The 65741-nt window shown below is 59.1% G+C and overlaps 3 protein-coding genes and 1 long non-coding RNA gene across 11 annotated transcripts; 3 read left to right on the plus strand and 1 right to left on the minus strand.

Annotated features, from left to right (window-relative positions):
• Positions 1–17059: 17059 nt before the first annotated feature.
• SLAMF9 (SLAM family member 9) lies at positions 17060–19618 on the plus strand. The gene is given in 4 exon segments (XM_047841271.1): positions 17060–17135; positions 17572–17913; positions 18713–18994; positions 19368–19618. Coding segments are annotated over 4 exon segments (777 nt in total). The 5' UTR covers positions 17060–17089; the 3' UTR covers positions 19475–19618.
• A 333-nt stretch (positions 19619–19951) lies between these two features.
• IGSF9 (immunoglobulin superfamily member 9) lies at positions 19952–42362 on the plus strand. 6 transcript variants are annotated; one of them, XM_047840368.1, is made up of 21 exons: positions 19952–19979; positions 26706–26960; positions 27196–27384; positions 32105–32257; positions 32941–33101; positions 33378–33495; positions 35413–35554; positions 35652–35797; positions 35892–36034; positions 37114–37254; positions 37671–37787; positions 37966–38116; positions 38318–38441; positions 38687–38862; positions 39123–39373; positions 39547–39631; positions 39734–39910; positions 40135–40177; positions 40493–41353; positions 41614–41741; positions 41905–42362. In XM_047840368.1, exons 2-21 carry the CDS (start codon positions 26903–26905, stop codon positions 42084–42086), a joined length of 3546 nt encoding a protein of 1181 aa, XP_047696324.1. In that variant the 5' UTR covers positions 19952–19979; positions 26706–26902; the 3' UTR covers positions 42087–42362. The 6 variants fall into 6 exon arrangements, with proteins under 6 accessions (XP_047696324.1, XP_047696322.1, XP_047696318.1 ...); XM_047840366.1 differs by lacking the exon at positions 19952–19979 and adding an exon at positions 23552–23818; XM_047840362.1 differs by lacking the exon at positions 19952–19979 and adding an exon at positions 23893–24199.
• On the minus strand, positions 34662–37120 carry LOC125155274 (uncharacterized). 3 transcript variants are annotated; one of them, XR_007148113.1, is made up of 3 exons: positions 36944–37120; positions 35203–36802; positions 34662–35098 (listed from the first exon to the last, which is right to left on the minus strand). It is a non-coding gene; the product is annotated as an uncharacterized LOC125155274 (long non-coding RNA). The 3 variants fall into 3 exon arrangements; XR_007148112.1 differs by having other exon boundaries at positions 35203–36215; positions 36371–37120; XR_007148114.1 differs by having other exon boundaries at positions 35203–35272; positions 36043–37120.
• Positions 42363–43826: 1464 nt separating the features above from the next.
• Positions 43827–50825, plus strand: TAGLN2 (transgelin 2). Its single transcript, XM_047840371.1, has 5 exons — positions 43827–43967; positions 48623–48829; positions 49238–49412; positions 49722–49824; positions 50077–50825. The coding sequence occupies exons 2-5, from the start codon at positions 48650–48652 to the stop codon at positions 50216–50218; spliced, it is 600 nt and encodes a 199-aa protein (XP_047696327.1). The 5' UTR covers positions 43827–43967; positions 48623–48649; the 3' UTR covers positions 50219–50825.
• Positions 50826–65741: the final 14916 nt, after the last annotated feature.

Genomic DNA, 65741 nt, shown 5'->3' on the forward strand with positions numbered 1-65741 from the left:
ATACCAAGATCCAGCCAGCCACGTTTCAGGGGCTCGAGAGTCACGCGTGGCTTGTGGCACCGCTGTGGTTACTGCAGCTCTAGAAGCCCCGCGGATAACTGTAAGCGTGAGCGCTTACGGCCCGACTGCGTGACGCGTGTCCCGTCACCCGATCCTCACACGCTCCGAGGTGGTTGCCGGCTGCTGAGGGACGCAGGTGTGTGTTCGGTTTGCGGACTCGCCTTCCATCTTCAAAGAGCCCGTTGGCGTGGCCTCTGCCGCCTCTGATCCCGCTTCCCTCTGCTTCCATCATCGCTTGGCCTTCTTTGATTCTGATCTCTGCGGAGTCCCCTTTAGGAGGACCCTGCGGTGACATCAGGCCCGTCCGGGCCGGCCGGGGTCATCCTCCCCCTTGCAAGATCCTTCAACGAATCACATCGGCAAAGCCTTTTTGTCATATAACGTAGCATCTGTAGGTTCTGGGCTCAGGGGGTGGATGTCTGGAGGGGATATTATGCAGCCTGCGTCGGGGGAGGGGGACTCTGTCTTCACAATCACGGCAGGATGCCGCTGGGCCGAGGCCACAGACTTCCTACTTCCACTTGTCATCATCTGTGTAGCCAGAGTGCCCTGCTCCAGCAAGGGGCCCCCTGCCTTTGCTCCAGCAGATCTGAAGCACCAGCCGCCACCGGGAGGGGGGAGGGAAGTGTGGCAGCTCCTGCCCCTCCCCCCGCCCTGGTGGTTTGCCGGGTGAGGGACTCTGCTGGGATTTATGCGTGTCCTTCCCGCAAGGGAGCTGGAAATTCGTGAGGAGTCCTTATTTCCTGCTTTTTGCTTCTCATTTTGGGGGAGAAGAGGGAGGAGGCTGGCCAGCATCATTGACCAGAAGGGGCACCTCTGACCTCCTAGAAGGGGCCTCAAACGTCATCTAACCTGCCACCCCAGCCCTGCCCGGCCACCACCCAGCCCCACCGTGTCCTAGCCAACACTGACCTCCAACCCAAGCTGGACCTCTCAAGCAAGTTATTTGCTTTCTAACAAAGATCTTTCCAATGAACCCACTGAAGTCCTTGGTAGCCAGTAATAGAAACCGACTTGGATTAATTTATGCAAAAAAAAAAAAAAAGGTGGCCAGGAAACCTCTCCTTGGGGAGATCGGATGTCTTGCTTTTCCTGACAACTTGGGGATTCCTTCCCTAGGAAAGGGAAACTGTGTGCCTCTGACTCCGAGGGCACAGGCACTCCTCAAACACCCACCTGCTATAGTTGCCCGACCCCACAGGAGGGTTGGAGAGTCACAGACCTGAGGGAGCGGTGAGGCAGGTGCTGGGCCGGAGAATGAGTCCCGACGACGGGAGCCTGGTCAAGGTGCCTAATGACTGAGCAAGACAGACCTTTAGTGTTGTTATGCAGTGCGTGTGTCTCGGGTGGGAGGGGTGCTGGGAACGGAGGAGATTGTCCCCGGAAGAGGAAATCATAGGCTCTTCCTGGAAGCGCGCCTGGAATGATCTTTCTAGTGGGTGGCTAGGGGTCAGTGCTCCGTGGCAGAAACGGATGGAACCGCAGACGTGTTGCTGATTATGGCCCCGCCTCCCTTGACCTTGGTTTTGCTCCCAGGGTCCCAATCTTCTCTCCCATCCTTATTTCCACTAACCACCCCCCCCCCCCCGACCTGCCCCATGCTCCACCCAGACCCGGCCCCCGATGTTTCCCAAAGCATCCTGTGATCTCCCATCTGTTTGTACCGGTGCCTTCACACGCAACGTGTTTATCTCACTCCGGGCTGCCTCCAGATCCCTTCCCGCCGCGCCCCTCCCCGAGCCCTCCAGCTCGGTGGGCTGCCCACCCCCCCTTCAACTCTCCTGTTACTCTGCTTTGTGTGTCTGTGTGTTTGGTGCTGTGTGGCCAGACTGCCTGGGAATGAGGCCTGCCGTATGCCTTCTTGTCCCCACTTCCCCCCAGCACAGTGCCTCACTTGTGGCAGAATCAAATAGATCTTTGTTGAGTTGAACTGAAGTGGAAAGATGGCCCACGCTATTTTCTCCGTGTCATCCACGGCAAAGAGTCCCACGAGGGTCTCTTCCGGTCAAGAAGGTAGCTTTTGGCTACCATCTCCTGACTCTCCACTCCTGCCCTTGGAGGCTCAGACTGATTTAAAGCGCTTGGCCTTAAATGCCGAAGCACATTTACCGAAGCGAGCTCCCGGCTCCGTCTGACCTGTTTACCCAGCACTTTGCCTGCACGTTTACAAACCTATTAGGACAGTTGCCAGGCAGAGACAGGGTGTGGCTTCTTCTCATCTTCCCAGCACGGTTTGCATATTAAAAGAAGAACTTGGGGAAGGTAGTGACCAGAAAGCAATCACTGGAATTTCTCGTGTATTGGAGACGGGCCCCAGAGAGATGGGATGCGAGGGGCTTCTCGGAAAGAACCCAAGCAGCTTCAGCTGTAGCCTTCCGTGCCCCCTGTTCTGCAATCAATACGACCACCTCTCCCTACTTCTCCCTTCCCGTCCCGTTTCTGCAAGGTCTCCTCTACATAGGGGTGCTCCTACGTAGCAACTGAACTTGCCCAACCAGAAGTTAAAGGGAAATAAAGCGGGCAACATCACGAGAGCCGGGTAACTACCCCCGAGGCGCAGACCTGGTGTCCCGTACGGAGATTCACTTTTCCCACAAAGTTGGCATCAGACTCGAGCTCGCCTTTATAAAGTGCCCCGGCCCGACCCCGGGGCTTCGTAGAGGACAAGGAGGCTGTCATCCGCCTCTTTTCCTTGTGCCTCCGGAGGCCGGCCGAGAGGGGTACCCCAGGGCTGGCTGCACAGAGACCCTGAAACCAGCACGGCCGGAGGCTGGGCCGAAAGGCTCCTGGCAAGCTTATGAGGAGCTACAGTCAGGTGGGGCACTTTCCAGGTCTTTCCATGAAGAGAAAGTCAGGGGCTCGCTGACCCTCCACACCTGTGACTTCTCTGTCCGCCCGGAAGTGGTCAGCAGCCAGTCTTGTCCCGACACCCGTCCCGGCTGCGGATCCCTGTGATGGACAGCCTACCGGGTCCCTTATTTCACATCCCTGCTGTTTACAAATGTCTGTCCGATGGGACCGTTGTCTGGCTGAGGTGGGCGCAGCCCTTGGCTCTAGATCAGTTGGAGGGGTGGCCCCACCTTCCAGAGCTCAGGCTTCGGCGCCCATCCGCACAGTGGCGTATCCCACATCTGGAGGCCAGGGCGGCCCCGGGGGCTCTTCCTGCCTGCTCCTCCCTCTCATCCCGGTGCCTAGTGACAGACATCTGGGTCTGGGTCCGCCCCGCCCTTTCTCAGCCGTGACCCCCGACGCACCCAGGCCTCCCCGCCAGCTGAAGCCCAGGCCTGCCAGGGACATCCTGCGGGGACACTGAATCCGAGAATGCGATGCCAAAACCGACTTCTGGCAGAAGATCCTTCTTTTTGTCTCTGAGTGAAGAGCGCACCTGCTAACCTCACCTCTTCCACTACCACCTGCGACACGGTGGGGAACACCAAGGATGTGGCTCAGGCCTCCCGCCTGGGCACTGGCCCCCTGGACTCTGGCTCCCGGGGTCTGCTCCCGCGTCCTCTGCTGCTCCCCTGCCCAGGACCTTCTGGGCAAGGAGCCCGTCCCTGCAGGGGGCTGGGGGGCCGTCTTCAAGTACAAGGGATTGACTGAAGGCCGTATGGGGAAATAAGGGAGGTTGGAATCTTTCCTTTAAAAAAATTTTTTTTTTTACATTTATTTATTTTTGAGAGACAGAGTGAGATAGTGCACAAGTAGGGGAGAGGCAGGGAAAGAGGGAGACACAGAATCCGAAGCAGGCTCCGGGCTCCGAGCTGTCAGCACAGAGCCCGACGCGGGGCTCGAACCCACAAACCGCGAGATCATGACCTGAGCCGAAGTCGGATGCTCAACCGACTGCGCCACCCAGGCACCCCAGAAATTTTTTTTTTTTTTAAGAACAAAGAAGGGGCACCTGGGTGGCTCAGTCGGTTGAGCGTCTGACTTCGGCTCAGGTCATGATCTCGCAGTTCGTGAGTTGGAGCCCCGCGTCGGGCTCTGTGCTGACAGTTCGGAGCCCGGAGCCTGTTTCGGGTTCTGTGTCTCCCTCTCTGCCCCTTCCCTGCTCACGCGCTGTCTCTCTCAAATATAAATAAACATGAAAAGAAATTAAAGAACAAAGAAGCATGTTGTGAAAGCTGTTTCTTCCCAATCCTAGCCTGTGACTTACCCAGTCTGCTGTCTATAGTCTAAGAAATCCATATGCATAAGCAGACATATATATACGTGTGAATGTGTATGTGCATATTTTAAAAAACACAAATGGAGTTTCACTGTACACGTGGTTCCACACGTTGCATTTAATTTTCTTTTATTAACACTTTATCATGGAGCTCATTCCAGACAGTAGGTATTTCTGGACCTACCCCTTGTTTTCTGACGGCCACAGTAGATTTCACTATATGGCTGGACCGTAATTGATTTCGCCAGTTCTCCATTAACAAATGCTTTAACTGGGGCAGCTGCGTGGCTCAGTTGGTTAAGCGTCTGACTCTTGATTTTGGCTCAGGTTATGATCTCATAAGTTTGTGAGCTCAAGGGTGAGGAGAAGAGGCAGGGGAGAGGAAGGAGGGGAGGAGGGGGAGGGGAGAGGAAAGCAGAGGCCCCGCCCAGGTCTGGCAGGAAGGCCTGGGGGTGGGCAGCTCAGCAGGTGCCATCCAGCAGCCTGTGTCCCCAGGGGGAGACCTGAGGCAGGCTTGGGGGGGTGTGGGGACAGACGGAGAAAATGGCCACGCAGTGTGTGGCTCCGGGGCCACCCCGTTCCCGTGTCTCACAGCCTGGCTGCACCTCCGAGCCTGGCCAGACCCCGTGTTCGAGGGAGACGCCCTGACTCTGCGATGTCATGGATCGGCCAACAAGGTCCTGTCCCAGGTGAAGTTCTACAAAGACGGAAGATTACTCCAAACCCCGAAGACCAGATGGTCCCTGTCCATGGGGACGGCTACCCTGGAAAGCAGCGGCCAGTACAGCTGCTCTGGGAAGGTGGCCTACGTCCCATACCTGGGCAGACAAACCTCAGAGCTGGTCAAGGTTCAAGTCCAAGGTGAGTCACCAGCTCAGGGGGGTCGGGGTGGGGCTGGGATGCTGCTCAGGGATCTGGTGTCTAGAGGTCAGCAGCTGTCCCTCTGGCTGCCCCTGATGCCAGGCGACCACAGGGCCCCCGTCTAGAGCCAGGGGAAGGAAGTGCCCTGAACCAGCCTGGGCCAGACCCTTCCCCTCTGGGGACCAGCTGACCCCTACGGCCCTCTGGCTTTGGTTCGGGACTCCAGAGAGGCTCTGGCGGTGTGGGTCGTAGCTGGGAGGCGGGTCCTGGGACACAATGACAGGGTCTCCCGTGGGGCGTGGGGCTGTGACCTGGGATGCGCTCTGGCTTGGACCCCGGCCTCTGGGGACTCAGGGTTCTGGAGGCCCCCCCTGAGCCTGGGCCCACGTCTCCCCAGAGCCGTTCCCGCCTCCTGTGCTGAGCGCTGTTCCCTCTCCCTAGCTCCGTGAGGGGAGCCGCTGACCCCGAGATGCCAGGCGAAGCTGCACCCCCAGAAGTCGGCCCTGAGGCTCCTCTTCTTCCACAGAGATGCCAGCACCTTGCAGGACCGGGGCCCCCACCCGGAGCTCTGCCTCCCGGGAGCCCAGGAGAGAGACTCTGGGCTTTCCTGGTGCCGGGCCACCCTTGAGGGTGGTGTGGCCCAGAAGCAGAGTCCCCAGCAGGAGGTCAGGGTGCAGGGTGAGTGGCAGAGGCCGGTCCGCAGAGAGGTCCACTCCAGCAACAGGGGAGAAGGAGACGCGGCGGGCTCCACGGAGAGGGCGCCTGCACATGGGGAAGAGTGGAGAGGGGCCAGGCTTCCTGAGGGTCTGGAGCCCACCTGCACACAGGGCCCCGCGCCCGCCTCTCTCTGCTCCCTCTCCCGTGCGTGCCTCTGTGGGGCTCTCCCCGCCTCTCCCTCTAACAGACGCTCGGCTGCCATCACGAAGTGTCCGGGTGGTGGGGCGGGGGAGCTTCAACAATGAAAATATGTCCTCACTGTCCTGGAGGCTGGAAGTGGGCTGTCCAGATGGTAGGAAGGTCAGGCTCATGCTGGGTTCCCTTCTTTAGGCTTGGGGGGTGGGGGAGGGGTGGGGGGAGGAGACCCTCTGCTATCTCTTCTTCTCAGGGTGCTAATGTCGCCATGAGGCCCCGCCTCGTGACCTCCCATAGGCTGCAACTCCAAAGACCATCTCTTGCGGGCGGGGGGGGGGGGGGCCTTCGGCATGCGAATTTGGGGGGACACAGGCTTTTGGTACGCGGCACACCCCGCGGCCTGTCTTGTCTGCAGGAGAGGAACCTCTACCTGGACCCTGGTGAGACCGGCTCGGAGGCCCCGGGCCCTAGGCGCCAGCTCTGAGCTTGACTCGACGTCCTTTCCAGACACTTCTGCAAAGCCACCAGGCCTCCCCTGGTACCGCACTGGGTCCACATCACCTACTCGGCCTGGGAATCCCTCACCTGGTCACAGAGCAGAGGGGGGTGAGGCCTGTCCACCCCGGAGTCCACCGGCATCTCCGTGCTGTTCCTCCTCCCAGAGGGTGCTGGGAGATGTCCCTCTTCTCCTGCTCAGGGCCGGGCACCCCCCTGCCCCCTGCTCCCACGCGAGCGGCACAGCCAGCTCACAGAGGGGCTCAGAGGCTGTGGGCACACGGTGTCCCTTCGCTTCTCCCTGGGGGTGTTACCTCCAGTGATGGGCAGCGGTCAGGGGTCCGGTCGCGCCTGGATGGACGCACTTTGGAAGGTTGGCGCATTTCTTCTTTCCTCCTCGTCACCTTGTCTGCAAGTGAATTTAACGTTGTGTCGTGCAGAATTAACTTTACCCAAGGAGAGGTCTGGCCTTTGCCAGCGGCTGCTGGGTTGGTCCTTAGGGGTGTCGTGTCCCATAGGAATGTCTCTGTTTGCACGGGGACCTCGGCCACCAGACAGTCTAACAACGTGGCTTATGATGAGGGTTTCGGGACATGAGGCATCATTTCTACTGCCAGAGGGACTGGATGCGGAAGGTATGAACCGGGCCTTCGGAAGGGTGGGACGCTAACGGGCAGCCTCGTGGGCTGAGGTCATCAAGCTCATTGTTGTCATGTGGGTGCGGAGCGTAACCGGGGACAGGACGCGTTTGGTACTTTCCCCGGGCCCGTGCTCTTCTGCTCGAGGCTGCCTTTCCCTGTCATAAGGCACAATGGCGAACCTAAAGGCTTTCAGTGTGTTCCGTGAGTCCTTCTAGCAAATTACTGAACCTAAGGTGGTTCCGGGAACCCCGTGGAACGTGCAGCGGGCGTCAGAGGCGAGGGTGGTCTCGTGTGGACCGTGTTCTCCCGCCGTGGGCCGGGCCGCCCTCTTGCACGCGGTTTGCAAATGCGTCCGAGAGAAGACACCAGTCGGTTAGGAAAATCAGATGAAAAGCCAGCGGGGTAGGCAGATAAGCTGGAGCCAGGAGCAAGGTCACTATCCAAATGGCGTCTCTCGCGCTGTGTCCCCGCTAAGGCAGGGCCACAAGGGTGGGTCTCCCCTCGACAGCACGGGTCTGGGAGGGCGGCGAGGCATCTGCGCAATCACAGGACTGCTCGGGAAACGGTGTGGCCGCCGCGAACACTGTCTTTAGCCGCGTCTTTCGGCCACCCCGTCGGCAACTCCTGCGTTGTCCGCGCGTCCCCCACGGGCTCTGGGTGTTGCAGCAAAAGCGCTTGAGAAGGCGAGTGGGCATGGCCCTTGTGGGATGGGGTTTGCCTCTCTGCTTTCTGATCACCCGCCTGACCCGGCTTGTGATTCTCCAGGGGGACGAACTACCCACACCCCAGCTTTGATGGCCTCTGCCGGGACAAGCCATGGTGACTTGCTTACGAGAGCACACGGTATTCTCTTACTCGTTTACAGCCACAGAAGCAGTAATAAACACTATTTTAAAGAATTTCAAGTATACTGGGGGATGGCTTTTTTAAAGGGAAGTTCCCCCTCCCGCCAAGAAATCTTTTCATAAGCCTGATATGTAAATGGGGGGGGCCTGGAATTCGACCTCTGGCGGTGCCTCGATGCCTCGTTTCTTTGTCCCCCTGCAAGCCCGGAGCCGCCAAGGAACCTCAGGGTCCCGAGGCACTGCCATCGGGTTTTACGCTGAGAGGGGCTGCAGCCCCCAGCCTCCACCAGAAAAGTCCATTTATGCTTTACGAACTGGGTTTCTGGTAATATTTCCTTGGAGGGAAGGGCTGTGTGGATGTTTCCTAAAGTTCAGAAACCAGTGTTCCAAAGAGGACTGGATGGCACGGACTTCGGGTGACACGGCACCAGGCGAGCTTCTGGAAGGTGTCGAGTTAGGCACGGACCCCTGCCTCCCCTCTCCCCTGCACACCCCTTCCGACGAGGCCATGCGCAGTCAGCCCGACTGGACATCCCGAGTGCCAGGCCTCATCCATGCCGGGGTCATTCTTCCCGCCTCTCCTGCCCCCTCCGACAGAGCGGCCTGGTGGCTGCTCCGAGATGCTCCACTTGTCCTGTCCCTCCATTCCCTCTTCTGGGAGACTGGGGGGGGGGGATCCCTGAGGCCTCCCCTGTCCTTAGCCCTGTCCACAGATGGGGAGAAAACATTGCACCCTTGCTGTTCTGTTATCAGCTTGCTGCCCCCTTGGGGAAGGGAAGCCTCTCCCTTCCAGGTGGCCTGACCCCCAAGCCACTCTCAGTGCCCTGGGTCAGGACCCCAGACAGACCCTCTCTTGCCCGGGAAGAAGGATTTGACCCAGAGAGCAGAGCGACCCCATAGGGTGTCATGAAATCTCTACAGGGGATAAGGTCTTCTCTGGTGAGAGCGTTTGTATTGGATAATGAAGGTCTGCAGCCTTTCTCAGGAGAAGTGTTTAGTGTGTGTGTGCGTGCACGTGTGCATGTGTGAGTATGTGTATGGGTGTGTGCAGGTGTGGGTACGTGTGCTTGTACGTGTGCGAGTGTGCACACGCGTGCATGTGTGAGTACACGTGAGTGTGTGCATGGGTGAATACGTGTGCACGGTGCGTGTGCAGGTGTGAGTACGTGTGCATGGGTGCATGTGCAGGTGTGAGTATGTGTGCGTGTACGCATGCGAGCGTGCACACGCGTGCATGTGTGAGTACGTGTGTATGGGTGTGTGCAGGTGTGAGTACGTGTGTGTGCGTGCGAGCACGCGCGTGCATGTGTGAGTACACACACGTGTGTTCATGTGTGAGCATGTGTGCATACGTGTGTGTACATGTACGTGTGCATGTGTGTTTGCGCATGGGGCTGGGGGGGGCGCTTTCTGAATCCCAAATTAGTAAATCGCTACTCAGTGGATCAGAGATGAAATTTGCAAAATCTCTCCAAAGAACCAGCTGGTCCGAAGGAAGCGTCTACCTTGTTAGAAGAAGGAGGTGGGGTGGCCGTGGCCTTGGCACGCAGAGTCACAGAGGTAAACCCCGACGGTGGCTTCTGGCTTCTGGCTGGGGCTCCTGCAGCCGGCCCGCCGCAGCCTGGCAGAGGGAGCACCGTGGAGAAGGGCGCGGGGGGTTGGGGCCGAATTGTTGAGCCACAGGCCGTCTCCTTTCCCCGAGCACCGTGCTCTCCGGCAGCCTTCGGTCGCCAACTCCTCACGCTGACCGAGCGAGCGGGAGACGTCGGGGCGCAGCTGCGGCTGGCGGGTTTGGTCTGAGCGCTGGGCCCAGTGGACACCTTGCCGCCGTCCGGGTCGTTCCTTCGGGCGGCTCTGTCCTCACCTCGCCACTTCCTGCTGGCTGTTGTTTGCCCGTGTGTGTTGCTCACGCCCCCCGAGCCCCTGCGTGATGCTGTAGCCGCCGCATTTCCCGGCTCACGGCCGCCGCCCGCATCCAGAGCGGCGCCCGGCGCTTACCCGAAGCTTCGTGAATATTTGCGGGATGAACATAGTTTAGTGCGCCACTTGACGATGTCACCTCTGATAAAACGAGGCAGCATCCCAGATTCTGATAAATTTTGGGACGTCGAAGCGCTGGGCTTTGGAGCCTGCTCTGTGAGTGCTAAAGTCAGTGAGAAAAGTACCCTCGGGGGGCCCCCCTGCCCGGGCTGCGGCCTTGGCTTTCCTCCGGCCACGGGCGTCCGCACCCTTCCGGCTCCTTGAGCGCCTCCAGCCTCAAATACAATTAAAAGTGAAAAGCGTGTACAAGTGCAAACTGACAATTCCACCAAAACACGAGTAACTTGTACCGCGCGGGTTTTCCGTGCGCGGGGACATCACCAGATGTAGCTCTGTTACAGCTCAAGTCAGTCCAACTGAGTCAAGTCTCCGTTGAGAGACAAGACACCCGGTGACCTGGGGGTGGGCGTCTGCTTGGCCTCGTGTGGCCCCCGAGAAACGCCCCTCTAGCATCCGGACCTCTGGTTTTTGGTTTTCCTTTTTGCGGTTTTAATTCATAAAATAAGGGGTTGGACGAGACCAATAGATTCTGAACTTTTCTTTGGGCGACGGCACCCTGTTTTCCAACAGCTTCTGTTTCAACAGCCCCCACCTCCCCCCGCCCCCCGCCCCCCGCCCCGGCCACTGTCAAAGGATAAGCACAGACACGGGACCCGGGACCCGGGCCGTGTCAGGTGGACGCTCCCAGGCCTCGCTCCCGCTTCCCCTGCATGATCGGGGACAGAGCGCCCCCAAGTTGCCAGGGGACCCCCAGGAGGACGCACTGAAAGCCCCAGAGACCCTCTCCTGTTCTGGGAAGCCCAGCCCAAGAAGCGGGCAGTCTCAGATCCCTACTCACGCGGAGACAAAGATTTATGGCCGGGGAATTTCCTCTCCGTTTCAGTGAAACAGAGGAGCAGGCAGAGTGGGGTGTTGTCCGATGTTAGCCTGCAGCAGACCCCCCGGGGGACCTGGAGCAGCAGGCGGATTTGCAACCCCTCCCCCCACAGCCCCCCCCCCCCCACTCTGGTTCCCCGGGTCTGGAGCGGGGCCAGAGGAACCGGTGAGGTAAACGTCCCTCCGAGGGACTCTGTGCGGCTCTGCGGTGCACGCGCTGATCCCTGCGTTCTGAGCTCGATGGCACTTGGGAGAAGTCGAGGGCGGCGGGTGTGCAGGAGTTGCTCTGGGGTCTGGATGCCCGGGAGGGACGAGGAATGAGTTGCCGGGCGCGGCGCACCCGGGGCTCAGGGCAGCGAGCATGCTGGGCTGACCTGGCACAGGGGGGTGGGGAGGGGGCGCGAACTCCCGGTAACTCCCAGCTGGGCCGCCTCCGCCAGCGACGCCCTCTGCCTCCCCGACCGCGGCGGATCGGTGCTGCCAGAGAACCTTCTCGAATAAGCCTGGGCATGTGTCCAGCATTAGAGACTTCCTGTGTATTCTCCTCAGTGGCCCCAGACCCTGGCCGATGACCGAGGGGCTCTGGGTCGTCCTGAGGCCAAAGCCCTTGAGCTTTCCGAGTCGCGGGCCATCAGTGAGAAGCACATCTCACAGGCACAGACCCTCCCAGTTGTCACCCTTTGCAGGCTCATTTCCTTTGACACCTCATTTCGTTCCACCGCTGCCTGCAGGTGGAGCAGGTGCGGTGAGGACCCCACTCCGCAGAGGGAGGAGCCCAGGCACTGTGATGGTTGCAGGTGCGTTCTCGTACCCCCTGCCCGCCCCACCGCCTCCTCCGGACCGTCGGGGCCATTCGTTGGCCAGAAGAGCTAAGGGTGGTCCTCAACTCTTAAAGCTTAGCTAGCGGGGCGCCTGGGTGGCTCGGTCATTGGACGTTCGAGTCCTGATTTCAGCTCAGGTCATGATCTCATGGTTCGCGGGTTCGAGCCCCGCACTGGGCTCCGTGTTGACAGCGTGGAGCCTGCTTGGGATTCCCTCTCTCTCCCTCTCCCTCTGCCCCTCCCTCCCTCTCTCTCTCTCTCTCTCAAAATAAATAAACTTTAAAAAAAATAATAAAGCTTAGCTAGCTCACTGAGACTCCTTTAGTAAGATTTTGCTCCTGTTCTAGAGTATCCACGTAATTTATCCTACAAACCAGGACCCTTCCTAAGAGCAAAAAGGGGCATTATTGATACCCAGGCCAGGACAACAGGCGTAAACTGGGACAGTCCCCAGAAACCTGGACACAGAGTCACCTGATCTGTTTCGAACCCTGTCCTTTCTCCCAAAATGTCTGCCTTTGACACACCCACTCAAACCCTCAGTTTCAGCAGATAACGTTACCTCTACTTTGCCGAGAAAATTAAAACCACCAGGCAGGACTCCCCTCAGCTTCTTGCCACTTACAAACCCACCCCATCTCTGGCCGTCTTTTCCTAAAATAAAAGACGATCTCGCACCCCGAGGCTGGGGCTTCCTCCCGGGCCCTGAATCTCAGCTCCCTCGCATCTTCTGGGAGTGGTGGGGGCCCCTCTGCGTCCACCCTGTCATTCATTTCCTGCTTCCTGCTTGCTTCTCTCCTCAGCATTTAAATATGTTCAACTGTCTCCTATCTTAAAACAGATTTTCTACCTAACCCCCCACCCCCACCCCCCCCTCCCCCCCTCCGTGCGCCTCTGGCCCGTCCTTTCTCCAGCCGTGACAGGTGACCTTCTGGGGAGAGCGGGCCTTATACACTCGAGCTGCCCTCGAGGCCCTGGGAGCTGCCTCCTGCCCCCTTCGCTGCCCGGCTCAGCTCCTTCACCTCAGTCTCTCGGCCTCGCCTGGTGGGATCCTGGCGGGATCCACGTGCCCTGCCGTGCGTGGGGGCTGTTCTCTCCCACCTCAGGGACCCCGCAAGGGCTGGTTCCTACGCAGGGGGAGCTCTGGGCCCTTCTGGGCACCCTTTAACCACCTGCACGCTATTTTAGGGTTCTCCTGCCACCTTCACGGCCCTGCTCAGTCACCGCTTTTAACCCTGACCTTGAAGAAGAAGGCGAACCGGGCAGGTGGAATAGGACAGAGACGTGAGGAGGTGGTTTATTTGGGACTTATCTGCTAATGGCTCCTGCAGGGCCATGGCTTTGCTGTGCGGGTCCCCATCTGTCCAGACCCGAAGAGAAGCTGAGGAGAGAGAGTCTGATGAAAGGTTGGACCCTTTATTACCGCCCCTCCCCTCCATTGGAGCAGGACCAGCTTCTCCCTGGCCCCTCTTTCCCAGGGCTATTATGGCAGGAGAAACTTATTTGTCCCTAAGAAAACCCGGCGGGAGACACCGGGGAGCTAAATGTCACGGGCGCAACTATTTTTATCACGGACAACAGTATCTTACTCTGGGTTCCTCCCAGAGCCGGGCCTTGGACAAGGGCTTGGGTGGAGGAAGTCTTTATGGGGAGGTGACCCGGGAAGCCAACCTGAAAGAATGAGGAAGACGAGCCTGGGAGGGGAGGAAAGCCAACACCGGCCGTGTCAAGGGTGGGTCACTGCCGTGGGCAAGTGGGGCTCAACCCTTGAAGAACCACAGAGCACAAGCCTCAGCAGGGTCGCAGGGAAGGGCAGGGGGGCGTTTAGCCACCAAGTCGGCACCTCACTGGCTGGGGTGGCCTCCGGGGTCTGTACACGGCCCCCCTGCGCCTCCGTGCCTGGGCTGAGTGGCCTCCACTGCTTCTGAGAAAGCCCAGAAGCGGAAAAGCAGAGGTGCAGGCATGGGGGGGTGCGGGGGGGACCGTCACGACGCCGTCCAACAGCAACGCCGGAATCAGCCGGGCCGGAGGCTGCGGGAAGGGAACCCAAAGTGTCCGTCGCATGCCAGGTGTTAGCCGGGAGCCTCTCTGCGCGGTTCCACCACCGTGTCTATGAGCCAGGTGTCAGGAGAGCAAAGCAGAGTGAGGGGGACCCCTCTCCCCTGGTGGGATTTACAGCAGGATCGAAGGGCAGCCTGGGTCCCTGCTCTGGGACCCCTCACCCGGGGGTGGGGATTCAGGGTGGGTCGCTGGAAAGAGAGTTCTTTGACACAGCTGTTGTTTTATTCTGAGTTCCCGCCGCTTCCCCCTAAAGGACGCGGGCCAAGGGAGGGGCGGTCAAGGTGAGGACTTGGGGAGGTTGGACATGGGTCCCGTAGGGGAGGGTCCAAGGCCTGGGAGCGTTGTGCGCTGAGATCTGACCCCCTCGAGGCAGGCAGGAGTGCGATGTGCTGTAGATCCTGGCACCTGTCAGGGAGGAATATGACAGATCACCGAGGGCCATCATTGAGACAGCCTGCTGCCTGAGTCTCTGGTGCCACACAGCGGGGACAGCGGAGGGGTGGGAAGAGGGCACAGAACGTTGGTCACATGTCCAGGGGTTGTGGAGGGCCTTTCGAAGGACCACCCAGAGTAGAGATGCATCTGCTCTGGGTCAAGGGTAGGAGGGATAGGACCAGCAGAAACTCTCCAGAAGCCACAAAACTGCTCCTCAGAGGAAGAGACCATCTTAACCATCTGCCAGACCCACAGACAGCAAAGCCACTTAGCCGGACGTCGTCACCTCTCCTTCAGGCGCTCACCCTGCTGGAGAGGCGGGGCAGGAGCTGGGGGCAGGGAGCTCCGGGCAGAAGTGCCTGGTAAGCTGGGAGCGAGCAGAGACACTCTTTTTATTTTTTATTTTTATTAAAAAAAAAAAAGTTTTTTTAAACTTTCATCGAGCAGAGACACTCTTTCCCGTTCCCTGGCGTAGGCTCCCAACCTCAGACAGACCCAAGCCGGGGGAGGGGGAGACCGACTTGAAGTTAAGGTTGGAATTTTGTGTTATTACTCGGGACAGGAAGTTCTCATTTCTGAACTCCGACCAGAAGCCAAGACCAGAGTTCTCATCCGAGGCAGGGGAAGACCACCCTACTGGACAAAAATGAAGGGGCCGGGGGCACCCGGCTGGCTCGCTCGGTGGAGCGTGCGACTCTTGATCTTGGGGTTGTGAGTTCGAGCCCCACGTGGGGTGTAGGCATTACTGAAAAATAAAATCTTTGAACCACAGCAACAGTGAAGGGGCAGTGAGCGACAGATATGGAGTTGAGTTCCCATGAGGCAGAATGAAAATCAGATTTTCAGAGCGCTTGAAAATCATCTTCTGAGAAGTCCCTTCTGCACATCGGACTGAGAGAGCTTAGGGAGGATGGCGGTGTGCGAGAGACAGAGAGAGAGAGAGAGAGAGAGAGAGAATTATGTCCCTCTATGCAAGAAGCATGACATATTGTTTATGCTTATTTATGAAGACAGGTCCAACCAATCTGGTCACACCGTGTTCACTGCAGCGGCCACGAAGGTGATCCTGGATCCCCGTCAAGAGAGAACTCGTCTTCCTCTGCAGGGGTGCAGCTGACGGACAGCCTCCAGCACAGCCCCCCCGGGGCCCCTGCTCTTCCTGGGGAGGCCCAGCTGTGACTGCGGAGAGAGGGTGAGGGATCTTTGCTGCAGAGCAGGGACTGTCCGCTTTGCACGGTGGTGCTGGTGGCCTCTCCCTGCCTGACCCTGCTTCCTTCCTTTTTATCTTTTGTGGGCTTTTCCCTCCACCCACGTGGAACTTCGTTCACCCCCAATGCCAGCACCTGCTTCTCAGAGACCCCAACGGATAGACTCACCCTTTAAACTCTGCACATTAGGCATGTGACTTTGTTTTGGTTTGTTCTGATTTCTTTTTTTAATGGGAAGATTACATAAGAACGTTTTCATACTCAGACTGGGACCTGATCTACGTTTTCAAAAAAACTCCAATCCCTGAGGTTTGATGCTCCTGAAATTGAACTTTCGGGACACCCCACCTCATTCTCTCAGCAGATCCTGCTACCCTTGAGATCGTTTCTCCTTGAAAGCTTTTCCTGACCTCCTGACTTCAAATTTGCTAGATCCCCTTGTCCTAGCCTCCCCAGATGAGTCCTTGGTGAAACTCATCAAGCTCTCAGTTAGTTGTCCGAGGTCAGATCCTTGCCCCTGATCTCTCAGGCCAGTGCCTCGGCCACAGAAGCTGCTTAGTAAATAGCTGACAGAGTGCTGAATCTGCCAACCTAAAGGCTTGAAAAGCTGGCCCTTGACCAGAACTGATGTATCTGCCCCCATTGTGTCCTCGGTCTTGGGGACATCACTCTTGCTTCCTGATCACAGCAGAGACCCGTAGAGTTGAGTGTGTAAAAAAACCCTAAGGGTTATCCCATCTGATGCCAGACAGGTTGTGTGACGTCCAACAATCCAAGATTTTCCAGTGTTAGCTTGACTACCAGGGGTGGAGACTACCTTGCAAGGCCACCACTGCCTCCTGGACAGCTCTGACTGTCAGATTTCCTACAGCTTTGGTCCACATCATATTCACACCATTTACTCTTTCCATAATGTGGACAACCTAAATGGGCTCTCTGGCCCAAAGTGCTTTTGTTAAGGGGGTCGAAAGTTTTCTTTCTCCGAATAGTCTCTCAAGTGGGGACCTAGCAAGAGCAAACTAGAAATACTCCAGGGGCACCTTGGTGGCTCAGTCGCATGAGCCTCTGACTCTCGGATTTGGTTCAGGTCAGGTCATGATCTGGTGGTTCACGAGTTCAAGCCCTGCAACGGGCTCCTTCTCTCTCTCTCCCTACTCCCCTTTCTCGAAATAAATAAATAAACTTAAAAAAAAAGAGAGAGAGAAATACTTCATTTATTCATCCATTCCAGAAATATCACTTGGTTGCCACCTGTGTCTAGTGTGGGACTTAGAGAGATGTCCCGAAAGTTGGAGTCCATCTGGGGAGAGAAAGATGCTTATAAGGTCAGATGACCACAGCGACACAGGAACTTCCAAACGAGAGCTGACGCAGAGTATGCTGAGGGCTCAGGACAGGTGGTGTGTGTGTGGGGGGGGTGGGTTGGGAATACAGGGGGCAAGGAGTCTAGGAAGGCTTCCTGGAGGAAGCGGGATCCGAGTGGCGTTCAATGGACAGGAAGCATGAGTCAGGGAGTGAACCAGATCAGCAGTTGGGCTCAGAGAGAAGTTCCCAAGACCGACAGGGAAGGGCTTGGTGAGGATAAGGGAAGTCGGAGGCTGCTGGGGGGTGGGATGTATTTCCCCTCCTAGGGACTGTCAATCAGTCGCTCTGTCTCTAGCAGCCTGTCTTCTTCATAGTCTTGGGGGCCGAGCAGGCCAACCTCCTCGGGCGCAGGGCCGCTGACATGGGGGCCCTTCGGATGCTGTTCCTGCTTCCGCTGCTTCGGGCAGGTGAGAGACTGCAGTCCCGGGACAAGAGAGTCTCCTCCCCTCTGCTCTGCTGTTCTGCTGGGGCTTGGGCTGGCTGGGCACCTTCTCTGGGGCCGGATGCTTCGGCCCTTCTGGACTAAAGAGGAGTAGGGTATGGCTTTCGTGCAGGATCGAGAGATGAGGAAGCCTGGGCTCTAGAAAGGGGACCAGCCCGCAGCAGCCACGAAGGTAAAACCCGGAGGGGGACGACCCAGACGGAAGCCAGCCCCTGGCAGGTGCTCAAGTCAGGCACAGCGGAAAGCTAGAGCCAGACAGGTGGCTGGGGGCGAGGCTGAGTGCAGGGCCCGGAAGCCGCACGGTCCGGGGGCCGTGTGCATGCGCCACAGCCCCACTGCCAGGCTCGGCGGCCCCGAGACACCGGTGGGGACTTTGCCTCCGTCTCCTCCTTTCCCTGCAGCCGACGGGGATTCTGGAGATGGCGTGGAGGCCGAGGAAGTAGTCGCTGTGCTTCAGGAGTCCGTCAGCCTTCCCCTGGAGGTACCATTCAATGACAAGTTCGAGGACGTCATCTGGTCCTCTCGCATAAGGCTTGCCACGGTGGTTCTGGGGAGAGAGGGACAGCTGGCTACCATTATGGTGACCAACGCTCGATACGCGGGCAGAGTGAGTTTCCCGGACCCCAGCTACTCCCTGCTCACCAGCAATCTGAGCTGGGGGGACTCAGGGCCTTACAAGGCTCAGGTCAACCTGAGGACGTCCCAGATCTCTGCTAGGCAGCATTACAGTCTCCGTGTCTACCGTGAGTCGAGGCTGGGAATTCTAAAGCTGCTTTTTGGGGCTCTCCTGGGCTTTGCACGCAGAGGAGTAGTGGTCTCAGGACTCAGGGCTGTGGTTTGAGGGGCTGGGACCAGAAGGCAGAGTGTCTCCGGTGTGCCCAACCCCAGGATCTGAGCTGCAGCCACCGGTGCAGTGAGGCCCTGGGCCCTAAGGCTGTTCCCCTGGACCTTCCCAACATGGTGAGACGGGCAGGTGCCCCAGACCTTGCCGGGGGGGGGGGGTCTCTCCCTCCCACCGAGATTCCGCCTCTTGGCATTGGATGCCGCCTCTAGTTCCGAGCTTTTTATCCTTCTGTGTGATGCGAGGGCTCCTAACCAACGTCTCCTCTCTACCTGGACCAAGTCTCTTAGTGCCTGTGACATTGACTGATGTTCTACCTCGAATCTTGCAGAGACGCTGACTAAACTATAAATGCGCCCCCCCTGCCCCTCCGCACGCAGAACGTGTGACAATATTTTCTGGGATCAAGGAGGCAGAATAGGGTTTAGAGGGAGGTGGGGTGCAAAGGGGAGAGAGAGAAGGCGAGACATTGGGCGGTGGGGGCGGGGGGAGTAGGAAATGCCAAAGGCAGGTGTGTCTACCTTAGCAGCTGCCCGGGGGACCCTGGAAGCAGATGTTACGGTGGATGGGTTCTGTTAGTCTCTGTTTACGTGAAGGGACTCTCAGGGGACACACCCTTCACCCCACTATTGAGGAGCTTAAGGAAACAGACCTGACCCCCGATTACGTAGAGGGCCTTTGCACGTTCCTCTTTCATCTAGGACGGCTGTCGGAGCCTGGCGTCACGGTGGGCTTTGAGAACTCCAGGGAAGGTGGCTTTAATGTGTCCCTGACGTGCTCCGTAGAGAAGGCGGGCCTGGATGTGACCCACAGCTGGCTGTCCTGGGAACATGGCACCTGAGACACTGAGACAGTCTGTGAGGGCTCTGCCCTCAGCGCGTCCTGGAGACCTGGGGACAATGCCCTCTCCTATACCTGCAGGGCCACCAACCCCATCAGCAGCGTCCGTTCCTGTCTGGTCCTTGCCGGGCCCTTCTGTGCAGGTACCGGGACCCCAGAGACAGGCGGCCACCTCCCTCCCTCAACCCCTCCCAAGAGAGTGCCTGGGATCCAGAACCTCCCTCCTTCCCAGGGGGACTTGACCGCTGCACTGGGCGGGGGGGCAGTGCTCCCCAGTTTCCAAAGGTTCTCTACTCTCTGGCTTAGCTTAAGATCACCTGCCCCCCCACCCCCCGGACCTTAGTTTCTGAGCTTCCGTGACTAGAACACGTATGTCCAGAGACACTTGAAAAGGAACAGCAACTGACTGCTGACTCGAGCCCCCCGTGTGGGATCTGGGCCGGGGGTCTGCCTCTTAACGGGGACCTCCCTCTCCCTCTGGCAAGCCCCGCTCTCCTTGCCTCCTTCTGCCCCCAGATCCTGGCTATGCCTCGGACACGTCCACTTACTTCTGCCTCTGGGCCAAAGGGCTGCTCTTCTCCTTCCTCGTGGTCACTCTGGCCGTGGGGCTCAGGCTCATCTGAGCCCAGAAAAGATGCAGAATGCCAGGGATGAGGACCCCCGGGAGAAACGAGGCTGAAGCCTCGCCCTGGCCTGGCCCGATCGCCCCTTGGGGACCCCTGTGCTGAGCACTCTTTCTTCCCAACCCCTCCCCCCACCCTGGAGTCCTTCCCGCCACCCCCCCCCCCCCCCCCACCGTGCTTCTCCTCCCAGGGGGCCACCGGGTGGGTGTCCCAAGGGACATACTCTCGGAGGGAAGATTATCCGGCAATAAAGTCAAATCAGGTGACCGCCACTCTGGAGGAGCCGGCCTTTGGTCCTTGGCTGGATGATTCCGGGCCAAACCTGCTTCCCTGAACTTCCTTCTGTTCCAGCTGTCCTATCTGGGGCTGAGGCGAGCCCGATGACCCTCAGTCACCTCCCTATCTGCCTGACGCTAGCTGCTCAGGGCCTCTGACGCCTGACCCAGGGGGACAACAACTCGGCTGGACCAGTAGCTGAAGTCTGGACCCGTGACCGCTGTCTGCGGTTGGTCTTATTGTCCTGTCCTCCCCTAAAGATCCCCATGTCTCAGACCTTCTCTCTGGACCTTTGTCCCCGGCTCCTGCCCACCCCTTCCACGCACACCTGTAAGCAAAGGACCTTAAGCTGATTCTCTTGCTCCTTCCCGATCCCCTCAAGCCGTCCACGTTCCCCACCCCCCCACCCCGGGCCTGCTGAACCACTGTGTTGGTCACCCTCCCACGTCGGATCTTGTGGGTGTCACTCAATGCAGCCGCCACGCGGGGCAGGTGGGGAAGCATTAGGGAGGGGAACAGGAAGCCGCCCAGGTGACAGGTGATGAGGGTCGAGGGTCGAGGGTCGAGAGTGACTTGCAGGAGGTGGTGTAGGATAGGGTGACAGCACTGGGGAAGACGGCAGAGCTCGGGGCTCTGCTCTGCCACTCGCTTGGGACATTTTGTTCAGCATCCAGACTCGGTCCGTTTTTACAAGGAAACTCTGCATAGGGGCAGGCATAGGGGCAGCCAATGGGGCTCTTACCAGAGACGTGGCTGCGGAGGTGGGGACAGGACTATGCCCCTGGGGACCATGGGAAGAGGAGTCTGAGGGACTAGGGGCCAACATTCCTGACCTTCCTCCAGATCTCACCTTCCCCTCTCAGTGAGAAGGATGCTGATCTCCAAAGGGACTTCCAAGAGAAGGAATGTCAGGCTGTGAAGGGGAGTGGGATGCACAGGGGTTGTGGGGACAAAGGACACAGCCTGGGAAACAGGACAGGGGACCAGGCACGCTTTTCTCTTCCTTCCTTCCTTCCTTCCTTCCTTCCTTCCTTCCTTCCCTCCTTCCTTCCTCCCTCCCTCCCTCCCTTCATTCCTTTCTCCCTCCTTCCCTCCCTCGCTCTCTCCTCCCCCCTCCCTCCCTTCCTTCCTTCCCTCCCTTCCTTCCTTCCTTCCCTCCTTCCTTCCTCCCTCCCTCCCTCCCTTCCTTCCTTCATTCCTTTCTCCCTCCCTCCCTCTCTCCTCCCCCTCTCTCTCTCCTTCCTTCCTTTCCTTCCTTCCTTCCTTCCTTCCTTCCTTCCTTCCTTCCTTTCTTCCCTCCCTTCCTTCCCTCCTTCCTTCCCTCCTTCCTTCCTTGTTTTATTTTGAGATATAGAGGGGGAGAGAGGGAATCCCAAGCAGGTTCCACACTCTCAGCATGGTGCCCAACATGTGGCTTGAACTCACAAACCACGAGATGGTGACCTGAGCCAAAGCCGGATGCTTAACCAACTGAGCCACCCGGATGCCCCGTCTTGGTGACGTTTCTATGCAGGACACAGAGCCCCTTGGGGCCTGGGAAGGAGGTATTGAGGTTGGGGGCCAGTCCTCACAGAGCTCCTCAGGCAGGCAACTGATCCGCTCTAGTCCCTGAGGGCCCAAGCCCTGGCGCCCCTGGAAGAAGGTCCCTGGCCTGAGGTCTCCCAAGCAGTCCCACCTTCAAACAGGCCTGAGGTTCAGGGCCAAAACCGCAGCCCCAGTTCCTCCGACTCCTGTAATACAGCTTCTGGAGACTGACTGGGAAGATAGATACAGGGCAACAGATTTCCCTGTGTTTCAGGGCCAGGCCCACAGAAAGTGAATGAAGGAAGTCCCTGTGCAGCTGGCCCGGGGCTCTCCCCTGGGACTCGGCCAAGTACTTCTCACGCCATCTCCAGACAGAGAAGGGCTGAGGCCCCAAACCATCCCAGGCCCCTGGAATTGGAAGGCAGAAGGTGGAATCGAAGCTCAGGGAGGCCCAGGCCTCTCGCTCTGCAGGAAGCTGGGACAATACCCACCTGGTAGCACTTTGCAGCATTTGCCTGTCCTTTGAAATAGGTGAAAGCAAATAGGGAGGGAGAAGGGTGCTAGTCGAGGCCCTACCAAGAGTCCGGCGCTGGGCTGGCACTGGAGAGGCAGGAAGGACACTGTGTGCCCTCAAGGAAGTCTTCCTGGAGTGTGTGAAGGTGTCATTACAGTGAGGTGTGACCAGGGCCCTGGTGAAGGTGAGGGCGAGGGTGAGGTGGGAGGGGCAGGACCGTGCCTTGGAGGCAAGAGGTGAATAGAATTCTGGCCCCGGATTAGTAGGGAGTCCAGGGAAGGGAGAGAAAGGACATCCTAGCCTGACAGAGGATGAACCCGAAGGCACACGGATTTGTGAGAGCACAGTGAGGTCCACACCCGTGTGTTAAAGCGGGAGGTAAGAGGCGGGTCTGGAGAGGAGGCAGGGCCCCCCTGACGTACTCAGGGCTGTGGGAGAATTCAAGCATGAACCAGACAAACACCGCAGGCTCTTGGACCTCTCTGGTCTCACTGGGTGCAGGAACCAGGCACGCCGACAGCTAGGTGACAGTCTGAGAAATCACACTGCTTTTCTTCTTTTTGAAAAGTTTCATTATTTATTTTTGAGAGAGAGAGAGAGAGAGAGAGAGCACGCACGTGCGAGGAGGGGAAGGGCAGAGAGAGGGGGAGAGACAGAATCCCATGCAGGCTCCCTGATGCCAGTGCAGAACCCGACCTGGGGCTTAGATCTCACAGACCATGAGATCGTGGCCTGAGATGAAATCAAGAGTCGGACCCTTAACCGACCGAGCCTCCCAGGCGCCCCGAGAAGCCACACTGTTTTTCTGCCCCGGTGAACGGGCGGGCCACTGCTCACAGCGGTCAAGTGTCCCTGGAACTGACAACATTGTCTGATCTTGTGAACAGGCTGAAAATACGTGGGTTGCCTGATACCCGGATTAGGTAAAATCCTAGTTGGTTGAACAAACTTTCCCAGAGAGTAGGAAGCGTGGATGGCGGGCAACCCAGAAGAAAATATTACTTTTGAGCCTCAGGGACTCAGAGTTTCACTTCTGGCCTGGTGAAGGAGCCAGTTGCAGGGCTAGGTTCCTGTTCTTGCCAAAAAGTCCAGAAGATACCTGTGAACCAGAGCAAAATGATAATAATAATACAGCTCACAAAATAGGCGTCCAGAAAAAAAAAAATGATCCTATCAAAACCTTTCTAAAATGGAAACCTGTTTTAAATCCCAAGCTTACAAAACGTGACTTTAACAACTGAAAGAAATGGGCTCTTCTTCAAGAAAACACTGTGGAGACAGCAGAAATGAATGTCTGGACTAGAGGGGTGGCTGATTCCCCCCCTCCCGGGGTGGGGGGGGGGGATTTTACCTGTTGGCCAGGGAGGGGCCCAAGGGATTAAAAAAAGGCTCCCAAGGGCCATCTTTTCTAGGCCTGATTCACACTACCTCAACGAACTTCCTCCTATCACTGCTGGGTGAGTGTTACATTGTCAAGTAAAGCAGTCACTTTGGGGGAATTTGCTGGAGGGGTAACAGGAGACACCACACCCTTCCCTGCTCCTGCCTCCCCCCTCCTCCCCCTCTCCCCGCACATTTTCACCTCAGGCTGTGGCAAAAAGCCCACAGATGTTTACATCTGGAAGAACTTTCCAGCAGTCCCTCTCTAAGGATGGAATGGACTCCTAGGAGGGCCAGCGAGCTTCCTGGCCCAGGATGTGGGCCCTTGGGGCTGAGATCATCCGGAAGGAGGGGGAGGCTGGGATGCTGGTGTGAGCCCTTGACCCCACCCTGCAGGGTCTCTCCTGACAGGACGCTGGTTGAGGCCATGATTCCATGAATGAAATGCCTGGCGTGGTCAGGCGGGGTCACGGGGGTTCGGGCTGGGGTGAGCGGTCAATGGAAAGGACCTGGGCAGGTGCGCTGCTTAATGAAGCCTGCTGGGGAAGGCACGATGGCCCCCCCATCCCGGAGGGGGCCCAAGTTCACCAAGCAGAAAGCTCCGAGGAGCAGAAATGCCAGCCATCTGTCGCCCTGAGGTCTCTAAGGAGGTGGGTTTGATGACGTCCACGTTGGGTGTGAGTTCGTCTCGGGGCTCGGCAGGACATCCGTCCCCGAGGTGGGAAGTCTGGGGCCAGTCGCTCCACCTGTTTGCGCCTCCGTTTTCTCCCGAGTCAAGCAGAGTCATGCCCGCCTCGCGGGGTCTCTGCGCGGGTGACCCGAGCGCTACGAAGCCCGCGCACCCTGCAGGGCCCGGCCCCGGGATGCCTCTCGTCCTGCCGTCCCGCCCCGGGCCTGTGTCGCCGGGTCGCAGGCGCTGGCAGCTGCAGCGGGGAGGGGGCGACTCGGCAGGCCGGGCCCGGGCGCACGGTCCCCTCGGCACCCTGCGGGAGGCGCCGGGCCGGGACCTGGGAGCTCGCGGGTGCAGACAGGTATTTCCAGTCGGGCCGGGGAAGGGGCGGGCGGGGCGGGGAACGCGAGCCGGGCCCCCCCCCCCCCCCCCGAGCTGCGCGGATCCCCCCGGGGGTCCCGCTCCCGGCACGGCTCGGCTGGGCTGTCGGCCCCGCGCCTCTCCCCGGACGCGCGCGGACGGCGGGGGCTCGCGGGTGGCGAGGCCCGGGAGGACGGCGGGCCAGCTCCGGCGACCCGGGGCCCGCGCAGCGGGTCTCTCCCGCTCCCTCCCCGGCCGGCACCCGGCACCCGGAGCTCCGCCAGGGGGCGACCCGAGCCCGCCGCCGCGCGTCCCGCCCTCCCGAAACTACAACTCCCAGGCCGCTCGGGGGTCGCGGCCGCCCCGCCCCGCCCCGCGGGTCGGCCCCCTCGGCGGCGGGGGGCGGGGCGCGGCGGTCTCCCTGGCGACGCGGGCGCTGGGGCGCCGGGCGGGAGGCGGGCCCGCCCCCTATTGTGTGGCTGCGGGAGCCGGGCCGCGCGGCGCCGGGCAGGTGAGGGCGGGGGCGCTCCGGGGCAGGGACGGCCGCCGGCGGGGCTCGCGAGTTCCGGGGGAGCCGAGGCGGCGGGGGCTGGGGGCGCCGTGGGATTCTTCGGGGGAAGCAGAACTCGAGTTGTGGGGAGTGAAGTGGGGTTTTGGGGGGGCGGGTCGGGGAGGGGGATTCCCGGAGAACCGGAGGCGACTGGAGGTAACGCGTGCGTGTGTGTGTGTGTGTGTGTGTGTGTGTGCGCGCGCGCGCGTCGGTGCAGGGGGGTGGGTCTTGGGGGGGGGTGTCCAAAAGCAAGGGGGGGAAGTTCAGGGGTCCGGAGCAGGCGAAGGAGAAGGGAATTGAGGGTGGGGTATCCGGAGAGTATTGTGGGCTGGGGCCGGAGAATTTTCGGGAGGGCGATTCCCGCGGAGAGGATGGGTGGGGACTCTGCGGGCGACGGGAAGGGAGTGCCTGGAACCGCGGAGGACCTGGTGCAGTTGGAGATCAGGTGTGGAAAATGGGAATTTGCGGGGAGGTGGGGGGGGGGGGCTGTGAGAAGTAGGGATAGCAGGAATCGGAGCACTTGGTGGGGAGACCAGACGGGTGAGGGCATGGGGAGGGGGCGCGGTGGGCAGAGGAGTTGGAAGATCATAGGGAAAGCAGAGGAATGCTGGGGAAACCCGGGTTACTGGGGTGCTCGGAAAGCTGAGCCGCGAGGGAACTGGGGCTCCCATCCGTTTGGGAGAAGGTCTGTCGGGGAAGAATGGGAGAGCCCGCCGCGGGCAGAGGGAAGCCAGGGGAAGGTTTGCTGGTGAGTCGTGCGGAGTTACCTACGCGGGGCCATTAAGTAGAGGCAGGGGTCGGGCTGAGAGACACGGTGGGGGAGGGCGGGATGCTTTACAGCCAGTCCGGGACTGGGAGGCCGGGAGCGGGGTGGAGGCCAGAGCAGAGTCCGCTTGGATCTGCGGGGCCCAAGGCCGCAGCAGTCCCGCCCCCAGCCCACTGTGACCACCCTCTGGGGCCCACAGGAGTTCCTACCCTGCGCACCCCAGGGCTCACTTTGTACTCACTAGGGACTGGCAGGCTTCCGGCTTCAGGGACCATGCCTCTAGGGCTGGGGAAGGGAAAGCCTGGCAAAGTCTGGGCCCTGAGGACACTGGAGGAGAGCGAATGGGAAGCTTTGGGGTGAGGCACTCGGGTCGTGCTGTCTGGCGGAGCGAGGGCTGCTTGGCAGCATCATGAAGGGAAAGTGGTGCCAGCTGCCTGTCCCGGGACCTGCCCGGGCCTGGAGGGTGCCGTCCCGGCCCCCAATTCCAGCAGGTGGGGGAGGCATCTCCTCTCCCCGCTGCCTGACTCAGTCACTGCTAAAACAGTGTTGGGAGGCTGAGTGGAGAAAGAGATACGGCGTCCCTCCCCAGCTTCCAGGAGTCACAGAGGCGGGGGAGGTGGGCAAGGGATTGTGTGCGTGGGTACCCTGGGGGCCGCTTTCTGGGGGTTCCCGCCCAGGTTTTGCCCTTCACTGGCTCTGTGCCCCTGAGCAAGCCCTGAGCAGGGTCCTTATTTGTCACTGTGGGGTGAAGGAGTAATCCTGGTTCTCCCTGGCGATCTGCTACTTGTTATCAGCATCAGGACTAGGGAAAGAACAGAGAAGAGGCTGAGCCATGGGGACCCTTCATCTCCCATTTTCTGACAAATCTTTTTCCAAGCTCAGCTTTCCGGGCACGTCAGTAACCCAGGTTTCCCCAGAATGCTCTTCAGATCTTTCCAACTCCTCTGCCCCACCCTCCCCGTGTCCTCCCCTGTCAGGTCTCCCCACCCAGTGCTCCCCGGTTCTCCCAGAGCCCCCACCCCGGCCCTTATCCCCCAGGGCGGCAAGATCTCTGGTGTCTTCACCCCTCCCCTGCTTCTCTGCTCTCCTCTCTCTTCGTTTGCTCTCCTCCTGGCCTGTCTCTGACGGTGGGGTTTCTTCTGGTTCCCAGTATTGGCCCACTCGGCATGTTGCCTTGCGTTTTGTGTTTAGATCTGGTGGTGCTCCAGGGAGCGGCTGCATCAGGTGTTACGTGAGCCAAGCCCTAACCGTGCAGAAGAGTGAGAGCTGAAACCTGCTACCGGATCAGAAGGCATCCCTCCCGGGGCTTGCTGGGCTGTGGACACCTCCCGGGCCCCTCCGTCTGGGCCCCGTGGATAGGAGGGGCTGGCCGAGCAGGCAGCTGGGCTATGGTTTGCTGCCTCGGTCTGGCCGTCCTCAGCCTGGTCATCAGCCAGGGGGCTGACGGTGAGCCGGATTCCCTGGGCTGAAGAGCTCCCCGCCGGCCTTGGAGGGGGGGGGCATTCCCCGGGGCCAGGGGAGGGGGTTCTCTGTGAGCACGCGGGGTAGGGGATGAAGAGCGCGCTGGTTCTGGAGAAGTCGAGGCTTCTCTCAGCCACTTCACAGAGTCCTAGGGATCGCGCAGAGACCCCGAGGGAGCCTACTGTCCCAGCCCTGATTCTGGTCCCTGTTGTCTGCGCAGGTCGAGGGAAGCCTGAGGTGGGGTCAGTGGTGGGCCGGGCTGGCGACAGTGCGGTGCTGGGCTGTGACCTGCTGCCCCCGGCTGGCCGGCCCCCGCTACATGTCATCGAGTGGCTGCGCTTTGGATTCCTGCTCCCCATCTTCATCCAGTTCGGCCTCTACTCTCCCAGAATTGACCCCGATTACGTGGGTAAGACAAGGGGGTACTGTGAACACCCCAACAGAGGGGGGCTGGGTGGGGGGCGGGCAAGGCCTCTTCTTCACTGCTCTGCCTCCCCCTCCCCCACTGCGTCATGCCAGTTGGGGGGCTCTAGGCGGCTGGCAAGTGGGTTGACGGGCAGCGGGGTGGGTGGGTCTGTGGCCTGTGTGCTTCTCCAGCGGAGGCTGGGTGGGGGGGGGGGGGTCTCCGTCCAGAGGTGCGTGTGCACGGAGGGTGGGCTGGGGAGGACCAGGGTCCCTAAGGGTCAGGGAATGGATGGGGCCAGGCTGGGTTATGTGGCTCCTGTACTAACGTATGGACCCTCGCCCCTCCCCCAGGGCTGCCTTCTGCACCCCTGCTGGCTCCCTCAGAGGGCTGGGTTTCCTCCTAATCCCGAATGGAGTCTTAATCTGAGCGAATGGAGTCTTAATCTGAGCGGTTTAGTGCAGGCCTCAGAGGGCAGCGTGTGGGAGGGGGAGGGCCCGAGGCGAGGGCTGGGGGCTGCTGGGCCAGACAGTCTTTAGAGGGAAACCCAGGAAAGGCCACCTTGGGGACGCTGATGGGGGAGGGGACCCCCACCTTTCCCCTCTTTAGTTTGAATCCTGAGAGCGGCTCTGGGATTGGCTGAGCTGTCCCTGAGGGGCAGGCTGAGCTCAGGCAGGTGCCTCCGGAAGGAGAGTTTATTTTCAAACCGGGGGCAGTTGTTGGCAAACAGCCTGGTGGGAGCGGATGTGTCTACACAAGCCCCGTGAGAGCTGATGAAAGCAGGGCCCAATTAGGACAAGTGGGGTAAAAAAAAAAAAAAAAAAAAAAAAAAAAAAACGGGCTGTGCCCACCAGCCCGCCCTCCCTGCCTCTGCGGGGCCGGGGCTGGGCCGGGAGGGGTTTGGGCTGAGGGCTGAGGCTGGGTAGATACAGAATGTTGCCTGACTGAGGACGGGGCAGGGGCAGGTGGAGTGGAGGAGGGAGAGGAATTTTCCTGGGATTCCTAGCTGTCCTTCTCTCTGCCCGTCTTGGGGTCCCTCGGGCAGACAAGCCGCTGGCTGGCCGGCTGGCCACTTTGCTACCTGTGGGTTTCCTTTCTCCATGTCGCTCTGAGCTGCGGGAACTGTGAGCCGGTAACCCCTCGGGGCTTCTTCCTGCCCCTGCCCTTAGTGCCCACCCCTGCCCCCGCCCCCCAGTAGCTAGTCCAGCCAGTCTGGGGAGTCAGAGCTGGCGGGGAGGGCCCTGTGCCCATTAACTCTCTTACTGCCTCCCGTCTAAGGGGCCTCTCGGCCTTTGTGCAGGGGACTCCGAACCCGCAGTTGCTAAGCAACGGGAGGTGGAGGTTGCTAAGGACAATGCCGGCCTGTCATAAGCCCTCTGGGCAAGTGAAGGAGAGATGGTCTGGGGCGAGTGTGAGGCTGGTGGCCTAGAACGTGGGAGGGACCACGCCTGAGACCCCAGCTCCCAACCTTTGAAGACTCCAGAATCCATCTGGCGGAGGGGCCGGGATTTACAGACTAGCACAAAGTGGTGAAAAGCGGTATAAAACAGGCTGGGACGCCTTCCTAACCCTCGAGCTGACTTGGTCTTTGACTTTCATGCTGTCTTTCTTGGGAACTTCGGGACAGCGCGGCTGGCAGAAAGGCATGAGTTTTCTCTCTGTCCCGAGTTGTTTGCTGCAAGGCAGTTCTCTTTTTTTTTTCTTCCTTTTCTAGTGTTTATTTATTTTTGAGACAGAGAGAGACATAGTGTGAGCGGGGGGGGGGGGGGTTGGAGAGAGAGGGGGACACAGAATCCGAAGCAGGCTCCAGGCTCTGAGCGGTCAGCACAGAGCCTGACGTGGGGCTTGAACTCACAAACTGCGAGATCATGACCTGAGCCGAAGTCGGATGCTTAACGGACTGAGCCACCCGGGCGCCCCAAGGCAATTCTCTTATTCTCAGAACACTCCACCCTCCAGGCCTCTCCCCTTTTTTCCTGCAAAACCTTCCTTGTGGTCACAGCTCCCGGGAAGCAGTAGTCCTCTCGCTTCGTGGTCCTTGGAACCTCTGAACACAGCAAGGAGCATCTCTTGAACTGTGTATGTGAGCTTGTACATGCACGTGCGTGTGGGTTCTCTGCCTTCTGAGAGCTGGAGAGAGCAGTCAGTGTCTCGCGCTTCCTTGACGCACTCCTGCATGTGCGGGGCGGTGCAGGGCGCGGCGGGGGAGGGTCTGAAGCCCACCAGGCTGTGGCCCTGCGGGTGGAGGGTGGGCCTACGGGACTCAGGAGGACTCAGGACTGCCTGCCTGCCCCTGGCCATCTTCCTGTGCCGTGCCACAAGTCTAGCAGCCCGTATCTCCCAGAAAAGGGAGGGCACGCAGTATGCCTCCTTGAATGTTCAGATCCGCAGACATTTAGAACTGTTATCCGCTGACCACCAACACCCTGAGTGGGAACACCCTGGATGTGGTCAGTGCTGTGTGCCCCGAGCGTCACTTGATCCTAACCCCATGGTGCACTGGAAAGTGTTCCGCATCTGGAGGAAGAAGGCCTGACTTTGTCACTTACGAGCCGTGGGATTTTGGAAGGAAGCTTCGTGTCCGTCCTTTCCTCTCTAATGGATTTCCTGCGAGGATTAAATGTTACATGGTCCACATTCAGTGCTCAATATCCCTTCTTCTTCTTGCTTTTCTCGTAGAGCTCAAAGACAACCGTAATGAGAAGTGGCTATCTTTTGGAACTTAAGGGGACTTTGCACTCTGGGGTCGCAGGGCTCCGTGGCCACGCAGATGGGGGTTACGGAGGAATCCCGAAGAGGGTGTGTGTGGAAGGGTGTGATCGTGTTAAATATTTACCCGCAAGGCCTAGGCTTATCTCCTAGGTGGAGACTTCAACACCTAGCCCTGGAAACAGGTCCGCCCATCCTGGAGAGTTCACACCCCTGGACCTCATCCTTGGAAGGAAAAAGTCCCTTGCCTAAGACCACCACGCCAGCCTCAGCCTGTTCAGTCTCCTCTTCTTCCCTGACGGCACTAGATTATATCCCTACAGGCTTCGATTATATTTTGGAAAGATCACCCTGGGGGTAGAAGGGAAGAGGGAGGACAGCTTCAGAATTTCTGGTGTTCGGAGGGCCAGTCGGGGGCACCGGCTGGTTGTTGGGAGGGGGCACGTGCTCAGGGACTGTCTCAGAGCAGTAGTTGTTCCGTGTCAGCCTAAAGATTTAGAAAATCTCATTTGTCCACATCGAAAGTCAAGGTGTGGTGGGCTGATGAATGTAACAGAAGGTGGGCTCGGGGCCAGGAGGCGTCGGGGTGGGCTGTGGAGTAAGTCAAGGGATCCTCCGGGACCACACTAAGGTGAAGACAGAAGAGAAGGAACAGATCAGGGGGCAGAATCTCAAAGCCGTGCTGAACACGCAGACGTGGGCGGTGACGGGGAGGGGTCTAGGCAGTCCCAGGTGCTGGCAGGGCGGTGTGGTGCGCGGTGGGGCCGGCCGCTGCTGGGGGTGGGCGGAGAGGACCTGCCACCAGGTAAGGGGAGGCCCGAGATCGAGTCCCGCTTCTGATTTCGCACCTTGTGCTCATCCGTTTGTTCAGTATGTGAGCAGTGAGCCGCCCGCCTGCCCCGCGTCCCTTCCCGCCTCCCTCCCCAGCCAGATTTGTCTTAACCTCTTTTTCCGGATGAAACCCGAGTTGGCCAGTTTGCCCAAGGGAATACACCGCAGAGCTGGGCTCTGGGTCTCCCTGGCTCCCGAGTGTGGGCCTCTCTCACTAGGCGGCACTGCCGGTGAGAGCTGTGTGGGGAGGGGGCCGAGGGATGTGGGGTGCAGCCTCAGTCTGAACCTGGTGGCGTAGTGGATGCTGACGGAGGGGGGGGGGGGCGTGTGTGTCTGCCTGTGCTGTGGCCGTGTGGCTTTGTGGAGCTCCGTGTGGCCAGTCAGCCGGGGCCCCGGGTGCCCTGGGGCGTGAAGGGATGGGGTGAGGAGGCTGCTGACCTTGCTGCCTGGCTGGGCTGGACTCTGGCCACCCTAAGGCGCTTAGGCCGTTGATAATAGCCCCGAGGGATTAGGGGCTTTGGTAGGCGAGGTCTGGGTCCCTGCTTGGGCCCCAAACACTGCTGAGGTTTCCAGGGCCAGTGCTCTGGCGGGAGGGGTCCTCCAGGAGCCATACGTTGCCCCTCCGAAGCGCCCAGGGCTGGGGCAGATCCTGTAAGACTCACGAGGAGACTAAGTGTGGCTCTAATTTTTTTTTTTTTTTTAATGTATATGTATTTTTGAGAGAGACAGAGACAGAATGCGAGTGGGTTAGGGGCGGAGAGAGGGAGACACAGAATGCTCCAGGCTCTGAGCTGTAAGCATAGAGCCCGACGCGGGGCTCGAACTCACGAACCGCGAGATTATGACCCGAGCCCAAGTTGGACGCTTCACCGACTGAGCCACCCAGGCGCCCCTAAGTGTGGCTCTTAAACCGCCCTTCTCCCAACGGTCCTTGAAGCCACCTGCGGTTCAGTAGGATGTCTTGTGCGCCTGCTACCACTCTGGGTTTCTCTTGGTCTAAACTGGATCTCAGCTGCTAAAAGGCAGGAGTGATCCGCGGCTGAATGGAGGGATCTGCCCTCGGTGACCCCAGCCCCACCCGTGTCTCTCCGGTCCCCGCTGGATCACGGTGACTGGAGGAGACAGGGCCTCGCTCTTGACCTCTGAGAGTAACCAGCGTGACCAGGGTTTGGGGCTCCTCCCCCAGGGCGAGTCCGGCTGCAGAAGGGGGCATCTCTCCGGATTGAGGGGCTCCGAGCGGAAGACCAAGGCTGGTACGAGTGCCGAGTGCTCTTCCTGGACAAGCACAGCCCTGAGGACGACTCTGTTAACGGCTCCTGGGTGCACCTTACAGTCAATTGTATGAACCTGGGGGCGGGTGGGGGGGGGGCCGCATGATGAGGACCTTTGGGGGGGGTGGTTCCGGGGCCCCACCCTCGCTGATGCTCCTGTTTTCTGGCTCACTGTCTGCATCTTGCCCCTGCCACCGCCACGCCTGCCCTCCAGTGTTGGAACTTCCTCTGTCTTCCCCGTCCCTGCGCCTCTGGCCGGGAGAGGGGAATGGGTAGGGGGCTGCCGGGCCCTGAGCGAAACACGGCTCACGTGTTGAGACGGCGTTTTGTTTTCTCAAAACACCTTTTCACCCAGGACCTCATGAATTCTCTGTCAACCCTCAGAAGGAAGGAAGGTCAGAATCCTTCCCCTTTCACGGATGGGGAGACTGGATCCTGCCGCTGCTTAGGGGCAGAGCGGAGTCTGGACCCAGGCCTCCGGACCCCCAGAGCAGTGCCAGGGCCCACTAGCTCTCCCCCGGCTCTGACACCCCTCCTGTGCACAGCCCCAGTTGCTAAGTCCGCAGGCCAGTGTGGGGATGGGCTGGTGCCACCCTCACTTGGCCTGAGCTCAGCAGGCAGGGTGGCCCAGGGCTGGGGACTCCCGAGCAGTGGGGCCGGCCGGTGGGCTGAGGCCTGCAGCCCTGACCGGTGTCCCTGCTCTTTGGACTGAGAGCCCCTCTGGCATCCCCTGATGCCTCTCTCTCTGCAGCACCCCCTCAGTTCCTGGAGACCCCTCCCCAGGTGCTGGAAGTTCAGGAACTGGAGCCTGTGACCCTGCGTTGTGTGGCCCGTGGCAGCCCACAGCCTCATGTGACTTGGAAGCTCCGAGGACAGGATCTTGGCCAGGGCCAGGGCCAGGGCCAGGTGCAAGTGAGTCCCGGGGCTGGGCTAAGTGGGCCTGATAGGGTGTGAGGGGGAGGCTTGGGGGCGGGGCTAGAGGCCCAGGGGCCAAAGGCCGCGCTGGGAGACTGGCCAGGGAGGGACACCTCACTGGCTTCCTGAGCCTGGGGTGCTGCTGCCCTCTGCCGGCCAGACTCGGAAGTGCAGGGTCTGAGGCCCGTGGGAGGGAGGGAAGGGGAGGCAGGGGGCAGGGGGGGGGAGGGGGAGGGGGGGAGGAGGAACCTTCCTCATCCCCTCCTACCCTAGGTGCAGAATGGGACGCTGTGGATCCGGCGGGTGGAACGCCGCAGCTCTGGGGTCTACACCTGTCAAGCCTCCAGCACCGAGGGCAGTGCCTCCCACGCCACCCAGCTGCTGGTGCTAGGTGCTCTGGTGGGGGTGCTGCGGGCCGGAACTAGGGACCTGTATGGGGGGGCTCTGACCTGTGGCTGGGGGTGCACGTAGCAGGAGAGGACACAGGGGCGTGGAGAGAAAGGGAGCTACCAATGCAGGCTGGTGCTCTAAAACCACATCTCTCTCTCTCTCTCTCTCTCTCTCTCTCTCTAATTTTTTTAATGTTGTATTTAGTTTTGAGAGAGTTCAGGCAGGGGAGGGGCAGAGAGAGGGGAACAGAGAATCCGAAGTGAGCTCAGTGCTGACAGCAGTGAGCCAGATGGGGGGCTCGAACTCCCCAACCGTGAGATCACCACCTGAGCTGAAGTCGGACGCTTAACCTCCTGAGCCACCCAGGCGCCCCTCTAAAAACCAGCATCTTAATTTTAAAAGGAGCAGTGAATGGACGAGTAGATATTTAGGGCCCAGCAGTGTGGTGTGTAAACCCCCCCTAGCCCCGCAGGTTCTCATCTATATATAAAGAGGTTCCTATCTACGTTTTAGGACTAGGTAAGAATTTAATCAGGTTCAGTTGAGTACAGTGATCAGCACTTAGTAACTCCTGTCCGAGACCTTCCGTCTAGAAGGAAAGCTAAGAGACGGCCTGGACTCTGCCTTCGGAGAGCCTCTTCTAAAGGGAAGGCAGATGAGTTAGCGAAGTGTCACTTTTCCCTGGTTCTGTGGGAAGGCAGCGCTGAGGAACTGTTAAGGGCCAAGCCCGCCAGGGTCAGGAAGGCCTGAACGAGTCTTGCCTACCCTGCTAACTTTGGGCCCTCACTTCTCTCTGCCTCTCGGCCTCCACTGCTTCATCCGTGGAGACAGTAATTCCTGGCACAGAAGTCTTGTGAGGATTAAAAGAAATGGTGCAGGGAGGTGCTCAGCGGAGCGCCCCGCGTGTCTGTCGTGTTCTATAGGCCCCCCGGCCCGGATCGTCACCTCCTATTCCCGACGACCCAGGCAGCGGAGCCCGGGGAGGGGAGAGAGCAGTGGGGCGGTAGAAGGGAGAGACGGATTTGCAGGGATGATGCGGCCTGGCCAGACGCTGTGGAACGAGCATTCCAGAGCAAAGGCGTGCAGCCGGCCCGGGGCACGACATGCCCACCCTGAGCTGAAAGGGTTCTTAAGGGTTGGCGAATGAAAAGACAGTTGGCCGGGCCGGGAGGGGTTGGATCCTGAGTGCCCACGAGGCTGGATCGAGAAGTTCGAGCTTGATGTGGTGGGAGCCAGGAGTTGTGAGTTCTTGAAAAAAAGATTTTTTTAATGTTTATTTATTTCGGAGACAGAGAGAGAGCATGGGTGGGGGAGGAGCAGAGAGAGAGGGAGACACAGAATCCCAAGCGGGCTCCAGGCTCCGAGCTGCCAGCACACAGCCCAATATGGGGCTCGAACTCCCAAACCGTGAGATCATGACCTAAGCCAAAGTCGGTCGCTCAACCGACTGAGCCACCCAGGCGCCCCAGGAGTTGTGAGTTCTTGAACAGAAGCGTTGTGTTCTGGCCAAAGGGGGTGTCTCTGTGCGAATGGCCGCTGGAGTGGCCAGACGGGGGAGCCTCGGTCGGGGATCGTGCTGTATCCGCTGGTGAGGTGTTGGGCACCTGCATTAGGGTAGGACACGTGGAGGTGATTTAGCAGGCGACAGCTGAGGGAGGTCAAGGGTAAATGAGCAGAGAGTGAGCCTGCCTCCCCCTCCCCAACATACACGCACACGCAGGTTCTAGGCGGGGGAGTCCGGGTGAATTGGGTTGTCCCTGGTGGGAAGGGGATCTGGTCTGGGGAAGAGAAGGAACTTGCGTTAGGTACAGGGGTTAGGGCTGTTTCAGTTCCCCTATTCCAGAGGGCAGATGGCAGGAAGAACTGTAGAGGGGACCTCAGGGCTGAGGCCTCTCTCTTCCCATGTGCTCCCCCACAGGCCCCCCGGTCATCGTGGTGCCCCCCAAGAACAGCACGGTCAATGCCTCCCAGGATGTTTCCTTGGCCTGCCGGGCTGAGGCGTACCCCACCAACCTCACTTATAGCTGGTTCCAGGACAGCGTCAACGTGTTCCACGTTAGGTGGGGCTTGGGGGTGGGCGGGGGACCCGTGGGCAGCCTTGGAGGAGTCCCCCGGCTCAGCGAGCCTGTACCCCTGCCCACACGTGCCACATTGCAGCCGCCTGCAGCCCCGAGTGCGGATCCTGGTAGACGGGAGCCTGCGGCTGCTGGCCGCCCAGCCGGACGATGCGGGCCGCTACACCTGCGTGCCCAGCAATGGCCTCCGGCGCCCGCCCTCGGCCTCTGCCTACCTCACTGTGCTCTGTAAGCCTCACCCGGCTCCCTCCCCAAGCCTGCTCCCTCCCCCTGGGCCAGGCCAAGTTCCTGCCCCACAACCTGCCACTGCTTCCCCCACCAGACCCAGCGCAGGTGACAGCGATGCCTCCTGAGACCCCCCTGCCCGTAGGCATGCGGGGGGTGATCCGGTGCCCGGTCCGCGCCAACCCCCCACTGCTCTTCGTCAGCTGGACCAAGGATGGGCAGGCCCTGCAGCTGGATAAGGTACAGACCTCCGAGCGGGGGAAGGAAGTGTGTGGCTTGGTGTGATCCTGGGCAGGCCAGCTGGGGTGGAGTTAGCTCAGTCTAATTCAAGTCAGTGACTAGGGATACACCCCTTCCCCGGGGGGGCTGTGTGGGGGTGTTTGTGGAGGAGCACAGCATCCGTCTTGAAGGAGGGCACAGCCTAGAAGGGGTAGGACAGAGCACAGACACTCTGCTGGAAGGCCAGGGCTGGTTGAGGACAGATCAGCAACAACTTCTGGGACCTTGGTGATGGGCCTTGGGGGGGTGGACAGACATTCGGAGCAGGAACCAGGGCCCTGAGGCAGGAAACGGTACCTCGCGTGTAGGGCGTGACGAGTCCTCGAGTTTGGGGGGAGCCACATGCCCGTGGGTACACGGTGCTGCAGAGAAACAGGTTGGGGCCAAGAGGGAGAAGTGTGGGTACCAAGTGAATATTACGTTCTTACAAGCAGTTGGGGTCTTTGTCCGCCCTCATGGGCGACCACCACATCTTTTGGTCCTAGTGTCCCCGTCCCCGGGGGCTTCTGCGATAGGAGGACTGGATACGTTTTTGTTGGAAGTTACAAAAAAAGTCCGCAGCTGTTGAGCAGTGGTGCGACAGCATCGGAGCTGTGAGCGGGAGTTGAGTCTGTCGGGTGGATGGAGGGCAGAGTGGACACAGGGAGAGGGGTTCAGAGGCTGCGAAGTGGTCCAGGTGAGAGGTGAGGGGGTCCTGGGCGTGGACGGGCTTCATGCCTAGAGGGAGGCCTTCCCGGAGGAGAGATCTGGTGAGCAATTCGATGGGGGAGCGAGGAGTCCGGGTTAGTGGGGACAGTGGGGCCCTTGACAAAGAACAGGGAAGGCAGGGAAAGGAAAGGATTTGGAGTGGAAGATGCTGACTTTCATTACCGGGGTGCCGGACACCCCGGCAGGCAGGGCTCAGCTCCAGGGGGCGCCGCTGGAAAGAGAAGCGTAGGCCTGGAGTTCAGAGAGGGGTCAGGCCTGGAGGAGGAGTCCTCTGCAGGGATGTGGCCTCCTTCCTCCCCAGCCTCTGCTGAACCGCTTTCACTTCCCCGCAGCTCCCTGGCTGGTCCCAGGGCCCCGAGGGCTCCCTGATCATCGCCCTGGGGAACGAGGATGCCCTGGGAGAATACTCCTGCACCCCCTACAACAGTCTCGGTACTGCAGGGCCCTCCCCGGTGACCCGCGTGCTGCTCAAGGTGAGGGTGGCTGCGGGCGCCCTGGCGAGGGGGGCAGAGCAGTCACTTCGGAGTCCAACGGTGGCGGCGGCAGCTGTCAGACTCCGTGCTGGCGATTTCTGTAGAGGTGGTGCTGGCGAGGTGGGGTGTGAGGGGCGCGTACGTCCCCAAAGTAAGATACCTGCCTGCCCAACTCGCTAACCTTGGCCTCGAGGAAAAGGGGGGTGGAGCAGAGGAGAGGGTGAAGGGTGTTCCGGGGAGGTGTGTGCCCCCCAGAGAGGCCTCCCAGACCCCCATTTCCCTCCAGCCCCACCGGGGAGCAGAGACAACAGGTAGGGAGACCCTGGGAGATGGGGTGTGATGGGAGCCCCAGAGTGGGGAGCGGCCCTTAGACGGCAGTGCAGGAGGCCCCTCCCAATGCCAGATCTGGCTTGCAGGCTCCCCCAGCTTTTCTAGAACGACCTAAGGAAGAATATTTCCAAGAAGTAGGGCGGGAGCTACTCATCCCCTGCTCTGCCCAGGGAGACCCCCCTCCTGCTATCTCTTGGGCCAAGGTAAGGCTCCTAGCCCCGCTCTGCCCACGCGCACACGCTCTGCACCCCTGCCTCTCCCTGCCCCTCGTCATTCTGCGGGAAGGAGGGAGCCATCGGAGGCAGGGTGGGGAGGACGCTGGAGCTGCCCTCGGTGAGGGGTGGCCGCATGTGTCCTCAGGGCTGACCAGTGGTTCCGTAGGTGGGCCGGGGGCCGCAGGGCCAGGCCCAGGTGGGCAGCAACAGTAGCCTCATCCTGCGGCCGCTGACCAAGGAGGCCCATGGGCGCTGGGAGTGCACCGCTAGCAATGCTGTGGCCCGAGTGGCCGCCTCCACACATGTCTACGTGCTGGGTTAGTGGCTGGAGAGCAGGCTGGGGGCCAGAGGAACCCATGTGGGACAGGGGACGGGAGAATCATTTGTGGAGGTCCACATGGGGATGGGGGGCAGGGGGCCCTGGGATGATGGGTTGGAGGTCAGAGGCCCTGGGAACCCTCCTTAGCTCTTTACCTGACCAGCCTCCCCTCCCCCCCGACTCAATTCCCCCTCCCCAGGCACCAGCCCACACGTTGTCACCAATGTGTCCGTGGTGCCTTTGCCCAAGGGTGCCAATGTCTCCTGGGAGCCCGGCTTCGATGGTGGCTATCTGCAGAGATTCAGTGTCTGGTATACCCCACTGTGAGTGATCTGCCGCTCCTGTCCCCCCACCCGATTCCCTCTGGCCCTCTGCCCTTCCTCCCACCACCCTTCCATCCCAGCCCCGCCCTAACTCTGCTGCCCTGTTTCCAGGGGGACCTTTGGTGTTCAGGGCCCAGGTCCCGAGATCCTGGACGGCTGAGGGGAGGGGACAGGTCGGTCTCTGGACTCCAGAGCTTCCTGGCCCCCCTAGTAACGAAGTCCCCCCGTTTCCTCATGTCCTCCAGGGCCAAGCGTCCGGACCGAACCCACCACGACTGGGTGTCGCTGGCGGTGCCTGTGGGGGCTGCTTACCTCCTGGTGCTGGGGCTGCAGCCCCATATCCAGTACCAGTTCAGCGTCCTAGCGCAGAACAAGCTGGGCAGTGGGCCCTTCAGTGAGATCGTCTTGTCTGCCCCCGAGGGTGAGAGATCTCCCCCCGCCCCAACGCCAGCACCTGACCGGACGGGATAGGACTGATAGGGAAAACCTGGATTTGGCACGACCTGGGTGGGAGGGGGCAGAGGAGCCGGGCAGCTTGCGGTCCACAGGGGTTTATGGAACGTGATTCGGGGGTGTCTTTAGGGGCTCTGGGAGAATAGCTGAGCATGGAGTTGGGGGCGGGGAACAGAGGGGTTGGCATGTTGTCTGTCTGCCCATCTCATGCCTGTCTGCCCTGCTTAGGGCTTCCCACCACGCCAGCTGCCCCCAGTCTTCCGCCCACTGAGATGTCACCTGCCCTGTCACCTCCCCGAGGCCTGGTGGCAGTGAGGACACCCCGGGGGGTGCTCCTGCATTGGGATCCCCCAGAACTGGTCCCTAAAACACTGGATGGCTATATCCTGGAGGGGCGGCAAGGCTCCCAGGGCTGGGAGGTGCTAGACCGGGCCGTGGCAGGCACAGACATGCAGCTGCTGGTACCTGGACTCATCAAGGTATGTGTGCGAGGCAGGCACCGGGAGGTTCCTCCCCGCGGTGCTCCGGGCCCCGGCTCCGTTCCCCAAACCTGGGCTTCTCACCCTCGCTTCCCAACTGCACGGTCTTTCTGGACAGAGCTGGGGTGGGCGGTGCTGGGTCCTGACCCCCTCCCCGGACCCCCCCCCCCCAGGACGTTCTGTACGAGTTCCGCCTCGTGGCCCTCGCAGGCAGCTATGTCAGCGATCCGAGCAACACGGCCAACGTGTCCACTTCCGGTGAGAACCCGGCGGGAGGGCAGAGCGTAAGCACGGTGGGGGGGGGGGGGCGCTGAGCCCACTGTCGCGGGCACCGACCGCCCCTCGTGACCCCTCGCCCAGGCCTGGAGGTGTACCCCTCCCGCACGCAGCTGCCGGGCCTCCTGCCCCAGCCGGTCCTGGCCGGCGTGGTGGGCGGGGTCTGCTTCCTGGGCGTGGCTGTCCTCGTGAGCGTCCTGGCCGCCTGCCTGACCAACCGGCGCAGGGCAGCCCGCCGCCGCCGCAAGCGCCTCCGCCAAGGTAGGCCCCCGAGGCCACGCCCCCGAGGGCCCCGCCTCCCGCCCCAGCCCCGCCCCCCCGGAGGTGGCCACCCGCCTCCCGCGCAGGGCAGGTGCGTCCTGTCTATCCGCACTTGTCTGTCCCCAGCGGGGAGGGTTTGCCGGCGGGTGTTGGGTGAGGCTGTGCGCCTGGGGCTCTGGAGGGCCTGAGGTTTGCCGGTGTCACCTCTGGTTCTTCCCGAACAGATGCGCCTCTTATCTTCTCCCCGCCCGGGAAGTCAGCTCCGCAGTAAGTCCCTCCACCTCCTCCGCTTCCTTCGGCCTTCCCTCTGTCTTGCCGCTGTCTTGGCCTCCTTGGTGGTGTCTTGGGGTGGGCGGGGAGGGGCGGAACAGAAGTTGGAAGGAGGTGAGGGTGGGAGTGCAGAGGTCCCCCCCTGGGGCTGCCCACTGTTGGCTGTGCGCCTTTCTGCCACCCCTCCACCACGTGGGTCTTGGTGTCTGTTCGCTGTCCCTAGCTCTGCTCTGTTCACCAAACCTCTCAAGGCTGGTCCTGGGAAGGGGCCTGGCTCCCTGCCACAGAGCCGGATCCCCTGTCCTTCCGCAGCTCTGCTCCGGGTTCGGGCAGTCCTGACAGCGTGGCAAAGCTGAAGCTCCAGGGCTCCCCGGTTCCCAGCCTGCGCCAGAGTCTGCTCTGGGGGGAGCCCGCTGGTCCCCCCAGCCCCCCTCCGGATCCTCCACCTAGCCGGGGCCCCTTACCCCTGGAGCCCATTTGCCGGGGACCAGACGGCCGCTTTGTGATGGGACCCAGCGCCGGGACCCCCCAAGAAAGGTCAGGCTCTGAGCGAGCTGAACCTCGGACCCCATCCCAGCACCAGGCCAGGTCCTATGACTGCAGCAGCAGCAGCCCCAGTGGGATGCCCCAGCCCCTCTGCATTGCAGACATCAGCCCTGTGGGGCCCCCTCCCGAGGCCCCGCCCAGTCCTCTGCCTGGTCCAGGACCCCTGCTTCAGTACCTGAGCCTGCCCTTCTTCCGGGAGATGAATGTGGACGGGGACTGGCCCCCTTTCGAGGAGCCCGGGCCTGCTCCACCCCCAGATTACATGGATACCCGGCCCTGCCCCACCTCATCTCTCCTTCAGCCCCTGGACTCCGCCACCGTGTCCCCCAGGGCAGTGCTTCCTGGGGCTGTGGTCGGGGCCGGGGCCACCCCAGAGCCCCTGTACACGGCACTGGCCGACTGGACACTGAGGGAACGGCTGCTGCCAAGCCTTCTCCCTGCCGCCCCTCGGGGTAGCCTCACCAGCCAGAGCAGCGGGCGGGGCAGCGCCTCGTTCCTTCGGCCCCCCTCCACAGCCCCCTCTGCGGGAGGCAGCTACCTCAGCCCTGCTCCGGGAGACACCGGCAGCTGGGCCAGTGGCCCTGAGAGGTGGCCCCGAAGGGAACACGTGGTGACAGTCAGCAAGAGGTGAGGACAGTCCCTTCCCTTCCCCACCTTGGCTCCAGTCCCTGCCCAGACTGCCCCACCCCTCTCCTAATACACTGTGCCTTCTGGGCTCTCCCACCCTGGGACCAGGAGAACTTGTCTCCTTTTAGAAGCTTTTGCCGAGGTCCGGGGATCTTCGGGGGAAACCCATGGCCCAAGCTGAGTTGGGGGTCTCTGGGTTTGGGCTTTTCTGCTCACCCTCTGTTCTTCTCACCGTACCACGCATTTGTCCCCTGTGACAGGAGAAACACATCTGTGGATGAAAACTATGAGTGGGACTCAGAATTCCCCGGGGACATGGAATTGCTGGAGACTCTGCACCTGGGCGCGGCTGGCCCTCGACCCCGACCTGAAGCTGAGCCAGAGCTAGGTGCGTGAGCCCCCCCAGGAAGGCGGTGCGGCACCCCCGTTCCACGTCTCCCCCGTCTGTTCCCAGCCGGGCCCCGGGCCCCAGCCTTGCTCCTCCTGCTCTCCCTTGGCTCATGTGCACCAGTGACCCCCAGCCCTGTCCTTGCTGTGCCCCCCTCTTGCAGATGTGAAGACTCCAGAGGAGGGTGGCCTCTTGAACGCTGCCCGTGCTTCTGGCCCCGAGGCCCGCTGTGCTGTCCTCCGGGAGGAATTCCTAGCTTTCCGTCGCCGCCGCGATGCCACTAGGGTCCGGCCACCGGTCTATAGACAGCCAGTGCCCCACCCCGAACAGGCCACTCTGCTGTGAGAGCGCCTGATAGGAGGCTGGGTGAAGGCACACAGAGCCTGCAGAGGGGAGGCCCCAGCAAGCCCTAGCTCCGGCCCGGAACACTGCTCCCGCAGCTCTGGTGGTGGTGGGCTTGGGTGGGCTTGCTAGGAGGTGTACATGCCGGGCCCCCGGAGTCCGGGGACTGGGACAGGGATCTTAGATCTGCCCGTGTGTGTGTGAGTGTGTGTGGTGACGGTGATGGTGTTTGTGGTGTGGGTGAGGTTTTTTACAGGTGAATAAAGAAAGTCTGACAAATGTTTCTGTGTGTCTTCTGCCTTTGCATCTGAGAGGGAGGTAGGAAGAGCCCCGAACCCTTAAAAAGGAGGCGGCCCTTCCTGAGTGGACAGGGCTGCACTCAACATCCTTTCAAAAAGCATTTATTGAGTGCCTGCTGCGGGCATCTCCTGAAGACCAACCGTTGAGCTAGACGCTGAGAATGAACAAAGTTCCCGAAGTCAAGCCCTTGCCCTTGGTGAGTTTTTGCCAGTTGGTGAAGCAGGCAAAGAAGCGGTTACGGTGTGATGGGATAGGTTCTGCGATAAAGCTAGGTGTTGGATATTGTGGTAGCACAGAGGAAGGAGCCCACAAACAATGAGTGTGCTTACAGCACGAACTGGGGACAGTGCTTCCCCTGGGGAGCTCCTCACGGGATGGGAGTAACAGTAATAGCTAGTCGTCGCTGAGCACCTGCTATGGGCCAGGCACTGCTCTAGGCTATTCATGTATATCATTTCCTTTTCTGTAACCATGGGGTCGGTAGGATTATCTATTTTCTAGGCTGGCCCGCTGAAGCATAGAGGCTTTAGTCATTTGCCCAGAGGTCACACAGTGGGCATGGGGTAGAGCAGATCAGAAGTGGGTCAAGGGAGGGAAAGCATCCCAGGCAGAAAGCACAGAGGAGTGAGAACAGTGGGTCTCCCAGGGAATCACTTGGTGGACCTGGCTCTCAGGGCCGGGCAGGATTGGGGAACGAGGGACAGAAAGGTGGAAGGACGCTGGTGGTGGATGTCCTTGGAAGCCAGGCCAAACAGTAGCTTCTGTATTACAGGAAGAACCCCACTGGTGGGTGTCGGCAGGGGCTCCACCCCAGGGGGACTGCTCAGCAGAAGCCGGAAGAGGGGTGCTCCTTCAACCCCTAAGCTATGCTGCCCTCCATTCACAGACACAGAACTGCCAGCCTCCCCCTCCTCCCCCTAAGGCCTCCTCTTCTGATCCCTCCAGGATTAGGAAGAGGTGCCGGGTCAGAGAGAGGAGACTAAGGGGAAGAAATCAGGTCTGAACCCTGGGTCCCAACAGTGGTCACGCCCCCTGGGCCCCCGGGGCAAAGAATGACCTCACTGTCAGTTCCTGCCCAGGCCTGAAGTAGGTGGAGAGCGGGAGCACATGCGGGTACTGTCCTGGCCTGCACCCCGGTACTGTCCCACCTTAGCCAGCTGGGGGTGGGGGGTGGGGGTGCGGGTGGGGTCTTCTCGTGCCTCCGTTTACCTAACCACCCTTTTTAAATCAAGACGCTTCTTCCCACATAAACACGCCCACAGTCTTGCGCTAATCTTCCAGGCAAAAAGCTTCCCACCGAGGCACACGTTGTGAGCTCCCAGGTGCAGACGGTGGTTCTCCTGGGTGGAGACCACTGCAGCCGCCCGCGTAGGCCCGACTCCCCAGACCCTGCCGCCCACTGCCCCTCTCCCCAAGCTCTGCCCTCCGCCCCGGCGCTGCGGCGCCTTTAAAGCCTCTGGGCGCTCGCCCCGCCCCGGGTCCGCCCCGTCCGAGGCGGGAGCCGCTGAAAACCCCCGGCCCGGGCCGGGCGCGCCACTCGGTCCGCAGCCCCCGCCCAGAGTGCGCCGCGCCGGCCTGCCAACGGTGAGCAGGGGGAGGGCGGGGGGCGCGCCTCCGGGAAGCGGGAGGCCCGCGCCGGCGACTTGCTCCCGGGGCCGGCGCGAGGGTCCGACGACGGCTCTGCTCGCCCGGTGCTGTCGGGTCCTGTCCCCAAGCCCCGACCCGGCATTGCCGGGCGATGAGGTCAGGCGAGGGTGCGGGTGCACCGACGGGGCGTCCGTCCGCAACGGGGACCGGGCCGTCGGGGTTGACGAGTGGAGGGCGTCGGGGCGTGGCTGGCGGGCTCCGAGGGACCGCGCGCCCGAGCTTCCCCGCGACCCCTCACTTCCCGGTTGCAGGAGCACGTGCGGGGGCCGCCCTCTCTGTGCCTCCTCCCGCCGGCCGTCTTCCTGGGGACTCGGGGTCGCGGGCTGGGGAGGAGAGGCCCCCGACCTCGGGGGGTGGCCGCCGGCGCGCGCGGGTGGTGTGGGGAGGGGGCTGCTTGCAGGAGCTCCGGTCCACCCCCCGCCCCCCCCCCGGCCGGGGCCCCCACCCCGCGCCCCCTGCTGCTGGGAAAGCCGGCGGGGGCCGCGGGCGGGCGGGCGGGCTGCCCAGACCACTGCGTCACCCCAGCGGCGGGCTGTGGGTGACTCATCCGGCTGTAACGGCCCTGGGTGTGGCGAGGCGGGGCGGCGGGGCCGGACCTGCAGGACCGGAAGCGGACGGCCGCCTTCCCGGCCCCGCAGGCCTCCCAGAGCCCCCTTGCAGCCCGTGCCCGGGAAGTTCTGGGGGGAGCCTGGCATCTGGGAGCAGAAAGGAGCGAGGCGGGAGTGAGGGTCCTGGGGATGGGGGGGCCCAGTGGCTTGGATGGGCTTTCCCGAGTTCTGACTGCGGAGCACCAAAGAGAGGGACAGCTCCCCCTCTCCGACGCCACCCCCCATTTCTCCTCCCTAGTCCCCCGGGAAGACCCACAGCTGCAGAGAAGGCCAAGGCAGGCTGGGGGGGGGGGGGGCCCGCCCCGCGGAGGCGGCGCGGTCGTCTTTGGCCGACTGCACCCCCCCCCTCCAGCGCCCCAGCCCTCTCCTGCCCCCTGGGGATTGGCCTCTACTGCTTTCTCCACCCCAGCCCTTCTCCCTCCAGGATTTTCAGGTATGGGGCTCTCTGGCTCCCGACAGGCCTTCGGTTCCCGGGGCATTTCTTCTCCTGAACTGTTTCCCGGAGTCTGTTTCTCTGCCCCCAAACTCCTAACTTCCCACTCCTCCAGATGCCTCCCCCCCCCCCCCCCCATGGCCTCCGCAGCTGCCCCCCGCCTCTCCGGCTGCGGGATCCCTTGCACCTGCCCACACCTGAGAATGCGGCCAGGGGCCCCTTTCCAAGGATGCCGCCTGCGGCCCCGGTGCCCAGAGCCTCGTCACCACTCCATGTGTGTGGAGTGCGTGTCTCTGCCTGGTGCCCCCACCCTGCCGGGTTCCTGTGTTTGGTACACAGAAGCCATGGCAACGGCCCCCACCTCACCCCTCCTCCCGCAAGCCTTGAGGCTTCCTGTTTGTGCAGCCTCAGCTTTCTCTTCTGCTCACTGACTTGACGGTGGGGAGCTGCCCCGCGTGGCTCCTTGGTCACAGGTGTCCATCATCCTTGCTTCCGCCTGCTTCCTGTGCGCTTCACTTTGGGGACAGGGACCCCCATCTCGCCCTTTCAGAATAGCCCTGACCCCCCGACTCTGAGTTAGGAAGTTCCCCCGCGTGCACGATGAATGGAGAATATCTCTGTCTTCCGCACGAAACACCCCAGCCAGGGACCCTTTCCCTTGACATCTGCGTGGGGTGGGGCGAGGTGAGCGTCCTGCCCCGGGGTCTCTGGTGGGGGTGAGGGGTGTTCCCGCGCCAGGCCCGCCCCCCAGGTGGTTCAGCGGTCGTCTCTGTTGGGACCCCCAGCCCCAGGCATCTCCTACACCGCTCCCCACCCCAGTAGGCACCTGGCTGTCTTCCCTTCCTTTGAGGGAGGGCTGCGGAAGTTCCCCTGGGCGTCACTAGGGTGGGCCGCTCCAGCTCCAGCCGGCCAGCCGCGGCCCATCGGCTGGCGCCTACCCCAGGGAGCCGGAGGAGAAACAGCTGTGGACAGGCTGGCTGGGCTGCCCCGCCCCTTCCCCAGGCCCCTCCCCTTCCCAGATCTCTGCCCCACAGCTGTGGCACCTCAGGGCTCACGGGCTGTGGCCCCAGAGTGGGGCTGGGTCCAGTCTCCAGAGTTGGGGAGGGACCCTCAGCGTTCTCCCTGTGCCCAGAGGTGGGTCTGGGAGGCCAAGTCCGGTCTGCCCCTGTGGAGGGGACACTGCTCTCCACTGCTCTCCCCCGGTTACCCTGCTGCCTGGGTTAATGATTCTCCTGCCCTTTCTCTCCCCGGGCCATCGTGATCCCTTGGCCTCAGGCCACGTGGCTCCAAGGAGACACAGCCCTGAGGCCCAGGGGACCGTAGTGAAGCTGCTCCCAGGAGAGAGGTCTAGACATTGGGCCAAGAAAAGGGGCTTACTGGTGGCTGCCCTTCATCTCAGGTCTCCTGGACATGCCCCTGTGTGCCAGGGGCGCCGGGCTGCTGGGGCTGGGCTGGGAGGAGAGACACTTGTCCTCCTTGCTCCGCAGGCTTCAGCCTGCCCTCCCCCAGCTGAGTGTGTGTGTGTGTGCCTGGTGATGTGGGTCAAGGCCCAGACCGACATTTATCTGGCCCAGCCTTTAGGCGGGGGAAGGGGGGGAGGGGAAGCGGGGGGGGGGGGTTGCTCTTAATGAAGTATAAAAATAACTGATTTGTGGGGAGGATTCCTTCGGGAAATGTGCTGCTAGATAAGCTGGAGCGGAAAGGAACAGCCATGTTGGAGTGCGGGGGAGGGGACTAGCCTGAGACCCAAGGCTGAGCGGCCAGAGGGGTTTGAGGTGACTCTGCCCCTGTGACCTGACTCTTTTCCTGAGCCCCAAGACCCATGGCGGGGGGGGGGGGGGTGGGCAGGATTGTTTAGCCTGGGGTGTGTGGGAGAGAGGGAGCCTGAGTGACTTCAGCCCTTAAGTCTGACCTGGTCTAGAGCCGGATGTGGGGGGCGAGAGTGTCTCCCTTTCCTGTCCTTGAATACAGGTGCTTGTTCTGGGGACTCCCCCTGTATGAGCAGCAGGCAGCTGGCTGCATTTCAGAATGGAAAGGGAAGCTCATTTATAGAGCGGATGGGGACAGGAAGTGAGGTCCTGTCCTTTCTCTGGTCCTGGCTCCCCCTTGCATGAGTAGCATTCCTGAGACAGCTCCTTGGGGTCCCGGAGGGGGGACCTAGGTAGTGAGGTAGTAGGTGGGGACAGACTGCCCACGGGCCAGGTCTGGAAACCACCCAGTTCTTCCTAAGTGAGGTCCTCAAATGAAGCTAAACCCTCCCGCGCATTTCCCCAACCCTCCCTCCCCTCCCAGGTTTCCCTAAAAATACCACCCGAGGCTCCCGTGTCAGTTCCCTATTCCTGCCCTCGCAAATGAGCACAAACTTAGTGACTTAAAGCACATCATGCGGCTCTAGAAATCCCCCCGGAGGTCTCACTGGTAAAACCGAAGTGGCAGCGAGGCTGCGTTCCTCCTTGGGGAGTTTAGGGGAGAATCCCTCTCCGGGCCTTGTCCAGGACGTGGGCCTGACCCTGACCTGACTCTGCTTTCTTCTTGCTTCTCCTGCTCTGACTTGCCTACCTCCCTCCTCCGCTTATAGAGACCCTGGCTGTGAGGACACTGGGCCCACCTGGATGGTTCAGGGGACTCTCCCCTTCATTCAGTGACATCAGCAAGTCCTTTTTTTTTTTTTTTTTTTGCGATGTAACATTCACAGGTTCTGGGAATTAGGGTGTAGCTGCCTCTGGGGGACCATGACTCTGCCCACCACAGCTTCTAGAAAGGAAAGTAGAGTTTGTTTTGACTGCCCAGTGGTTTCTCGTGGGAGGTTCCTTTGGCTTGCCGAAATCTTTTAAGGACCTGCTTAGACCTCCTCTTCCAGGAAGCCTTCCAGGTTGCTTCTGCCCACACTCTCTTCTGCATTTCCGTGATGTAGGGTCTGACTGTGTAGGCCTGTGCGGTATTTGTCGTGTACAAGCCTTACCCTTTCCTGGGTGCTCACTTGGCCTCTTTGTTGGCATTCTGGGACCCAAGGCTTCTGTCTCTCCCGCAACCCCCAGCACAAATAGTGGGTGCTCAGTGAAAGCCAGTGGCTAAGTGAGGGCAGTTGTGTCCAGTTCTCTAGCTCCTGGCAGAGATCTGCCAAGCCATTCCAGGTCTTCCTCCTCTCCCCAAATCATCTCCCTTCCCAGGGCTGAAGGGTTAGAATGGCCAGCTTGCCTTTGCTAAAGCTGACCACCCCCAGTGAGGAGCTGAACCCCCAGGCTTGGCCTCATTTACCCCAGATTCTATTCCAGTGGGTTTTCTGTCTCATCTGAGTAGTGGGGCTGTTCAAACGACATCTGATGGGAGGACTCCGTGTAGTAAACAGACTGCTCATCATAGGGTTGGGGGAACCCAGAGATGGCCTGTGTGGCCCCTTAAGCCTAGAGCTCTGAGCAGTGCTAATTCAGCCTGGCCCCGGAGTCAGGCCGAAAGTTCCCTCCTTTGATGGCGGGTCTCGAGGGGATAGGGAGTGTGTCCCTGCAGGCTGCAGAGACCTGACTGCGGTCCTGGCCGTGTCTTCTCCCCAGCTCCCACAGCCACCGCTGCCCTTTGGAATGGCCAACAGGGGACCCGCCTACGGCCTGAGCCGGGAGGTGCAGCAGAAGATTGAGAAACAGTATGACGCGGACCTGGAGCAGATCCTGATCCAGTGGATCACCACCCAGTGCCGCAAGGATGTGGGCCGGCCCCAGCCTGGGCGCGAGAACTTCCAGAACTGGCTCAAGGATGGCACGGTGAGAGCTGGGCCCTTCGGACTGCAGGTGCCCGGGACAGAGCCGGGCATGGGGCGCCTGGGGTTATTGCAGCTGCGGAACTGCGGGCACGCCCGTCCCACTTCCTCCTCAGCCTGGGCACCTATCTTGCAGAGGACCCGTGTTTTCCTCCCTCCCGTAGAGCGAAAGGGAGGCCCGAGGGGGACACAGGGAAGAACCGGGGTGGGGGGGGAGGGGGGTGTTCTAGGCAGTGATGCTGGAACAGCAAGGCTTTCACTCTGGGTTCAGAGGCAGGGGCTGGGCGGGAGGGAGCCCGGGCATCCCTCCCGGTGGAGGCGGAGCGCGTTCAGGTAGGACAGGAACCGCGGGGGCTGAGCGTCTCTGGCAGCAGCACGGCCTCACCTCTGCACCCCTGCTGTCCTCACCCAGGTGCTGTGTGAGCTCATCAACGGGCTGTACCCCGAGGGGCAGGCCCCCGTGAAGAAGATCCAGGCCTCCACCATGGCCTTCAAGCAGATGGAGCAGATCTCTCAGTTCTTACAGGCGGCCGAACGCTATGGCATCAACACCACCGACATCTTCCAGACCGTGGACCTCTGGGAAGGTGGGCTGGGGCCGGGGCCGGGGGCGCCGTCACCCTGGAGGCCAGAGGCTGGGCTAGGCAGTCTTGAAGGGAGAAGGGGGCGGGTTTCTGGCACCTCGCGGACAGGGGTGTGTGTGTGTGTGTGTGTGTGTGCGTGTGTGTGTTTCATGGAGGAGTGGGCCGTGTTGGGGGATGGGGTGGTGGAGGGTGTGGGGATGAAGAGGAGAAGAATTGGGAAGCCAGGCTTGCTGACCACGTGGGTGGAGGTGGAACCCCGGCACCCAGGGCCCCGGCACGGCCGAGGCCAACACACCGCCTTCCCCTTCCCAGGAAAGAACATGGCATGTGTGCAGCGGACGCTGATGAACCTGGGTGGGCTGGCGGTCGCCCGGGAAGATGGGCTTTTCTCTGGAGATCCCAACTGGTTTCCTAAGTGAGTATCGCGGGGCGTCCCGGGCCTGTCCCTGTCCCTAGAAAATGGTCCCGCTCAAAGCACGTTTACATCCCTCACCATCCCGAGTCCTCGCTGCTCTCCTGGGACGGCAAGGGACTATCCCTTCTGAGACACGGGGAGGGAGGTGGCTCCGGGGGGAGCGAAGCTGGCGGCAGCACCCGAGCCCCCAGGGAAGACACTCACCGGGGCCGCCTCCAGCCCCTTTCTCACCAACACTCTCTCTCGGCCCAGGAAATCCAAGGAGAACCCTCGCAACTTCTCGGACAACCAGCTACAAGAGGGCAAGAATGTGATCGGGCTACAGATGGGTACCAACCGCGGGGCGTCCCAGGCAGGCATGACCGGCTACGGGATGCCCCGCCAGATCCTCTGATCCCACTGCGCCCTGCCCCGCCCTCCCACGGATGGTTAATATATATGTATATTTCAGCAGTGACATTCCCCGAGAGCCCCTGGGGCTCACAGACTCCCCTCTGCCAGGGCAGGGGCCTGGCCTGCCTCCTCTGGGGGGCACCCGACGGCGGGCTCCCCCCCTGGGCTTACTAATACATTCCCTTCCTCAAACCCACCCAAACTGGACCAACCACAACTGGCCTCTTTTCTCCTGGGACCAAAATTTGGGGGCCTCGCCACCCCCCAGCCGCATACCTCTTCACTTGCCCTTTGGCTTCTCTCCCCACGACCCCTGAGCTCCGTGCCCTCAATCCATTCCTTGGCCGGGGGTCAGGGACGCCGCCTTCCGGCCTTCCATCCGCAAGCATGCCTCGCCCCCAGCTGTGGCTGCAGGGACCTAATTTATAGAGAGAGGCCTGTGGCGGCCGCCTCCCCAGCCACAGCTGGGCTGCGCTCACCACACATCAAGGCAGCCGGCCCCTGGCAGGGGTCCTCTTGGCTTCCCATTTTCCATTCCCCTTGCTGTGGCTGGGGCTTGAAAAACCTGAGTTTGCTGATTTGAATAAATATCTCTGCCTTTTTTTGGATGGACTCTGGTTGTGTCTAGGGCCGTGAGCCCTCCACTGGGAAGGGAGGAAACGTGGGGGGCAGCGTGGTGATTGGTACAGGGGAGAGGGATTTCGGATGAAAGGCTGCGATCCTCACCCCCATCTGTGATTTTCTTCCCTGTTCTCTGGCTCCTGTGGTTTAGGTGAGGGTAGGTTGGGGTTGAGGACGGGGCCTCGCAGCTGCCCTTGGAGGATATGCGGGCAGTGCCCACAGCTACCCGAGGGATCCCACCTGGTGCTCCTGGTCGGCCCCCTCCCCCAGCCAGAGGAGGGTGGGGCTGGGTGGGAGGCCCCTCGGGCAGGCTTGGGACACGGTGGCCCCTGTCCAGTTGGCCAGATCAGCTTGGGGGCTAGGGGCCAAGGGTGCAGTGGTGGGGAGGAATTGACAGGCTGTGAGTGAGCAGGAAGTAGTCAGTGGTGGTGGCTGGAGGGAGGAAGCCTTGATGATTGACCCCACGTGCTTGGGAGAGCAGGCGGGAGCGCTTCCCTTCTGGGTGGGCGGCCTCGTACCAAGATAACCAATCTTGGGGTCAGGCTGTCCTGAGCTGGCCCTGACCGAGACATGGGCGTTCCGCCCTGTGGTTTCCAGCTCCCAGGTGTCTTTACCCCACGGCCTCCCTGTCACACCCCGGGTCTTCCTCGGAGAACTGGACAGACCCCGGGCCAGCCCCCCACAGTGGGTTCCTCCCTCCCCGCTTTCTCCTTCAGGGCAGCTGTTTCCTGAGGGGGGCAGAGCCACAGCATTGTGCCCAAGGGTGACTTTCATCCTCCTGTCACTGCCCTGTCGTGGCGACTTCTGCCAAGGAGCACCTCCTATGTGCTAGGCTCTGTGCCTGGGGACATTAGCCCCTGATCCTGACGCCATGCTGCAGGGGGAGATGGTATTTGCTTGGGGGCCGTGGTCCCTCAGGCTGAGACACAGATAAGATAGGCTGCAGCCTATATGCAAATTCCCAGGGGATTAGCTGTCATTCTGCCCCTTCGGTTCTGGAGATTCTGTGGGATGCCGGAGCCAGAGAATGATGTCATTGCAGAGACAACACTGAATTCACTAACAGTTCTACGTAAAAAACCAAGCCTTCCCTGATTGAACTATTTACAGCTACGGCTTATTGGCCACACGCCTCACAACTTTCTGAGACACTTCGGCCTGTCTCAGAGCCAAGACTGAGAGTCCCTGCCTTCTCGGGGCAGATTCCCACAGCGGTCCCCGAGGTGGCTATTCCTGCGTCGCTTCCCCCCATTTGGTCCCCAGATGAGCGTGCTGGGTCTCAGGGCGACCCAGGGCCACGTAAGGAGTCAATGGGGGGACGTGGGTTTGAGCCCAGGTCGGCCTGGCCGCGCGCCTGTGCGGTTCTGCTCAGCAAGGAGTGGGGCTGGAGAAGAATAGATGGCCCAAAGGGGTGTGGAGGTGGGGGTGGCCCTCACCCGAGGACTCTAGACACAGGCTCCTTTCTCGTGTTGCCGCGAGGGTGTTGCTGGCCCCGTGCAGAAAGCAGGGCAACGTCCCTGGCACAGCGAGCACCCGGGAAGCGGAAGTGAGGGGTCAGTGGGGTTTGTGGGGCCCCTGCGCTGGGGTTGGTGTCGCCTGACCGTCCTGCTGCCCTGATCTTGCTCAGCGATGCTTCAGGGAGCTCTACCCCCCCTCCCCGCCCCAGGAATAACCCCTTCTTCAAGGCAAACATGGGCGGGTTTGGAGAAAGGCTTGGCCACAGGGTGCGCCTCGCTTCTGCCCGTGACCGCCACCCGCCCACAAGCTCTGTGGGAAACCCCCGTCTCCCCTCAACGAAGCTTCACCTCCCTCCTCCTGGAAATGGCCTGCGCGGACACCTCCAAACTCGCTTTGTTTTCCGTTTGCCTTTTCGTGGCCACGGGAGGCCGCGGTTTTGTGCCTAATATGGCCTCCTTCGTCTCTCCTGCCCATCCCTCCACTTCGGGGTCCCAGCCCTGGGGTTGAGGGCAAGAGCCTCTCCGAATGGCACCTCGTTCTCCAAGGTTGTCCACACGGGTGTCTCCCAGTGCCCTGCGCCCAGGGACTGTCCCCCTCCCGTCCTCACCACGGCTCCCTCCTTCTTCCAGGTCTTGGTTCAAATGTCCCCTTCCGCGTAAGGCCTTCCCCAGCCAGCGTCCTTAAAATTGCACATCCCACCCTCCGCCTGCACCCTGTCCTCCTTCCCTGCTTTCTCCTATCACCACCCGACACACAGTGTATTTGACTTATTTATTTTCTCTCTCCACCCACAGAATGTACACCGCGAAAAGGCAGGTTTGTGTTGGTTTTGTGGATGCGACGAGGTGCCTGGCACGTTGTAGCTGCTGGATAAATATTTGTCGAGCCAATGAATGAGTATCACCCTACGCTCACGTTCCTGAATCGCCTGCCCCAGTGACATGGTGCCCAGCCAGACCACGGTCGCAAGTCAGCCAGCCTGTCATTGGGTCCGAGATGGACCCGGCTCATCTGTCTTGTCGGCTTCCAATGTTCCCTCGTGGTTCATTTCTAACAGGTGCAAACCTGTGAATCCAGTGTTGGGGGTGGGGGAGGCCAGGGATGGGTTGGGAAGGGGATGTGTTCTGGGCAAATGGAGGTCACACTGAGGATTTGGGGGGAGAAATGGGAGGGGGGGGTGGGAGGAGGGAGGAGCCAACTTCAGTTCATTTTCTCCTTGCCTTGAAAAATCACCTCGGAGGTGGAGAGAAAGCAGGTTAGGCCTATTGTGACCAATGGAAAGGCCTGGAGAAGAAAGATGGGGGGTGGGGGGGGGAGGAGGAGGAAGATGGCTCCCCCTGCTTGGCCTAGCTTGGCTCATCCTTGGGGTAAAAGCATGGCGAGGTCTGTGTGGCCTCCTCTTGCGCCTCTGAGCGTGTGTTTAGGTGTGTGAGAATTCACGGGGGGGGGGGGGGGTGCTCCGGGGAGCAGGTGGGAGCAGAGGAATCTGACCGCGTGTGGAGGCCGCCTGTGAGGCTGTGTCTGCCAAGGACCGGGGGTTCCGGGTGCAGAGAGGTGTGTGTCCGTGTGCGTAGGCAGAGTGTAAGCATCCGTGAGTTTGCACATGGCTCCGTGGAGAACAGTATGTCCCATTCCTGCGTCTACAGCCGGGGCGGGAGGGGTGGGGGGGGGGAAGGCCTTTGAGAGCTTGGCAAAAGGCCCAAAGAGCCGCAGAACAGGGGAGAAGCCTGGACAAAGGGGCCCCAGGGAGGGAACTGTAAAGGGTCTGGGATTAAATGTGTTGAAGAGAAGCCTGAAGAGTAAGTTAGTAACTGTCTCCTTGCAGAGAAATGAGTTTTCGTCCCAGTGGCTACAGAGGGGGATATTAAAAGAAAACGCACTGAGGTTGCATCTAGAGAAATGTACTTTAGACGAGGAAAAACGATCCTCTTGACTCCCAAGGTTATTAGCCTCTGGGATCTCTTCAGGGTCAAGAGGAATGTTTTCGATAATAGGACACATCCCATCCTAAGGTGGAAAGTGGGCAATTCTGCCTGGGAACGCATACGCATGCATGCAGTTTTTAAGTTCATGTATTCGTTGGGCAATTATTGGGGTTCTCTGCGTCAGGCCTTACGGGGGATGTGACGATTATTAATACATGATTTCTTTGCTCGCAGAGCACATAGTCCTGGAGGGGAGATAAAACGGATATGAGCCCAGCCAGTGATCATTCAGGAAGCCAGCGGTACGTGCCATCGGAGAAACGCCAACCTCCCGCAGCCCCGGGTCATTTCTGGAGTGGAGGCCAGTGGTGATGTCGTGGGGGAGCTGAGGCTGTGCATCTCAGGGATCTGCTCCCCTGAGCAGATTCTGGGGGTCGGGTAGGTGCTGTCATATTTGCTTGTGTGATCAGAGGTCAACTTTTAGTGGGGGGTGAGGGGCTGTTCCCTTCCAGCCTGGAGTGGGGGTGGGCAAAGAGGCCCGAGTCGGGTACGAACCAGAGACCGGGTCGGGACAGAGCAAGGTCGCGGGGTAGGGATGGGGGGACAATCACACAACTCCTCGGGGCTGTCTCACCATTTCACCCTGCCACTGGCAGGACCTGAGTTCTGAATTGTGTTTCCATGAGAGAAAAAAGAGTGGGGCTTGGTGTGGGCTGGGCCATCGTGGGGGGGGGGGATGCTGACATTCATTGCCACCTTCTGCGGGTCCCGGAGCTACGAGCTTTATCTGTATTTTGTATTTGTTCTTTAATTATTTCGGCAAACATTTCTTGAGCACCCACTGAGGGCAAGGTATGCACCGGGTGCTGGGGGTGCTGGGGGTGCTGGGGGACGTAGCCTCGGCAAGACAGGTGGAATCTCTGGCCTCCTCGGAGGAGCTAGAAAAGCAAAAGCAAAGAGCCAGGTATAATGTGATTCGGGGCGTGGTGAGGGGAGCATAGGTGCCATGCGATCCCACAGGAGGGGACCACTCAGCCTCGTGGGGAGGACATCAGTGAGGATCTCTGGAAGATGCTGATGTCTGCGCCGGGAGATCTAAGGACGGGAAGAAACCTGAAGGGGTGGTCCATGGTAGTGAGGAGAATGTTCCAGGCGGAGATCCGGCGTGGGCACTGCCTGGAGGTGAGAACGGGCGGAACCCGACCGTGGAACGTGGGCTTGGAGGCTGAGTGCAGTTGGGAAAGGAAGTCGGGACCAGCCCTTCAGAGGAGCTTCAAAGTCAACTGAAAGATTTTAGACCCTTCCTCAAGTGCTTGGGGCACCCCTGAAGAATTTTAAGCAGGGGGTGGAAGGGAAGAGAGTTGTGTCTTCTTTAGAAAGCTTCCTCGGGCTGTAGGGTAGAGATGGGCCTGGGCTTGGGAAGACTCCGGAGGCAGGTCGACCTTAGAAGGCTACTGCACTGGTCTAGGCTGGACTGAGAGTGGCTTTGTTGGGGGCGGGGGGTGGTCAGCACTTTCTGGTTGACTGTGGCGAGTGAGGAAGAGGGCTTCAGCAACCAGGTAAGGGCGGTGTCGTCTCTGGGATGGGAAATCCAGGAGCAGCGTATCTGCTTTGGACGCCACTGCACAGGTTCTTCTGTCCCATTTTGCAGGTGAGGAGACCGGGGCCAGGAGCAACGGGAGCTTCAGAACCCAGCTGGCGGCCGAACCGGGATCGGGGTTGATGGCAAAAGCCGTCCACACTCACTGCCCGCCCCTGGCAGGGGTCCCCTCTGAGCTCGCTGACCCCGGGAAGGGTTCAACCGACGGCCAGCAGGAGCTGCGGTTTTTCTGTGGGTGGAGGCCGGGGCCACAGTGAGGAAGGGAGACGTCAGGGCCTGAGGAGCCGTGCAGGAAGTTCAGCTCACAGCAAACGCCCCTCCAAGGCCAGCGAAGATCTGGAAGCTTCAGAAAAGGACTAATGGAGGGAGCCCGAGGCCCAGCCCCTGGATCCCGTGACTCGGGGTTCCCGTCCCCAACGCTCTCTGACTTTCTGGAGCTTCCTGACGGCCCAGTGTTCACCTCCAGCAACAAAAGCTACCACGACCCCCACGATGTACGGAGAGGTGCACTTTCAAGGCACCCCCATAGCTACTAGATCCGGACAGACTTGTCCCCTCTTGGTGGGGCTTTAGGATTTTTTTCAAATATTTTTTTAAGTTTATTGATTTGTTATTGGGAGAGAGAGAGATAGAGAGAGCGAGCGAGAGCACAAGCTGGGAAGGGGCAGAGAGAGACGGAGACACAGACTCCGAAGCAGGCTCCAGGCTCCGAGCTGTCAGCACAGAGCCCGACGTGGGGCTCGAACTCACGAACTCATGTGGGCTCGAACCCACAAACTGTGAGATCATGACCTGAGCCGAAGTCAGACACTTAACCAACTAAGCCACCCAGCCGCTGCCGGGGCTTTAGTATTTTTATACCCTTTGGAAAAAAGAGAAAAACAAACCCAGACACCGGGAGCGACAGGCTCAAGGTCCCTGGGTGCTTGCACACTTTCTGCATCTTCGAATGCCTCATGGTTCTTGGCCCTGTACGACCCGGCCCAGAGGGTGGCTCAGGGGAAGTTCATGGTTTTGAATTGCTTCTGCATGTCCTAGAACTCAGATCTCTGGACTCCTGGTCGCTCAGTGGACACTGAAGATACCCAAAGTGCGTACCCATCCCTGGGGCTGGGGCTGACTCAAGCAGACACAGAGGGCTGGGCGACGCTGCTCCCCGTCCTGTGCCTCCCGCAGGCCTGCCACAAAGAATCCCAGCTTGCTCAGACCTCTTCTGCTCTCTCAGTGACATCTGTCCTCAGACGGCCAAGATTGGAGTCACCCAGGGTGCCGGCTCGAAATGCAGAGCCCAGTTTGTCCTTTTAGAACTGCTAGACTGGGAATATTTGGTGGAGTTGATGCGGGTGCTGTCTTGAATTTGCATCGTCTTTTTCTTTTTTAAGGTTATTTATTTATTTTGAGAGAGAGAGAGGGAGGGGCAGAGAGAGAGGGAGAGAGAGAGAGAACCTCAAGCAAGCTCCATGCTCTGTACAGGGCCGGACGCGGGGCTCGGGCCCAAGGACCGTGAGGTCACGACCCGAACTGAGGTCAAGAGTCGGAGGCTGAACTGACTGAGCCACCCAGGCGCCTCTTGAATTTGCTTTTTACACTGGCTCCCCCCATCATTCTTAGGCAGCCCTGTCATAGGGGATGCAGAGAGGTTTCTCCAGCCAGAAGACGGAGGTCTGGGAGGGCCCTGGCTCGAGGCCTTGGATGGGAGTTGGCCCTACCCCCCACCCTGCACTGTTTGGCGACTGTGGCTGAGTTGCCAGGGGAAACAGGCTGTGTAACTTCCTGACTTTGGCGGCTTTCCCTCCTTGGCCTTATCTCAACATCCGCCACCCAGTCCAGGGTCTGTGCTGGTCACGTAGGAGAGGAAGCCGGTGCCAGGCGTGTGGAGGCGTACTCAGGGCACCGGGGAAACGCTGGCCCCAGGTCCTGGGGCAGGGAGGAGCGTGGGGATGTGGTTCTGAAGAGGGGTGGAGGCTGCAGATTGCTTAACGTCCTTCTCCTTGGCCCGGGGGCTGTCCGCCCAGGGGGACCCTGGCCAGGTAGAGGGTGCGATGTGCGGCCAGAAGTCTCTGTCAGTCCCCTGGAGGTTCAGCGCCCCACTCCCCACCATCCCCCCCCAGCCCCGAAGGTGGTATTGCCTCCTGGCCGGTGTCCTCTCCCCTCCTTCCCTCCTTCTTCCCTCTGGACCCAGGGCCTCCAGCCCCCCCACCCCCACCCCGGGCCCCTGCACACTCTCCTAACCTTCCCTCTCCCCTCTGCTCTTTTCCTGGTGCTCAGCATCTTTCCCCGGGGTCCTCAAACCATCTCCCCAATCCCGGCCCCACGCCTGGGCTCTCTGGCTGCAGCAGGGAGGCCCCACAGTATTTAAGGATGGGAGAGCGAGTTTTGAAGAAAGAGGGGAGGCAGCAAATACTTTGAGTGAAACAACTCGTGCCTTCAAGCGTTTATTTATGTGTTCGGCTCTACTCTACTTTGGGAAGAATTGACGGCCGGTTCGAGAGTTCAAGGGCTCCGGGAAGAAGGGGGCAGTGAGATAGGCTTTCAGGCACCCTTGCAACTTAGAGGATTTACAGTCGGATGCCTGACCGTATTTATACTACAGAGGATGAAGATATCCACCCTCCCCCCTTCCTGCTTAGCCCCCTGCTCTGGGGGAAGGAGAAGGAACGAAAAACCACCAGGCCCCGTGCAAATGGATTTCTGAGCCCTCTTTGGGGCTATTTCCGAACGTCACACAAGAGGAAACAAAGGCCCAGGTGGTTAGGCAGGTGGCCCAAGGTCTCTCGGCTGCCAGTGGCCGGGCCAGGGTCCTAACCCTGCTGGTCTGGCTCCAAAAATGAGTCCCGCTTTCCTTCTTCGCTGTGCCGCCCAGGGAGCACAGATCACAGGAGAGCTTCTTCGGAGCTGCCCCTTGGAGGGACTTTTCTTGGCTGTGAGGCAGCCTGGAAGAAATTGTGCTAAACTGAGAACTGAGTGAGCATTGCAGAATTCCCTCCTCAGACAGATGGTCACTGCTCCAACGGGGAGCAGAAGTTGGGTTTGAAGAGGGGTGGAGGCTGCAGAAGCTGGGGCGGAGGGGCAGGTCCAGGGGAAGGAGGTGGGGCCCCCATTTTGAAGAAGTCCCAAGGCGTACGTATCAAAGGAGTTCAGAGACAACATTAGCGACCGAAGAACTATGTTCTCCCACAGGAGGCGTGGGAGTCTCTTGGCCGTTCTCTGTATGTGGCCCAGTTGCCCCCAAGCCACTCTGAGAAGCCTCACTGATCCCTGGGCTAGAGGGCTCCTCCGAGATGCATTTCAAGGACAGAGAGACACAGAGAGAGAAAGAGGAAGAGAGACAGAAGCAGGGAACCACTGTCCCTTCTCCTGGCTCCCGGACGGGAGACCAGCTCAAGCGACAGGCCAGACTTTTCGTTTTAACTGTGACTTGATGACTCTCTTGATGGCTCTCATCTCCCAGGCTCCTCCCATTGACATGTGCTTATCCAGCAGAGTCAAAATTCTGATCCCTGTGGCCTCAGCCCGGGTGGGAGTACCTCTGGAGGCTGGCAGGGTGGGGTCAGGTGAAGCCCCAGGACGGTTTCAAGGCCCAGAGGGGTGAGAAGGAGCTGCCGGGGACCCAGCGCGGCCCGGGTCTGGGACCACACGCAGGGTTTACTCTGAGGCTCCTTTGGGAGTGGTGACTGGCTAGGAAGGGTCAGGGAGCCTGGGAGTGGGGCCCGGGGGTGGGGACCTGCCCTCTTCCTCAGGCTCTTAGCCCTTTTAAGCCTTGATTGCTCTGGCCAGGGGGTGGCCTGGAGTCAGTCGGGCCGCAAAGGGGCGGAGTAGAGGACGGGAGCAAAGGGGAGCATGGGGATGGGACCCAAAGGAGGCGGGTGACCCAGACGCATAACAGGGAGTACGGCCAGGACAGGGCGGGGCGCAGGGGAGAAGGTGGGAGAGGAAGGCAGGGAGGAGTGGGCAGAGCTGGCTGAGGCTGGGAGGGGAGAGCAAGGGCACCCCACCCGGACCCCACCGGATATGGCTGCACTTTGCAGCCAAGTTTTGCTGAGAAGGGGAAGGTCGCCTCCCTACTTATCGGGGTGGAACCGGCTTTGTGAGGCCCCAGGCTTGTAGAGTTTTGGAAGCCCTATTGAAGAGTGACAAGGCAAAATTATTAAGACAAAATGAATTACAGGAGTAAACATTTATTTAGAATAACAAATCATGACAAGGTAGAAATGTTTTCAAATCTGGCAAATACTATAAACATTGTAACATCTGAAAGAGTCACGTAAAATCTGCGTGAATTCCCTGAATTCAGCTCTAAAATAGCTGTCGCCCTTACCTTTTCTGGCTTCTTAAAAAAAAATCTTTTTTTAATGTTTATTTATTTTTGAGAGAGAGGGAGAGAGACAGAGTGTGAGCCAGGGAGGGGCAGAGAGAGAGAGGGAGACACAGAATCCGAAGCAGGCTCCAGCTCTGAGCCATCAGCACAGAGCCTGACGCAGGGCTCGAACCCACGAACCTCGAGATCATGACCTGCGCCGAAGTTGGACGCGTAACCAACTGAGCCACCCAGGTGTCCCTGTTTTTTTTTTTTTTTTTTTTTTAATTTTTTTAAACATGTATTTTTGAGAGACAGAGAGAGACAGAGCATGAGTGGGGGAGGAACAGAGAGAGAGGGAGACACAGAATCGGAAGCAGGCTCCAGGCTCTGAACTGTCAGCACAGAGCCTGATGCGGGGCTCCAACCCATGAACTGTGAGATCATGACCTGAACGGAAGTCAGATGCCTAACTGACTCAGCCACCCAGGGGCCCCATCTGGCTATTTATTCTTCGTCTCTCCAAATGACAGTGATTTTATAATATTATTTTACACAGACAGAATACAGTGATAATTCATTCTTTCCTCTGATAGGGGTTGATCGACACTTTTATTATTATTAATAGATTAGGATGTTTCTTTCATGTCACAGTTTGCTGTGGGCAAAATAGCAATTTTTATAATTGTCGAATTTGGGAAAATCTGAGCTAAATTTCTTATAGGAGTTGCAGAATTTCAGGACATTGTTCAGTAATTAGTCGTAAATGTTCTTTGAATTGATGGCACTCATTAACCAACTCGTCATAGGTCCTAGTTTTTGTGTACTAAGAGGAGTTTACACAAGCTCTATCAATGGCGATATTTTATGTCAAACCAGTAAGAAATGTAAGATATCCCCAATGTGTTCCTATGATTTTCTTCTTGTTAGTTGGATTATTAAACAATCCAAGTGCCTGTTTATTCAAACTCTGTCTATTTCTCTTATTGAATTGCCTTTTTTGATAGAACTTTTGCTCCAATTTACTTCTCAATTTCAAAATAATTTGTACTGATTTCATGGCTCATTTTTACCACTTTTGTTTCATAAACCTATGAAGTACTTTTGTTGACATATGATTGACACATAACATTGCATCAGTTCCAGGTGGGCAACATAATGATGCAGTATTTGTATATATTGCGAACCGATCACGGCTGTACATCTAGTTAACATCCGTTAGCTTTCTTATCATGAGAGATTTTAAGATCGCCTCTCTTAGCATCTCCCAAATAGACAATAGAGTATTATTAACTATAGCCATCATGTTATAATTACACCCCGTGACTTATTTGTCTTATAATTGGGGACTAGTGCCTTTTGACCATCTTCGCTCAATTCCCCCAGCCCTGACTCCCCACGTCTAGCCACACAGATCCCCGCACATCTGTTCTCCGTACCTCTGAGTTGGGTTTTGTTTCTTTGTTGTTGTTTTCGATTCTACACAGAAGTGAGTGTTGTTCTGCAACCCTCTCAGGAGCTTCCTGGATGGAATCTCAAACTGACCCTGTATGTGGAGGACAGAGAGAGACCAAAGAAAGAAATGAGCACTGCAGGTTGGAAGGTGGCAGGTTGAAGAGTGAGGGAACTTACGTACAAGGATGGGAGCCAGACCAGTAGATCCTGCCCCGCTTCTCCCCAATCATAATAGTTTATATAGAAGGCTTAACGGGGTTCGTTCACATATACTGGCCAGATGCTCTCAGGGCCGCATCATTATCTCAAGGCTGTGTCCTTGGAGCAGCCTCTGGGAGGGGGAAAGCCAAGCGGAACCATAAACCAAGGACAGAGGAGGGGCTAAGGAGCCTCGGATTGCCCGGGTCCAGCTCATGGGTCAACCGAGGTCAGGTCTTTGATGACCTCCCCCAACAGTGAGATCATATCATTTGTCTTTCCCCGTCTGACTTATTTCACTTAGCATAATACCCTGAAGATGCACCCATATTATCACAAATGGCAAGATTTCACTCTTTTTTTTTATTGTCGACTAGCATTCTGTTGTCTATATATACCACATTTTTTCCTTTTTCTTTTTTTTTTTTTGAGAGAGAATTTTATTGTTTATTTTTATTTTATTTTATTTTGTTTTGTTAAGAAATGTTTAATGTTTATTTATTTTTGAGAGAGAGAGGGAGAGAGAGAGAGAGAGAGAGAGAGAGAGAGAGAGAGATGGGGCAGAGAGAGAGGGAGACACAGAATCTGAAGCAGACTCCAGGCTCCGTGTTGTTAGCACAGAGCCCAATGGGTGAGCCCTGAACTCACAAACCACCAGATCATGAGCTGAGCCAAAGTCGGATGCTTAACTGACCGAGCCACCCAGGCGCCCCCTATGTACCACATTTTTTGTATTCATTTATTCATCAGTGGACGCTTAGGTTGTTTTTATGTCTTGGCTATTGTCAATAATGGTGCAATGAACATAGAAGTACATATATCTTTTTGAGTTAAGTGTTTTTGTTTCCTTTGGGTAAATACCCAGAAGTGATTGCTGGATGATATGGTATTTCTATTTTTAAGTTTTTGAAGAAACTCCATACTCGTTTGCACTGTGGCTGCGCCATTTGCATTCCCACCAGCAGCACTCGAGAGTTTCCTTTTTTCTGCATCCTTGCCAACATTTGTTACTTCTTGTCTTTTTGATAATGACCCGTCCGACAGGTGTGAGGTGATATCTCATTGTGGTTTTGATTTGGATTTCCCTGATGATTACTGACGTTGAGCCCCTTTTAATGTACCTGTTGGCCATGTGTATGTCTTCTTTGGAAAAATGTCTACTCAGAGCCTCTGACCATTTTTTAATTGGATTTTTTTTTTTTTGCAATTACATTGTAGTTCTTTGTGTCTTTTGGATATTAATCCCTTATCAGATACGCGATTGGTAAATATTTTCTCTCATTCAGTAGGCTGCCTTTTCATTTTGCTGATCGTTTCCTTTTTTGTACAGAATAAACTCGTTAATTTTTGTTAATGTTTATTTATTTTTGACAGAGAGAGATAGAGCATGAGCAGGGGAGGGGCAGAGAAAGAGGGAGACCCAGAATCCGAAGCAGGCTCCAGGCTCTGAGCTGTCAGCACAGAGCCCGACGCGGGGCTCGAACTCACAGACTGCGAGATCATGACCTGAGCCGAAGTTGGACGCTCAACCGACTGAGCCACCCAGGAGCCTCAAGCTCATTAATTTTAAAGTAAATTTTCTGTTCTTCAACACATACATTTAAAGTTGATGAAAGAGAATGTACTCTCTTTAAAATATTAAAAAAAATTTTTTAAGTAAGCTCTGTGCCCAGTATGGGGCTCAAACTTGCGACCCTGAGATCAGGAGTCACATGCTGTTCCCACTGTGCCTGCCAGGCATCCTGAAGAGGATGTACTCTTGACATCTGCCCATATCTGTTAAATCTCACTTGTATTATTTAAATCTTCAAAGAGACTTTCCAAGATGCAGTTAAGAAAGGCACGATAAACTGAGGGTTGATGGGGGGTGGGAGGGAGGGGAAAGGGGGTGAGGGGCATTGAGGAGGGCACCTGTTGGGATGAGCGCAAATTGTATGGAAACCAATTTGACAATAAATTTCATATTAAAAAAAGGCACGTTCAAGTTGTAACAACTTTTTGAGTAATTTTTTTTTTTTTTTTTGCATTTTGTATTTTGTGTTTCTCTCCCAAGAAATGTTTCAGATCCTTAAAAGGTCACTGTTACCTGGCAAGGTGTGGTAGGCCCCTCCCCTCCTCCAGACGTCTCTCAATTCCCAAAACGTCTAAATATTTACCTTGCACCGTAAGACGACTTTGCAGATATGGCTCCGTGAAGGATCCCGAGAGGGGAAGGTTCTTTTGGGTTATCCTGGTGAGCTCAACCTAATCTAATCACAGGAGTCCTTAAAATCAGGGACACTTTCCCAGTAGAAGGAAACGTGACTCATGTAGAGTGCTCAGAGACGAAGGGCTACTGGCTTTAAAGATGGAGGAAGCGGGCCACGGGCCAAGGAATATCGTGGGCTTCAGAAACTGGATTGAGGATTCACTCTAGAGCCTTGGTAAGTAAGGAACACAATTCTGCTGACACCTTAGTTTTAGGCCAGTGAGAACTCCTCAACGGTAAGATAATATATTTGTGCTGTTTTAAGCCAGGAAATTTGTGGTGGTTTGCTAGAGCAGGAGTAGAAAACTAATACACAAGGCCTGAAACGTTTTTCAATGGAAAGACTGTTTCCTTCTACTCAGAAAAGTTCAAGTGGGCTTATGTGTTTGAGATGATCTCAGAGAAGAATGTAAAAAGGAAAACCCCTATCACTGTTGGAAAAACAGAAGTAGCCGACAAGTGTAGGTCCTCTGGAGGCAGCTTGCTCTCTGGTGAGGCATACGATGTGTTCATAATTATATTTGCTGCATTACTGGGTCTCTTCCTGGCCAGAGAGAACTTCCGTTTTGGCCAGGCAGTGAGAAGAACGGCATCTCTACTTACAATATCACACGATGGGGGGTATTGGAAGTTTTTCACAGACTGGCTTCTGGCTTTTGAAACAATGTCAACCCTTGTTTTTCTTCCGCTTTGCACGTACTTTTGGTGTTGGGTGCCACAGCACCTATTCCCACCGAGAATACGGCTGGCACTTTCCGGGTCCTGGCGTGAGGTGAGGTGGCGTGGCAGGCCGGCAGAGGGAATGTTCCAGGCACCCATTCCGCCAGCAGGACAGTAGGCAACGACTTCACTATTGCAGCTGACGGAGAACCACACACACAGGTTTCACAGAAATCCAAAAATCTACAAAACACACGGCCAAGCAGACACATGGCTGCGAGCCCTGATGTGAGTCTTGCAAGGGCTTCTGCTTAGGGAAGTCCTGAAACTTAAGCACTGAGAGCTTTGGGGTATATTCAGAGAAAGCCTGGCAGGGGATTCCCTGACACTACACTGTCACCCTGTCCTTCCTGCCTTGACTTGACACCTTTCCTTCAGAGAGGCGGCCTGGGTTGAGAAGAGAACACAGACTTGTGAGTTTGGACAGTGATCTCTCTTGGCCTCAGTCTCCTCTTTGGCGATGCGGATAATTACCCCCCAGGGATGAGGGTTCGATGGACTTACGGGAAGCATCAGCCAGCAGTCAGCAGGCTGCTGACTTTGTCGTGGCTCCTCCTGGGGCTGCTGGGAAGAGGCTGGGAGAGGAGAGGTGCCTGGAAAAGTCCTTCCCCCACTTGACTGCGGGCAGGGTCGTGCCCCCCCTTTCGGGCCTGCGGGGTATGCTAGCTTGGATCACCCCCACCCTGATCCCACCTCCAAAGCTGTGGCCACCCCCCCCCCCACCCCCCTTGTTCTTCTGAGGATCCCAAAGGAGACAAGGCTGGAACTCCAGAGAAAGAATGTGGAGGCTGCTGGAGTAGGTCCTTTTAAGAACAACTAGAGGTGACCCCAGCTCCCTTCCTGCCTTCCCCCGGGGGCTGTGAACAGCGCTCGCTCGTGCCCCTGCAGACAACCCTTCAGCCCAGAGAGTGTCTCGAATGCACCCTGTGGCTTTGCAGCACAGAAGTCAAGTGGCGGTGAGCTTCGGACCGGCAGGCTGCCAGGGACCGGGGAGAGGTTTGC

This window comes from Prionailurus viverrinus, chromosome F1 (assembly GCF_022837055.1).
Source record: "Prionailurus viverrinus isolate Anna chromosome F1, UM_Priviv_1.0, whole genome shotgun sequence".
NCBI classification, from domain to species: domain Eukaryota; kingdom Metazoa; phylum Chordata; class Mammalia; order Carnivora; family Felidae; genus Prionailurus; species Prionailurus viverrinus.

Bases quoted from the DNA above. Each gene is read 5' to 3' on its own strand.
- IGSF9 (XM_047840368.1), top strand. From the start codon at position 26,903: ATGGTTTGCTGCCTCGGTCTGGCCGTCCTCAGCCTGGTCATCAGCCAG. The intron at 26,961-27,195 runs GTGAGCCGGATT...TTGTCTGCGCAG, and splicing joins CATCAGCCAGGGGGCTGACG to GTCGAGGGAAGCCTGAGGTG. The intron at 38,442-38,686 runs GTGAGTGATCTG...CATGTCCTCCAG, and splicing joins AGTGTCTGGTATACCCCACT to GGCCAAGCGTCCGGACCGAA.
- TAGLN2 (XM_047840371.1), top strand. From the start codon at position 48,650: ATGGCCAACAGGGGACCCGCCTACGGCCTGAGCCGGGAGGTGCAGCAG. The intron at 48,830-49,237 runs GTGAGAGCTGGG...GTCCTCACCCAG, and splicing joins ACTGGCTCAAGGATGGCACG to GTGCTGTGTGAGCTCATCAA. The intron at 49,413-49,721 runs GTGGGCTGGGGC...TCCCCTTCCCAG, and splicing joins GACCGTGGACCTCTGGGAAG to GAAAGAACATGGCATGTGTG.